This window comes from Gracilinanus agilis, chromosome 4 (assembly GCF_016433145.1).
Source record: "Gracilinanus agilis isolate LMUSP501 chromosome 4, AgileGrace, whole genome shotgun sequence".
Classification (NCBI taxonomy): domain Eukaryota; kingdom Metazoa; phylum Chordata; class Mammalia; order Didelphimorphia; family Didelphidae; genus Gracilinanus; species Gracilinanus agilis.
This window is the reverse complement of record NC_058133.1, coordinates 3,961,000-4,033,088: the sequence shown is the minus strand read 5'-3', so window position 1 is coordinate 4,033,088 and position 72,089 is coordinate 3,961,000.

Genomic DNA, 72,089 nt, shown 5'->3' with positions numbered 1-72,089 from the left:
TACACAGAAGTTAAGGGTTTAAAATTTTTAAAAAAATGAAAGAAAAAAGGTTTTACTACACACACACACATACACACACACATATATGTATATATATAAATTTTTTATCTTTTCCTGCTCTCAAGGGTTGTTCCTGTCAGGAGCCATATTAGTTATGGAGAGAAAGCAATATATACATATATTTTAAAGTAGAAAAATTGAAGCTAAATTACTTTTAAAAAATCTACTGCAATATCCTTGGGGAAAAGAGATCACTGGCTCCAGTGATGAATAATAGGGTTCATTACTATAACCAGTTAAAATCTAACCTAAGCCAAGATAATATCTTGCTGGTAAGCATTTTATAAAATGTTGGTGTTACTTTTATCTCTGCTTTTAGAGATTTGTAAGCACTGATGTTTAGGCTGACATCAATTGAATATGAATTTTCTCTCTTAGGAGTTGTCTTAGCTACATTCTCAGGTTGGGTTAAAATGGAAATGAAACTGAGTTATAGCCTATATCAGTACTAGTTCTAAATTCTATGATCCTTTGAAATAATGGCCTTCTCATATGTTTAAAATAAACTAAATTTGGGTACTCAATCTATAGATTTTTAGAATGTTAATATATTAACCAATCAAATTGCTTATTAAGAACTTATTAAATTTCAGGCACTGTGATAAGCATTGGGAATACAAAGATGTGTGTGTGAGAGAGAGACGGAGACAGAAACAGAGACAGACAGAGATTATATTTCTGTAATCTTCACTACAAGGTAAATCAAAATATCTAAACAGCACATCTCTCTCTCCCCACTTCTCTTTTCATATATATATATATGTGTGTGTGTGTGTGTGTGTGTGTGTGTGTGTGTGTGTGTGTGTGTGTGTGTGTGTGTAATTAACATAAGACCATTTTGAAAACCAAAAGAATATTATGAGGATGGAGAGGGAAAAGTATTCATATTGGAATTGATGTTTAATCTTTATCTTTACGGAAATAAGGTATTCCATGGGGTAGGGTCAGGGAGGAGGACATTCTACAGAGGGGATAATGTTGCTAGAAATTCAGAGAGACTATATATGTGTGAAGAATAGATCAGGTCCATGTAGCTTCATTGCAAACTTTATATAGGAGATGAATTTTAATGAAAAATGGACAGACATAAAGGAACCAAGTTGTGAAGAAATCTAAATACTTCTTATCAAGATTCATATTTGGTCCTAAAAATAATAGAAAGAGACTGATTCATTGAGTCGGAGGGAGGATCAACATGAGCAGGTCTATGCTTCAGGAAGATTTTTAGGCAATAGAATGAAGGATACATTGTAATACAGATAGGAATGAATGCATTAAGTAATAATGACATTCAGTAAATTAGTAGAATGAAGTTGTCCTAATAGAATATTAGTCTTATATACAGGAATCTTTTGTTTCTGTGTTGTTCCTATCTTAATTCTGTCACATACAGTGGTACCATTTGACTATATCATAGTTCAAAACCTATTTCCATAATATACATATTTGCAATAGAGCAATATTTTAGTGTCAAAACCCCAGTCATATCCCCATCTAACCATGTGATCAACTCTATGTTTTTCTTCTGGGTTTCTACTCCCATAGCTCTTTCTCTGGATGTAGATAGCACTCTTTCTCATAAGTTCCTCAAGGTTCTCATGGATTATTGCATTGCTCCTGGTAGAAAAGCCTGTTACATTCAATTGTGCCACAATATATCAATCTCTATGTATAATATTCTGGTTTCTTCTCCTTTACCTCTGTATCAATTCTTGGAGGTCATTCCAGTTCACATGGAATTCCTCCAGTTCATCATTCCTTTCAGCACAAAGTATTCCATCCCCATCAGATACCACAATTTGTTCAGCCATTCCCCAATATAGGAACACCTACTCATTTTCCAGTTTTTTTACTACCACAAAGAGTGAGACTATGAATATTTTTGTACAAGTCTTTTTCCCTAATATCTTTTTGGGGTACAAACCCAGAAGTAGCATACCTGGCGGGCAGTCTTTTAAAGCCCTTTGCACATAATTCCAAATTACCTTCCAGAATAGTGTGTTTAATTCACAACTATACTAGCAGTGCATTAGTGTCCCAATTTTGCCACATCCCCTCCAACATTTATCACTTTTCTTTGCTGTCATATAGGCCAATCTTCTAGGTATGAGGTAGTATGGTAAAGTTGTTTTGATTTGTATTACTCTAATTATGAGAGTTTTAGAATATTTTTATGTGCTTATTGATGGTTTTGATTTCTTTATATGAAAACTGCCTATTCATGTCCCTTGTCCATTTATCAATTGGGGAATGGCTTGATCTTTTTGTACAATTGATTCAGATTCTATCATCACCTTCTTCTACCCTTCCATTGTTTTGGTCTTCTCCCTACCTCCCCCTGTGTCGTTCTTTATGAAATATATATTTACCCCATTGTATCTCTTTCCCCATTTCTCTCAGTATTATCCTCTTTTTTAATCCTAGTTATTTTATATCTATTTTTGACATATCATTCTATACAGTTTGTTACTGTACCTTATAAGTATACTTCTTTTAGCTACCCTGATGACAATAACAATTTTTAAGTTACCAATATCATATTTTCTTATAGTAATACAAATAATTTTAACTTATTGGCTCCCTAATCTTTTTTCCTTTCTTAATTACCTTTTGGTGATTCTCTTGAGTTCTGTGTTTGGGTACCAAATTTTCTGTTTAAGTGAGGTATTTTCTTTAGGAATGCTTGGAAGTCTTGCATTTTATTAAATGATCATATTTTTCCCCTGCAAGAATGTATTCAATTTTGCTGGGTAGTAGATTCTTGGTTGTAGACCCATTTCCCTTACTTTCCAGAATATCATATTCCATGACTTCTGGCCCTTCATTGTGGATGCAGCCAGGTCCTGTGTTATCCTAACTGTGGCTCCATGATATCTGAATGGTTTCTTTTTAGCAGCTTGTAGTAACTTTTCTTTGGTCTGGAAGTTCTTGAACTTGGTTATAACTTTCCTGGGCATTATCATTTGGGAATTTAATGCAGGAGGTGATCTGTGGATTTTTTCATTTTTTATTTTATCCTCTTGTTCAAGAATATCAGGGCACTTTTCTTGGATAATTTCCTGTAGAAGGATGTCCAGGTTTTTTTTTTCTTTTGTCATGATTTTCTGGTAGTCCAATAATTCTTAAATTGTCTCTCTTGGATCTATTTTCCAGATGTGTTGTTTAATAATGAGGTATTTCATATTTTTCTCAATTTTTCTCAATTTTTCCATTCTTTTGATTTAGTTTTATAGACATTTGCTCCTTTGTGTTGTTCATTTGTGTTCATTTGCTTATAGTTGTTGGATTCCAGTTTTTAAAGTCTGAATTTTGATCATCTTTTTCCTTTTGACCTATTTTTCTTTGTAAATCATCTTTCACTTTCATTGCCTCATTTTCAAGAAGGTCAATTCTGGCTTTTTTCAGACACTATTTTCTTGTTTTAGTTCATGTGTCTTTATTTCCAGATGACCTATTTTGCTTTTTAAGGTCTTTTCATATTTTTCCACAAACTCTCTTAATTGTTTTTTGAATTGTGTTTCGAGTTCTTTCAAAGCCTTTGTCCAATTCTATGGAGTTCCTGAATTTTTGTTTGTTGAACCTTGGTCCTCCTCTGTTCCATTTCTTCTTTGTAACATGGATGAAAGCTGTTGATTGTAATTTTTTTCTGTTGTTTACTCATATTTTTTCCTTCTCCCTGCCATTGGCTGTATTCTTGCTCCTCTCTTAATTTGCTGGATCTTTGCTTTTGGGATTTTCTATCCTGAAGGGGCTTCTTCTCTGATGATTAATTGGATTAGGCTGATGGAGTCCTGTTGTATTAATGAACCCAGAAGCCTGATCTTCCCCAGCTGCCAGGTTGAAGATAGTTAATCTCATCCTCCTCTCTTCCTTTCTGCCTCCCACCTCACTGCCAGCTGCCCTGAGCTTCCCATGGTGTTACCAAGGTACTCTCTGGTGGTACTCGGACCCCAATCAGCAGGATTCTTACTGCAGATCTCAGAGTAGTAAGTGGGAGACAGGTGCTGGAGATTGAATTTTTTGCCCTCTAGAGGCTTCTTTTCTGCTTATTCATAGACTGAATCAAGCCAGTTTAGCTGATCTACAGAGCTGGATGTCACCTGAGGCCAAAACCTCCAGAGGCAGAGACCAAAGAGGTAGGAGTGGTGGCTAAAGGCTATGAACAGGCTTCCCTCCTCACTGCCTCTCTCCTCCAGCAGCCTCCCTGCCAGCTGTGGTAAGAGCCCATAGCCTTGGGTAGCTGTGGTTAGCTATGCACTCCCTGCAGGCTGGAACCCTCGCCCCATGATCCCAGCAATTGCCCAAGTCTCAGTACAGTAAGTGGAGAAGGGTCCTGGGACCTTCCTTTCTTTTCCTTATACCTGAGAATTCAACCTTCTTTGTGTAACTTTTAAGTTGAATTAAGCAGGAGGGTCCCTTGGCTCTGTCCTGTTGTTATATTTGGTTTTGAGTCTCCCTCAAAGCACTTTTTTTATTGGAATAAAAAGGTTTTCACAGAGGACTTAACTTTTGCTACTTCTAAGCCCCAATCTTGACTTCACCCCTGTCATTCTCTTTAATGAAGTCAATAATTGTCTCTATGATTTCTTTTTTGACCCAAAAGTTTTGAAGAACTAGATTATTGAGTTTCCAATTAATTTTAAATTTGCCTTTCCATGGACCTTTGTTAATTATCATTTTTACCACATTATGATCTTAAAAATGGCAGTCATTATCTCTGCTTTTCTGTATTTGTTTGCAATATTCCTATGCCCTACTACATGGTCAGTCTTTGTATATGTACCATGTACTGCTGAGAAGGTATATTCCTTTTTATCCCTGTTCAGTTTTCTCCAGATAACTATTAGCTCTAATTTTTCTAAAATTCATTCATTTCCCTTACTTATTTCTTATTTATTTATTTTTTGTTCAATTTATCTAGTTCTTAAAGGGGAAGGTTCAGATCCCCCACTAATATGGTCTTAGTATCTATTTCTTCCTTATTCACTTAATTTCTTCTTTAGAAATCTAAATGCTATGCCATTCCATGCATAAATGTTTAGTAATGCTATTACTTCACTGTTTATAGTACCTTTTAGCAATAATTTCCTTCTTTATCTCTTTTAATCAGATCAATTTCTACATTAGTTTTGTCTGGTATCATGATTGCTACTGTTTTTTTTTGTTGTTGTTTTTTTTACTGTCGATGACTCATAATAAATTCTGCTCCAACCTTTTACCTTTAATTTGTGTGTTACCCTGACTCAAATGTGTTTCTTGTAAAAAACATATGGTTTTTAATCCACTCTTCTATCTGCTTCTGTTTTATGGGTGAGTTCATCCCATTCACATTCACAATCATGATTACTAACTGTATATTGCCCTCCATCATATTATCCCCTTTAAATCCTACTCTATTCTCTTTCTCTCTGTTCCTTCTCATTAGTATTTTGCTTTTTGTCACCCCTTCCACTTCCCCCTCCCTCCCAATTACCTTCTTCTTTCCTTGTCTTATTCCCCTTCTACTTCTCTGTAGAGTAAGATAGAATTTTATACCCCAATGAATATACTTTTTTCCCCCTCTCTGAGCCAGTTAAGATGAAAATAAAGTTTAAGCATTGCCTGTCATCACCCTTATCCTCCTCTCTCTAGGATGATTTTTCACTCTTCTTTATGTTATATAATTTGCCCAATTCTGTCTCTCCCTTCTCTTTTCTCTCAGATCCTCTTTTTCCACCCTTGATTGATTTTTAACATATTATTCATATGTATACATGTCATATCATACATAGAAATGTAATATTGGAAATTTGGGGTTCTTTGAATGGATCTTGAGGTCTCTACTCTAAACTTCCCTGCCTCGCAGTGCTGCTGCTGCTGCCGCCTCTGCCTCTGACCCCTGCTCTGCCACTGCCTACCACTTCAGCTGCCCTGCCTGTTGATGCTGGTGTCTGAGTTCCAGCTAATGCTGCTGCTACAATCCTACCTGCTGTTTAAGATTTGGGAAGTATACAAAAAAAACTAAAAACAAAACAAACAAAACAAACAAACAAAAAAAAAAAAACTTCTTTCTCATTTCACACACCTGAGACTTTCCCAGGGGTGTTTCCTCATAGACATTAAAGACTTTTAACCTGAAGGGAGCTTCTACTCCACTACCTCCCTCCACTTGGTTCTTCTAAAACCTGTCCTAAGCCCCCCATCTACCCACAACCCTTGCTCCACGTGGGATTCCGAACCTGCAAGTTTTCCAGTCCTTACCGCCAAATTGGTTTCCATGCTCTGCTTTGGGGGATGGGACTGAGTTAGCACATGTACCCTAGCAGACCCCAGTTCTGCGTTGTTGTTTTATTCTTCCTACCATTCTTTGTGATTATCTTGCCTATGTATGCTGGCCTTTTGTGCCTGCCCAAGACTCTGAACTATATACACTTATGGAGTTGTCCCTACTGTGCTCAGTGTAGAGGTCACTTAGAAGGAACTGAAATTGGACCAGAGGTGGATTTTAAATCTCAGACTGCATGTTTTTTCTTTTAAAGTCTCTGTGTCTTATTGTATTTTACTGATTGTCGTTTTATTGATTTTTCTGTTACACGGGATCATTTTAAGATACTGAAATTTTGGCTGCTAGATCAATCTGTTTATGATTTTATTGTAACTCCCAAATAGTGAACAACTCTATTAGAATTGGTAAAAAGGGTATTTGACTGCATTGCTTGTAATTTTTTTTAAGTTTACCTGTATTAATCTAATTGTTATCTGTACCATTCATGAACATCTTAAAACACATTTTTAAGTTGTAAAAACCCATTCCCATGCCTTAAGTTTTTATTCAATCTTGACAATTGTATACAACCTTGAAGAATATAATGACTTAAGAATTTAAATTTAAATTTTATAAGGTTTTTTTAGAAATGACTTTAGATACCTAGTAACTTCTATATGGATGATAGAGCCATATATATATATATATTTTGTCTTAAAGGGGTAGAGAATTTCCTAGCCATTTTTTTTACATAGGAAGCCAGGAGAGTTCCTGTATGCTTGATGTTTTGGTTTGCTTTCCCACCACAAGGATCTAGAATTCCTGGTGATAACTTAGACTCAGAAATTTTTTTTATCAGATTTCTTTTTTAGGCTCTGCCCCACAATTGCCATGGAGGCAGTAATAGAATTTGTTAAGAAAATAACTCAGCCAAGGTTGAATGATTTACTATATCTGTTGAATTTGTGACAATTATACAATTTTTAAACATCATAGCAAGTGCTTATAATAATGGGTTTGTTTTCTATTGTCTTTAAATGTGTTATTGGAAATTATGATACCTTATTTGAATGTGCATTATGAATCTGCTATTTTATAAAAATCATTACACTCACAGTAGTTTATGACAAAGCTTAAAAGGAAATGGATTCATTTTTGGGTGAAAAACCTTTCACTAATTCTCAGCTATTATATATATATATATATATATATATATATATATATATATAAAACATTCTTTTATTAGTTTTACTTGTATGTACAATACAATTTGTTTTCATCTTTCTCATTTTTATAATTGAAAACATTGTATTTTCCCTGAATTTTTAAATTTTCTTATTGCTTTTCCTTTTAAATTTTTAATAGAATAATTGACTCTTTTCCTTTTTCTTGTTTTTGTACTGAAAGTACATATAATCGATGTTAATGCTTTTTTGATTTTACAGTAATATAAGTTTAATATAAATATATATTTGCTATAATATTAATGCATAACCAAAAAAGCCTTAGACTAAGGTAACCTGCCAATTATTGGTAAATATTATGGGACTGTGATTAATGTCTTTCTGTCTGATTCCAGGAGAAGGGAACTCAAGAGTCACTAAACAGTGCTAGAAGGCACAAGTTCATGGAGACCAACTGAGAATATGCAAAGTGCCAAGGAGCAAAAGGTCATGCAGACTCTAACAATCCAGGTGGGACTGTTGAATTTCTATGCCAATACTGAAGGGCTTGAAACTAGTGTTTGAGGTTTGGGGTTGCAGCTTTTCTGAGATATGTTAGAAGACAGACTTCCCCTGAACTTCATTCCTAGCCAAGCACCTAAAATTGGCTATCATTATGGCTCATCCCTGAGAAGGTGCAGGCAAATCAGACCAGGGAAAGATACTTCCCTTGCACATAAATTTGGCCCTGTTATTTCCATTATATATAGAATGGCAACTTTCTGTAGTCCTGGCTCCTAAAAAGGGTAATTGCAAACTGCTTAAATCACTTTAATTGAGCCTAGATTCAAGGACCTGTTATGAGTTCATTTTTCCTTACTTTTTTTGCACATAAGAATTTGACATTTTACATTTCATTCACAAGTTAATTTTTCTCTTTTGTTTGGATTTTCTTTTCTTTCTTTTTTTCTTTTCTTTTCTTTTCTTTTGCCAATTGATTTCATACAACCCCATAACTCAGTCATGTATCCTTAGCTGACCTGGGGTATCATCTTGAGGTGAGAATTAACTCTCCTCAGAGGTGTGTGTAAGTTTTATAATCAGAATGTCTGTATCATAATCTATAATGTAAAATTTAACTCTTTTAAGAGTAATTTCAGGGGAGAATGTATAAATTTCCTCAGAATGGAATGTATGTTTTATAATATATAATGTAAAGCTTAAATTCTTTGAGAGTAATTTTAGGATAAGAAATTTGCCATATCCCCAGAATCTAGGCAATGAACCTCTTTGGAGAAGACACCATGAAGATGCCTGAAGAACCTTCACTGGATCATGAAGATCCAAATGAACTTTGAGGTGCAGTTGATTGAACTATGGGAAGTTGAATGCATTTATTTATTTATTTATTTGACTTTAAACATTTATTAATAATCATTTTTAACATGGTTACATGATTCATGCTCCTACTTTCCCCTTCACCCCCCGCACTCCCCTCACCCATGACCGACACACATTTCCACTGGTTTTAACATGTGTCCTTGATCAAGACCTATTACCAAATTGTTGGTGGTTGCATTGGTGTGGTAGTTTCGAGTCCACATCCCTAATCATGTCCATCCTGACCCATGCATTCAAGCAGTTGCTTTTCTTATATGTTTCCTCTCCTACAATTCTTCCTCTGAATGTAGGTAGCGTTCTTTACCATACATCCCTCAGAGGTGTCCTGGGTCATTGCATTGCTGCTGGTACAGAAGCCCATTACATTCGATTTTACCACAGTATATCAGTCTCTGTGTACAATGTTCTTCTGGCTCTGCTCCTTTCGCTCTGCATCAGTTCCTGGAGGTCTCTCCATTTCACCTGTAACTCCTCCAGTTTATTATTCCTTTTAGCACAATAGTATTCCATCACCCGCATATACCACAGTTGATTGTTTCTATGATTCCTTCTTTGACAAATTGGTTTTGGAGAATCATATTATTTAATTTCCAATTATTTTTTGATTTTCCTGTCCAGGTGCCCTTACTAATTATTATTTTTATTGCATTATGATCTGAGAAGGTTACATTTATTATTTCTGCTTGTTTGCATTTCTTTGCAATGATTCTATGCCCTATAACATGGTCAATCTTTGTGAATGTGCCATGTGCAGCTGAAAAGAAGGTGTATTCCTTTTTGTCCCTATTTATTTTTCTCCACATATCAATTAAATCTAATTTTTCTAGGACTTCATTCACCTCTCTTACCTCTTTCTTATTTATTTTTCAGTTTGATTTATCTAGATCTGAAAGAGGAATATTTATATCTCCCACTAGTATGGTTTTACTATCTATTTCCTTCTTGAGCTCTGCCAGTTTCTCCTTTATGAATTTGGGTGCTATGCCACTTCGTGCATACATATTGAGCAGTGTTATTTCCTCATTGTTTATACTGCCTTTAATCAGGATGTAATGACCTTCTCTGTCTTTTTTAATCATATCTATTTTTACTTTGGCTTTGTCAGAAATCATAATAGCCACTCCTGCCTTCTTCTTCTCATTTGACGCCCAAAAGATTTTGCTCAAGCCCTGCACCTTAAACTTGTGTATGTCCACCCTCCTCATATGTGTTTCTTGTAGACAACATATGGTAGGATTTGGGTTTCTAATCCACTCTGCTATTTGCTTCCATTTTATGGGCGAGTTCATCCCATTCACATTGAGAGTTATAATCATCAGTTGTGCATTTGCTGACATTTTCATATCCTCCCCTATTCCTACCCCTTCTCCTTAAACTATTTCCTTTAAAACCAGTGGTTTGCTATTAAGACCCTATCCCTTATCCCCTCCCTTGATTAACTTCCCTTTCTACCCCCTCCAAAAAAAAAAAAAAAAAAAAAAAAAAAAAAAAATATGAATTCCCTCCCCCTTCTTCTACCCTCCCTTTTTTTGACCTCCCCACATCCCTGTTTCTCTTGATTTATCCCTTCTGACTTTCTCAGAAGGGTTAGATAGGAGTTTTATGTCCCAATGGATAGTATAGCTACTCTTCCCTCGCCGGGTTGATTACACTGAGAGTAAGGTTTGATTATTACCTCTTAATGCTCTCTTCCTCTCCTTCTTATAATAGTATTTGTCCTCTCTCCTTCCCATGCCCTCTTTGTGTGTAATAAAATATCCTATTTTTCTTATTCGCTCAGGTTTCTCTTGGTGCCCCCTGCTATTCACCCCCTCTTTCCCATCCCCCATGTCATCTTAGATTATTTAGTGTTCCACCCTCACCCTGTGAATTATTCTTCTGATTACTATAATAGTGAATACTATAATAGTGAATAGAGTTCACTACAGAGAATTATACATAACATTTCTCTACATAGGAATACAGATAATTAGATCTCACTGAGGCCTTTAAAAAGGCAAATTTAAAAATTATAAGTTTTCTTTCTTTCCCCTCTTTTTTTTATTTACCTTTTCAGCTTTCTCTCTATTTTTGTGGTTGGATATCAAATTTTCCATTTAGCCCTGGTCTTTTCTGTGCAAATACTTGGAATTCTTCAATTTTGTTGAATGCCCATACTTTCCCCTGGAAATATATAGTCAATTTTGATGGGTAGTTGATCTGTGGTTGCAGGCCCAGCTCTCTTGCCTTTCTGAATATTGTATTCCAGGCCTTACGGTCTTTTAGCGTGGAGGCTGCCAGATCCTGTGTGATCCTGATTGGCATTCCTTGATATTTGAATTGTCTCTTTCTGGCTTCTTGTGTGTTTTTTCTTTTGCTTGAAAGCTCTTGAATTTGGCAATTATATTTCTGGCCGTTTTCTTATCTGGGTCGAATGTAGTGGGTATTCTATGAATCCTTTCAATGTCTATATTGCCCTCTTGTTGTAGGACTTCAGGGCAATTTTGCTGAATAATTTCTTTTAGTATGGAGTCCAGGTTTCTATTAATTTCTGGTTTTTTTGGAAGACCAATTATTCTCAAATTGTCTCTTCTAGACTGGTTTTCTTTGTCTGTCACTCTCTCATTGAGATATTTCATATTTCCTTCTATTTTTTCAGTCTTTTGACTTTGTTTTATTTGTTCTTGTTGTCTTGAGAGATCATTAGCTTCTAATTGCTCAATTTTAGCCTTTAGGGACTGGTTTTCAGCAATGATCTTTTGGTTTTCTTTTTCAATCTGGTTCAATTTGCTTATCAGTTCATTTGATTTCTGAGCCTCACTTTCTAATTGCAAGATTCTACCTTTTAAACTGTTATTTTCTTGCCAGGTCTCTTCCATCTTCCTCAGATACTCAGTTTTGAACTCTTCCATAGCTTGTGAGGAGTTTTCCTTATTTGAGGAGGGTCTGGATGCTTGTTTGTTCTCCTCCTCTGTTTGCTTTGTTGTCTGGATTTTCTCTGTCTAAAAGTTGTCAAGTGTTAAAGACTTCTTTTTCTTGTTGTTTATCTTTCTCTTCTGAACTTCCTGATTCTGGGTAGCCATCATTAGCCCAGCAGCTTCTCAGCTTTATCTTCGCGCTCGGGGTCTGTCCACGGTCTTTTGGCTCCTGAGGTCTGAGTTCTGGTTTACTCCAAGGTCAAGCCCCCTGGTGGACCCCCTTGCTTGATCCTCTACTGGAGGTTCCTTTACAAGTCTCAGGGCGCTGCTTCCACAGACGTATTCCCATCTACGCTGGTTCCCCACTCAGGGTTTCAGAGCTTTAGCTTGTGGCTGTGTCTACCTCCACCCATACCTCCGCCGCTCCCGCGCTCAGGGTTCGCATGCGTTCTTTGGCTTTTTGGGGTCCCAAATCTTGCTGCTCTCAGGAACAGGCCCTGGAGCTGCCAATGACTCGATGGGTGCCCCAAACTTGCTCTATTTCTTTTTAACTGGCTTCGGCACTATAGGTGGTATGTGTGGTAGTGGTGGGGGTGGGGTGGTTGCTCAGCGCGCGATTTAGTGAGAGCTGTTTCACCCCTTTATAGCATGGAAATGTCCCGATTCCACGTACCTTCCACGCTGCACCCTGTTGTGGGGTTCCTCCGTTCGTCTGGCCTTTTTTTTATGTCCCCTTGAGGAGTCTTGTGTGTTTTGGTCAGGAGAGATTAAGAGCTGCTTTTTACTCTGCCGCCATCTTAACCCGGAACCTGAATGCATTTATTTTTAATGTACACTCTTATGCCAAAGGGGACTGCCCCTAATTGGTTTTTGTCATTGAGCCTAGCAGTCATTGGTTCATTATTTTTGTCCTCTTTTCTTTTTATCCCCAAATTTCTGTAATTTAAAAGTTAGTTATGTTTACAAGAGCATTCTAGGAGACCAGTCTTTCTCCTTTCTCAGGGTAGGAATGTGATATTGGAAATTTGGGGTTCTTTGAATGGATCTTGAGGTCTCTGGTTTATACTTCCTGTGGACATTTAGATCTCTTACAAACTACTTTTCCCATAATTCAAAGGGCTTCCTGTCCTTACTTGGTGAAGCAACACAACGTACACAGAAGCTTAAATAGGGAGATTGGGATTGGTACTTCCTCTTTCCTACAAAGCAGCCGAGAGAAAGCATGGCAGGGCACTTGAATTAGACCTTAGCAGGCATGTGTTTTTTTAATTACCAATATGGATTACAATAAAGCCCTAATATTTTTAATTATATCCTTTTGTATCAATTTTATTTGTTACACATATCATTCCATATCATCACAATTACATACACATTATATCATTATATATCATCACATACATCATATCATCATAATCAGCTTACTTATCCACCCTCTTTCTGAGTAAATTCATTCTATCTTCTCTACTACTAAGAGTACTTTTTGAGAATTACAGAAATTATTTTTCCATGTAGATGTATAAAAAAAATTTTTACCTTAATGAGCCTCTTAAACTTTCTCTTTCTTATTTACCTTTTTGGCCTTCTCTTGTGTCTCATGTTTGTACTTAAATTTTTTCTTTATGTCTGACTCATTTCCTCAGAAATGCTTGGAAATCTTCTATCTTATCTAATGTTCATTTTTCACCTGAAAGAATATACTCAGTTTTGTTGTATATGTAACTCTGGATTGTAAACCCAAATCTTTTGCCTTCCTAAATAACATATTCCACCCCTTTTGATCCTTTAATATAGAAGTTGCTAGGTCCTGTGTGATCCTGAGTGTAGATCCATGGTAATTGAATGGTTTCTTTCTGGTTCCTTGAAGTACTTTCTTTCTGGCTTGATGGCTCTTGAATTTAGCTATTACATTCATGGAAGTTGTCATTTTGAAGATTTCTTTCTGGAAGTGATCTGTGAATTCTTTCAATCTCAATTTTCTTTTCTTGTTTGAGGATCTCTGGACAGTTCAATAATTTCCTGTAATATGATATCAAAAGTTTTTTTTTTCCTTGATCATGCCTTTCAGTTAGTCCAATAATTCTCAAATTATCTTTCCTAGAGCTATTTTGTAGATCAGTTGTTTTTCAATAAGATATTTCATGTTTTCCTCTAGTTTTACATTCCTTTGATTCTGGTTTATTGTTTCTTGATTTCTTATGATCTCATTAGTTCCCAGATGGTAAATTCCAGTTTTTAAATTCTGATTTTCCTCTGTCAATTTTTGGTTCTCCTTTTTTAATTGGTCTATTTCTTCTTGCATCACTTCCATTCCTCCTTGCATGTTCATTTCTTTTTGCATCACTTTCATTTCTCTTCTGTACTTTTTCTCTGCTTCTCTTATTTATTTTTTGATTTTTTTTTAGCTCTATCAGAATCCGTGTCCAATCCATATTTTTCTTTTGGATTTTGCATGTGTTTCCTTTGCTTTCACTGTCCTGTTATCTGTTTGTAACTTGCTCTTTGTCTCCATTAAAATCATTTGAATTTTGGTGCTTTTATTGTTGTTTGCTTATTTTTCTTATCTAATTATAGGTACCTGTTTTATGTGAAGTTGTGGGACCCTCTTAAACTTCAGTCCTTCCTTGATGTTATTCTCAGCTTATTCTATGGGTTTTTATCATTTCAGTTGTTGGAGGATGATGTGATAGTCTGAGAGCTAGGAGCTCTGATAGCTCCTTCTCCATCCTTATTCAATTGGCCCTTGAGATGTTGATGGCTTAAGGACTTGCCTCACACTTGGGCATAAACTTTTGATTTCACTGTGAACTTGATAAGGGGCTGATCAAATTCTATCCCTGAGCTTAGGCTTAAGTTTTTGGTCTCCCTGTGTACTTGATCCAATCAGGCACACCCTTGATTACCCTGTCCTGGACCTAGAGTTAGTTTTGTGCAAAACATCCAGCAGGGCCACACCTGTGAATTGTGTCCTCACCCCAAAGTGTGAACTATGTCTTCATCCCAAGCCCAGACTGGGATTCCTGGCTTTCCTCTGGGCCCACAAATATCAGTTCACTTCAGTCCAGAGTGCTCTGGGCTATGACTCTGAACTTCTCCACAGGTTTGAAATTTCAAGGAGTATGGGTTAGCTTGTACCACTATTTTCCCAGGCAGTATCTCAAGGTCTGAATTTTGTTTTAGGATTAGGTTCTGACCTGTGGAAGCAGATGTGAGATGAGTGTGTATGGTTTACTCTTCGTTTGCTCTTTCCTTCTTGTTACAGTCTCTTGCTGGTTCTACTCTCCTTTCACCCCAGTGCCCCAGATGTTCTCAGCCTACCTTTTGGTTTTTCTCTCCTTAAAAGTTGTTTCAATCTGTCTCCTTGTTGGTTCTTTCACTCCTGTATTTGTTTTGTGGTGATATTTTATCTTGCTCAGAGAGGTTTCTTTGTGGTGACATGGAGTAGCTCTGGTTTAATCTGCTATCTTGGCTCCACCCCAGTAGTCTGTGTAAAGTTAGAGGTTTAAAGTTAAATGATATTGTCTTTTGTCTTTCTGAACTCTGAAATCTAATGGGAGAGGGAAATATATTTACTCGTCTGTGTAAGTATACAACTTACTACAAATGACATCTACTCCTTCAAAGGATCTTATTAAATATGTGCATAAGTAAAAGATAACTGGAAGATTAAAAATACCTTTTTTTTTCCTATGGCAAATCATTTTGTTTTAGAACTGTAAATACATGTAGTGGGGTTTTGAATTTTTTGCACCTTTCCCTCAATTTCATCATTATAAGGACATGTTATGAAGTAATTATTTTTCCGGTTGTTTTCCTGTTTCCTTCTCATGCCTTCATCAAAAATCCCTTCACTATATACAGAGATTAGCTTCACAAACATTTTGGAGAAATATGAAAATACATAATTATTGGTGGTTTATTATTTGACTTATAGGGGAAATAATTATTATCTCTCTCTGCATTCATTACTTTTTTCTTCTTTCAAGTATTTTGAATTTCTTGAGACTAAATATGCCTAAACTTTTTACATTGTATTGTCACCATCTTGGATATGTTTTATGAATACTTTTTCTCTTCCAAATGGTCTTCCCAGAGCTGTCTTTATGTCACTTTATCTTCCCATAGGACCTTCAGGAATTTGAAATGTGTGTCCAAGTAAAATACCATTATCACCATTGATAGAGAGAATATTTTCTTATATAAATATTGATGCATCATTTAAAAAAATATCTATTTGTCTTCCTCATTCTAGGTTTAATTTTAAATGTTTTCTAGATGATATGGCTTAATTAGACCTCTTAAATAACTTTTTATAATATTTATTCTACTCCATTTTTCCTTCTTGCAGTTTATAATCTTCTTCCATATTAAAAAATATCCATATGTTTATGATCTAAGCTGGTGCTGTCCTTTGCTCCTATTTCAATACTTGGCATTTAGATCAACTGGTAATTAGATAAGATTATATTTAAAGACAATTTGTTTTTTTCTAATTTAGCTGGAAATAATCAGGATCCACCAGGTATACAAGATGGATTTAAATAAAATGGATTCTTATTTCCTGTTTAATTATTTTAAAAAATAGTAACATGAACATACAAAAGGAGAGGACTTGAAACATGGGCAATCATTTAAATATTTTATGTTGGAAATAATGTTCCATTTACTTTTTTTTTCTTAATGTAAGTAAAATATTGAGAGAGTTTTCATATTCTTTGAGATTTCTAGAAACTATTTCAAGAAGTATAGTGGAAATCATGTGTTTCCTTTAATTCAATTAAATTCTATTCATGGCACATGTACATTTTTTTCTCTTATGTGTTAAGCCCTTAGGGAATACAAGACTGAATAATACTCTCTTTCCCAAGGATCACAGAATCTGGTAGAGGAATAAAATAAAATCACTATAACATATAGCAGAATATAATTATACCTGAAGAGTTACAAGTAACTCCTATGAGAAATTAGAGTAAGGGGAGACACATTAAATTACAACTGTCAGTGATTTTACTGAAGAAGCTAGTATTTAAGTGCAGTTGACCTTTGCTCTAGTAGAAGAGCATGAATGAAGAAAGAAACAGGAAAAAATCATTGGGGAAATAGAAGTTCAATAGATGGTAGATGGAATGGAATGGGGAAATGATAGAAGATAAGTCAAAAGACTTAAAACCACAAAATCTACCATCAAATGGAGGAGTTAGAATGTGAATGATAGAATATAAGAAAAAATGTTTAGACTATCAAAAATTTATGATGATAAAAGATCAGTTAAAAAATTTGAGCACAAACAAATTAACCAATAGATAAAATGGGAGTAATCAAATTCAGTGAACTCCAGGGCATCAAAATTAGTACAAATTTCTCTAAAAGAATAAAAGAGCAACATGTAGTCAGAGAAAAAATATTTGACTATATTCTTTGTTTTGCAAGTACCCCTGATGACAAAAAAATAAAAGTGGTAAGTAAATATATTAAAGAAATAACAACAAGAACAACAACAAAACTCACAAGTAATGAAAAGAAATTCAGGGAAAAAATGAAAAAACAACAACACAGGGATGATTAAAAGAATTTTTTTTCTAATAGGGCTCAAGTAAACAAAGGAACTTAATAGAAATAATTGGGGAACAGCTCTGAAAGATCATTAACTAAACTTCTCAACACTCTAGCTAGAGGTAACTTTGTGTGTGTGTGTGTGTGTGTGTGTGTGTGTGTGTGTGTGTGTGAGAGAGAGAGAGAGAGAGAGAGAGAGAGAGAGAGAGAGAGAGAGAGAGAGAGGGGGGGGGGGGGGAAACCTTGTCTACTTTAGAAATTGAAACTTTAAAAAATATGTTTTCTATTTCCATGGCCAAATAATATTAACATTCATCTTGTAAAATTTTGAGTTCCAAATTCTACACTTTCTTCTCGATATGGCAAACAATTTGATATATGTTATGCATATGCTGTCATGCAAAACATAGAAAATATAATTGTATATGTGTCATGTTGTAAAAGAAAATGCAGATGAAAATTAAAATAAGAAAGATAAAATTCATTTTATTATTTTTTAGTTTTTTAAGAAAATTTTATATTTCATAATTGCATGTGATAACAATATTCAACATCTGTATTCTGTAATTATAAGATTAAAATTTTCTCCCTCCCTTCTTTCCCTTCCTTCCACTCTCCAGAGATGGTAAGAAATTTGAAGAAAGATAAATTTTAAAATATAATTTGCCCATTAATTTTATCTAATGTAAGCAATATGTTTATTCTCCCCAAGTATTGTGAATATGGAAATATGTATTATTCTAAAGAAGGCAGGCAATATGATATCATGATATCACCTGCCTTCTTGAGAAGTGGGAAGGGGTGGACAAGAGAGAGAGCATGCATTACAAAATATCATAAAATGAATATTAAAAAATATTGACTTGTAATTTAGAAACAAACTATAATAAAATATTATTATTTGTTCTAAATTCATACCTCATTAGTTCTTTCTCTGGAAGTGAATACCATTTCCCACCATAAGTCCTTCATATTGTCTTCAGTTGTTTTATTGTTGAGTCTAGATAAGTCATTTATAATTGATCATTGTATAATATTGCTATTACTGTGTACTATATTCTCTTCCTTTGACTCATTTCACTTTGCATCAATTCATGAAAGGCTTTCCAGGTTTTCCTGAGAGCATCCTTCTTGTCATTTCTTATAGCATAAACATATTTTATTACAATCCAATATCACAACTTGTTTACCCATTCCTCAATTGATGGGCATTCCCTCAATTTCCAAATCTTTCCCACCACAAAAAATTCATTATAAATATTTTTCTTCATATGTAATTTTCCTGTTTGCTTTTAAACTCTTTAGGATGAAGACCAAGTAGTAGTATTTCTGGGTCAAAGGATATGCAGTTTTATAACCCTTTATGAATCATTCCAGTTCGCTCTCTAGAATGTTAGGCTAATTTCATAATTCCACCAACAATGCATTAACATTTCAATTTCCCCTCATTCCCTCTAATATTTGACATTTTCTTTTTTTGTAACATTAGTCAATCATATAGGTGTAGGGTAGTTTATCAGCACTGTTTTAATGTGTATTCCTTTAATTAATACTTATTTAGAGAATTTGTATATGTGTCATGTTGTAAAAGAAAATGCAGATGAATATAGCTAGATTTGATTATTTGACATGAAACTTCATGTTCATATCTTTTGACCATTTGCCATTTGGACAATGACAAATTCACATACATTTGAGTCAGTTCTCCATATATTTGAGGAATGAGACCTTTATCAGAGAAACTTAAAATATTTTTTTTTCACAGTTACAATATTGTGTATTTCACTCCATCCTAATCTCCTCATTTATCTTTCTCTCTCTCCTTTCACCCTGTCCATCCAAAATTTTTCTTCTGATGAGCAAATCTTCAATGCATCATCTATCAGCACCCATCATTCTCTTTTTTTCCATTCATTTCCTAATTTCATGTAGGGTAGGTTAGATTTAAATATCCAACTGTGTGTACATGCCATTACCCCTTTAAGCTAGTTCCAATAAGAGTAACTTTCAAATGCTCCCTAACTCCAGCAGTAAATTTTTTTTCTTCCTCTTTGATGTGCGATAATTTACTTCAGTCTCCCTCTTTACCATATTTTCTCAGTGAATTCCACTTTCTTACTCCTTAATATTATTTTGTTTTTATATGTAATCCCACAATATTATTTTTTATTTTTTCATATTACATGTGGGTATGATTTTTAATAATTGTATTCTGACATTTTCTGATCCATGTTCTCTCCTTCCCTCTCCACCTTCCCCTACCTAAAACAGATATAATATGATACAGATTGTACATATGGTATTTTAGAATACATTTTTCCACATTAGTCATGTTTGGAAAGAAGTTGTATCACTTACACTAGAGAAAAATTCATGGAGGAAATAGAATGGAAATGGTATGCTTCAATCTGTTTTAAGACTACTTCTATGGTTTTAGATAATCTTTTTCCATCCCATCATATTCAACTCACACCTATATCCCCTGTTTATGAATACTACTCTTAAGTGCACTAATATTGATGAAGTTCTTAGGAGTTTAATGTATCATTAGGTATGTAAATAGTTTAATCTTATCAAATCCCTTATGATTTCTCTTTCCTATTTACATTTTCATGCTTCCCTTGAATCTTGTATTTGAAAGTCAAATGTACTATTCAGAACTGGTCTTTTCATCAAAAATACTTGAAAGTCTGCTACTGTATTTCATTGAATATCCTCTTTTTCCATTGAAAGATTATGCTCAATTTTGTTGGGTAAGTGATTTATGATTGTATTCCTACCTCTTTTGCCCTCTGGAGTATTATATTCTAAACTCTCTAATAATTTAATGTAGGAGAGGATAATTCTCATGTTATCCTGACTATGGCTCTACAATATTTGGATTGTTTATTTTTGGCTACTTGTAATACTTTCTTCTTTACTCAGGAACTCTGGAATTTGGCCATAATATACCCTGGAGTATTCATTTTGAGATGTATTTCAGGTGATTTTAGGTAAATTATTTAAATTTCTCTTTTATTCTATGGTTCTAGATTATCAGGACAATTTTCCTTGATGAATTCTTGAAAGATGATGACTATGCTCTTTTTTTGTTTTTGATCATTACATTCAAATTGCCCAATATTTCTTCTTTATAAGATTTTATTTTCCCAATTACATGTAATAACAATTTTCAACATATGTCATCCAAAATTATAATTCAATTTATCCAAATTACCTTCCTTTTTCTCTTCCCTCCCTTCTCCCAGAGATCATAAACAATTTGATCTGGGTTGTACATATTATCATTAAAAACATCTTTGTATTAGTCACTGTTAGAAGAGAATACTCATATAAAAAAGAAACCAAGGATAAAAATAAAATAATGAGAAAAAATAGTATTCCTTAATATGTAGTCAGACTTCAAAAGTCCTTTCCCTGTAAAAGTATAGCATTTTTTGTCGTAAGTCCTTCAGAATTGTCCTAGATTATTGCTGAAAATAGCCAAGTCTTCTACAGTTGACCATCCTACAATTTACTATTACTGTGTACAACCTTCTTTTGGTTCTGCTTATTTTACTCTGCATCAGTTCATATAGTGATTTCTTATACCATAATAGTATTGCATCACTATTCTATAGCACAGTTTGTTTAGTAATTCATCAAATGCTGGAAATCCTTTCAATTTCTAATTCTTTACCCCTGCAAAAGAGGCTGCTATAAATATTCCTGTACAAGTATGTCTCTTCCCATTTTTTATCTCTTTGGAATATAAACTTCGTGGGATTATTACATAATCAAAGAATATGCATAGTTTTATAGCCCTATGAGCATAGTGCCAAGTTGCCGTCCAGAATGGCTGGATTGGTTCATAATACCACCAACAATGCAATTATTTTCCTTTACTGTTGTATTGGCCACTCTGATAACTGTGAGTTTATATCTCAGAGTTGTTTTAATAAGCATTTCTCTAATCAAGAGTGATTTAGAACATTTTCCATATGACTATTCATAGCTTTGATTTATTCATCTACAAACTGCTTATTCATATCTTTTGACTGTCAATTGGGGAATGATGACTTATATTCTTATAAATTTAACTCACTTATCTCTTCTCTTTATATTTCATAAATGAGGCTTTTATCAGAAGAATTTGATGAAATTTTTTTCCAGTTGGTTTTTCCTTCCTAATTTTCATTGTACTGGTTTTCTTTGTACAAAAGCTTTTTAATTTAATATGATCAAAATTATTCCTTATCATAATATTCCTTTTTATTTTTGTAACAATTTTTTTCTTCTCCGTGGATATGACAAGTAAATTATGAAATTCTATACTGATATGATTACAGTATTACTCTTTATGTCTAAATCATATATTCATTTTGACTTTTAATTTGGTATGGAATGTGAGATGCTGATCTATACCTATTTTCTACCATTTTAGTTTTTTGTTTTTTTTCAGTTTTCTGAGCAGTTTTTGGCAAAAAGTGAAATCTTATCCCCAAAGCTGGGATCTGTAGTTTTATCAAAGACTACATTGCTATAGTCATTTACCCTCATATATTGTATATATAAATTATTTCATTGATCCACCACTATCTAGTACCAGATTAAAAAAAAATAATACTGTTTTATAATACAGTTTGAGATCTGGTACTGCTAGGTAACCTTCCTTCACATTTTTTTTCATTAATTTCCTTGAATTTATTGACCTTTTGTTCTTCCAGATGTATTTTTTTCTAGTTCTATAAAATATATTTGGTTATGTCCTATGACAATGAATAAGCAAATTGATTTATGTAGAATTGTCACTTATTAGATTAGCTTTATCTGCCCATAAACAATATTTTCCATTTGTTTAGATCTGATTTTATTCATGTGAAAAGTATTTTTAATTATGTCCATGCAATTCCTATGTTTGTCATGGCAAATAAACTCAGAGGTAGTTTATGTTGCCTAGAGTTTTTTTCAATGAAATGTCTCTTTCTAGCTCTTACTGCTGGACTTTTTTGATAATAAATATAAATGGTGATGATTTATGTTGGTTTATTTTGACTTGTGCATCTTTGCTAACATTATTATTTTAGCTATTTTTTAGTTGATTTTTTAGGATTCTTTCAGGATACCATCATATCATCTATAAAGAGTGATAGTTTAGTTTTTCCTTGATTAATTTAATTCCTTCAATTTCTTTTTTCTTTTATTATTGCTAATTCCAGCTTTTTAATAACATATTAAATAATAAAAATCATAAAGGGCAATCTTGCCTCACTTTTGATTTATTGGAAAAGCTGCTAACTTATTCTCATTATAGATGATAATTGCTAACAGTCCAAGACACTGCTTATCCTTTTAAGAAATAGTGCTTTTATTTCTATACTTTCTAGTACTTTTGATAAGAATGAGTATTGCATTTTGTTGAAGGCTTTTTTGGAAACTATTGAAATAATCATATGTTTTCTGTAATTTTGTTCATTAATATGGCTAATTTCACAAATAATTCTCCTGGTATTAAACCAGATCTGCATTTCTGATATAAATCCCACTGATTCTTATGCTATATCCCTTAGCCTCTTTATTATTATTTCATTAAAAATTGTGATAATCACTAATGAAGTTGACCTATAAATTTCTTTCTCTGTTTTTCTCTTCTTGGCTTAGGTATTAGCCCCCATACTTATGTCATGAAATAATTTGGTAGGACTCCTTCTTTGCCTGTTTTCTCAAATACTTTATAGAGTATCGGTATTAATTGTTCATTAATTATTTGATAGAATGCACTTGTGAATCCATCTGGCTCTGGGAATCTTTCCTTAGGGAGTTCTTTAATGGCTTGTTCAATGTCTTTTTCTGAGATGGAATTTTTAAAGTATTCTATTTTTTCTTTGGTTTGCCTGGGCAATATGTATTTTTGTAAATATCCATTTAACTTTGTAACATTTATAATATATTGTTATGTTATATATAATATAATATTTACATTTGCATAAAATTGTACAAAATGTTATTAAATATTGCTTTAATTTTCTCTTTAATTGGTAGTGAATTAACCTTTTTCATTTTTTAAAACTCTTACCTTCCATCTTAGAATCAATAATATGTACTGGTTCTCAGGATGAGGCAGTAGGGATTAAGTGACTTGCCCAGGGTCACACAGCTAGGAAGCGTTTGAGGCCCATTTTTTTTTTTAATTTGGAAATTTTTTTTAATTAATTAACTTAGAATATTTTTCCATGGTTCCATGATTCATGTCATTTTCCTCCCTTTCTCCCACATCCCTCCCAGAGCCAATGAGCAATTCCACCGGGTTTTACATGTGTCACTGATCAAGACCTATTTCCATATTATTAATATTTGCATTAGAATGATTGTTTAGACACAATGGTCTGCAACCTTTTTGGCCGTGAGAGCCATAAATGCCTGCGAAGGAGGAGGATGGAGGCAGAAGGCACTGGAATATGGGGCTGGGGCTGAAGGGCACTCTAGGGCACATCCTGGGGCTCTGTGGGGACTGGCTGGTCGGGAGGTGGAGCCAGATATGGCTCCAGAGCCATATGTTGTGGACCCCTGAGAGTGTCCATGCCCAATCATATCCCCATTGACCCATGTAACCAAGCAGTTGTTTTCATTCTGTTTCTACTCCCACAGTTCTTTCTCTGTGTGTGGAGAGCTTCTTTCTTAATAAGTCTCTCAGAATTGTCCTGCATTATTGCATTGCTGTTAATAGAGAAGTTCATTACATTTGATCCTGCTACAATGTAACCATCTCTGTGTTCAATGTTCTCCTGGTTCTGCTCCTTTCACTTTGCATCAGTTCCTGGAGGTCACTCCAGTTCACATGGGATTCCTCCAGTTCTTTATTCTTTCAGCACAATAGTATTCCATTACCAGCAGATACCACAATTTGTTCAGTCATTTCCCAATCGAAGGGCATTCCTCATTTTCCAATTTTTTGCCACCATTAAGTGCAAAGTTATCGATATTTTTGTACAAGTCTTTTTCCTTATCTCTTTGGGGTACAAACCTAGTAGTAGTATGGCTGGATCAAAGGGTATACCATCTTTTAAAACCCTTTGGGCTTTAAATTGCCATCCAGAATGGTTGGATCAATTGACAACTCCAACACCAATGCATTAATGTCCCAATTTTGCCACATCCCCTCCAACATTTATTACTTTCTTGCAGTCCATTTTAAACCAAGGACCTCTCATCTCTAGGGCTGGTTCTCAATCCACTGAACCACCATGTTGACCTCAACACTTTTCAGTTTTAATATAGATAATTTAATTTTCTTTTTTTTAAATCAAATTAAACAACGCTTAATATGTTTTATTTCTTTTTCCCATAAAACCAACTGCCAGGCTTTTTTATTAGTTCAATGATTTTCTTTCACTTTTATTAATTTTTTTTATTTTTTTAGGAATTTCAATTTAGTCTTTAATTGGGGATTTTTAATTTGTTCTTTTTTTCTAGTTTTTTTTTAAGCTGCATGCCCAATTCATTTATCTGTACCACAACCCCATTTTATTTTCTCAATGTAAGGCTTTAGAGTTAAAAATTTTCCCCAATATACAACTTTGGACCTAATCCTTAGATTTTGACATGTTGTGTTCTCATTGTCATGATCTTTAACAAAATTATTAATTGTTCCTATAATTTGTTCTTTGACCCAACCTTTAAAAATATGGATTATTTTACCTGCCAAAGGAAACCCATGGACTACATGAACATAAGTATAAGACCTTATTTACACAAATAAAGCCAGATCTAAATGGAATGTTTATGGATGGACAATCCTAATATGATTAAATTCCTAATATGATTAAAATGACAATCCCACCTAAATAATCTACCTATTCAATATTCAATGCCATCCATATATACATACATACATACATACATACATACATACATATATGTGTGTGTGTGTGTGTGTGTGGAGAGAGAGAGAGAGAGAGAGAGAGAGAGAGAGAAAGAGAGAGAGAGAATTATATGGAAGAGATGGAGACTGATGTGAAATATAAAATGGATGATTTTAAATATATTAAATTGGAAAGCTTTTGTACAAATTAAATAATAGTTTCCAAGATTAGAAGTAAAGCAGAAAATTGAGGAAAGTACTTTATTCACAGTCCCTCAGGTTGACAGCTCATATCTAAAATATATAATGAACTTTGTCAAATTTATAAGTATAAGAGTCATCCCCAATTGATAAATGAGAAATATGTGAACAGATAATTTTCAGATGAAGAAATCAAAACCATATACAGCTATAGGAAAAAATGATCTAAGTCACTACTGATTAAAGAAATGCAAACCAAAACAATTCTGAGATATCACCTCATACCCACCAGACTGGATAAAAAAAAAAAAAAAAGGACAGGGACAAATGTTGCTGGGAATATGGAAAAAATGATGCTAATGTACTATTGGTGGATCCTATCCAACCACTTTGGGGAACAATTTGAAATGATACCCAGAGCATTATAAAACTGTGTATACCCTAACACCAAGCAATATTATTTCTGGCTGTTTCCAAAGCTGATTATAGAAAGAGGAAAAGAACTCATATGTTCCAAAATATTTATAGCAGCTCTCTTTGTGGTAGAAAAGAATTCAAAATTGAGGGTATGCCTACCAGTTGGAGAATGGTAAAACAAATTGTGGTGTATGATTTTGATGGAATACTATTGTGTCAAAGAAATAATAACAAAGTGATTTTAAAAATTCCTGGAAAAAACTATACCTAATAATGAACAGTAAAATGAGTAAAACCAGGAAAACATTAAACCCAGTCACAGAACTATACTAAAAGAATAAATGGAGAATGTTATCTCCAGAAAGTGAACAGAAAGATAAAATGAGACAATTATTATGAACATATTGACCTCCATGATGATATCCTCTATGATGCAGTATGAAGACAGAATTATCTCTTTGTTATTTCTAATGTAATCAATCAGCAACCTTTAGTTTAATCAATAAAAAAAAAAAAACTGAAAAAATCCCTCCTTAACACTTGACCAGTCACTAGGTGGAAGAGCTCACAAGTCAAAAATTCTCACCTTCAAAGGAGATTTCCCAGCCCTGGATATGGCTAAGCAGTTAGAAAGCTGTGATTAGTTCCTGTGAAGAGGGTAAGAGACAGGAAGTGACATGGAAAAAGTACTATAAAAAGGCCATGGTTTCCTGGATTCATGGCTTCTTATCTCTTCAGATCTTCTGGTTTGGAGTCATTCCTGCCTTAGTGTGTGAAGAGATGCTTCCCTTGGATCCTGTGGTGGTGAGTGGAGTAATTCCTTCTTTGGTCCTTTGATGAAGAGACTCTCTCTACTCATTGGTGCTTTAGTGGGATACTCCCTACAGTGTAAGTCCTGGTGAGATTATTGTTGGTCTTAGCTTTATGTGCACTGAAGGTTCTTGGCAGATTCTTCAGTATCTCATTGTTCTTCAGATTTTGGCTTCCTAATTAGGACTTTGGATTTGGTGAGATTAACTTTCAGATTTGTATTTGAGGTATGGAGACATTAGGATTAAGTTTATAGTATTTGTAGCTAGATAGTACTTTCTGTCTCTTTACCTACATTTTTCCACTTTCATTCTGCTAAAAGTCATTTTCAATCAAGCTAAAATAGTTTTAAATCAGCAACCATAATATTACTTTAGCACTTTCATTTTAGCATAAAACTTAAATTTAAATTCTTACATCAGAGAAACTAGTAGATGGAATTCATTATTTAAATATGATAAAAACTAAGTCAAATATTTAAGATGTCTCTGATTTCACTGTGTAATATCTTCTTTTTCTTTGCATAGGGAAGCACATATTTTACTTGGATTTTAAAACACTGGAAATAATAAAAAAAGGAAAGAATATTAGACCTGAAAAAGGGGGGAAAGAGATGATTTTTCCAATTATTCATTAATTTGTCTTTCTAGGACTATTATTGATAATAATTTTATTGCATTAGGATCTGAAAATGATCATTTTTAATTTCTACTTTTCTAAATTTTGTAGTGAGGTTTTAATGCTCTAACAGTCAATTTTTATGCAGATGTCATGTATACCTGAGAAGAATATACATTTCTGTTCCCATTCAATTTTCTAAAAAGGCTATTGAATCTATTTCTTTCTAAAATTCTATTCACCTCATTAAAATCTTTCTGATTTGTTTTTCATTATATTTATCTAGTTTTAGAGGTAAAAATTGACATCTCCCATTATTTAGCTTTATTTCCTTTTGCAACTAATTTAATTTATCCTTTAAAAATTTGAAGCTATACCATTTGTTGCATATACATTTAGCATTGACATTATTTTGTGTAGGGTACTTTTATCAAGACATAATTTCCTTTCTTTTCTCCTTTAAAAAAGATATATTTAACACTTAGTAAGTCACTAACAAAGTTCAAGCCCTAAAAGGCCACAAGCACTGGACTCTCACCACCACCACCCACCCACACACACACACACTGGCAGTGTTGGCAAATTGAAAGGCTTTGATTGATTCCTGAGAGGTGAGGAGAAGAGCTGATGGGTAGAGAAAACCATATATAAGTGGAAGCCTGTAGAAGCCTGAGAGAGAGATCCTCTCTCTTCATTCTTCATTCTTGGTGGCTCTTAGCCTCAGGAGGGTGAGCTCTGGAGGGATTCTTCACAGTCTTAGCCTTGTATTTGTTGAAGGTTCTCTGTGGTTTTCAGTGTCCTTTGGCTTTCTGATCTGGATTATGGATACTGTTGAGATTCACATTCACAGTCTGGAGGCACTAAGATTAGGACTTAGAGTATTTTTATCTACAGGATATTTTCTACCTCCTTTCTATCATTCCCACTTTAATACTTCTACCTTGCTGTAAATAAAGCTACTAAACAGCATATTGACTCATATTTTGCCTTTAATTTTTATAAATGGTGTCCTCAAACTTTTTTTAACCATTATTATTTTTGTCAAACCATATTTTAACTATTATACAAAACCAAGTTGAAAATCTTAAAAATTAAAGGAAAAAATTAATAAAATTGAAAGTAAAAGAAGTATTGAACTAATAAATAAGACTATAAACTGGTACTTTGGAAAAAAATAAATAAAGTACTGGTTAATCTAATTAAAAAAAGTAATGAGAATCAGATTAACAGTATCAAAGATGAAAAAGGTGATCTCACATCTAATAAAGAGGAAATAATAATTATTAAGAGCTATTTTGCCCAATTTTATGGCAGTAAATATGACAATTTAGGTGAAATGGGAGAATATTTACAAAATTATAAATTGCCTAGATTAACAAAAGAGGAAATAGAATACTTAAGTAATCCTATCTCAGAAAAAGAAATTAAAGAAGCCATCAAGGAACTCCCTAAGAAAAAATCTCCAGGGCCAGATGGATAAATGACTTAAATATAAAGAGGGAAATTGTAAATGAATTACATGAACATAGAATAATATACCTGTCAGATCTATGGGAAGAGAAGGAATTTCAGACCAAACAAGGGGATAGAAAACATTACAAAATGTAAAATGAGTGATTTTGGTACATTAAATTTAACAATTTTTATACAAACAAGACCAATGCTTCCAAAATTAGAAGGAAAGCAACAAACTGGGGAAAATATTATAATAAAACTCTAATAATGTTTTACTTTCCCAAATATAAAAGAAAATAAATCAAATTTACAAACAATCAAGCCATTCCCCAATTGAAAAATGGTCAAGGGATATGAATAGGCAGTATTCAAGTAAAGAAATCAAAACTATCAATAATCACATTAAAAGTAGTTCTGTATCCCTCCTGATTAGAGAAATGCAGATCAAAACAACTCTGAGATACAACCACATATCTAGCAGACTGACCAATATGACAGTAAAGGAAAATAATAAATGTTGGAGGTTTAATAATTAAAATTGGTTGCCAAATGTAATAGTTAAAAATTTGGTTTGATAATAATGGTTAAAAAAAGAAGTTTGGTCTCATTATATAAAATCAACTTAAGTCAAAATTTTGTTAATAGTTCTTAATAATTTAATTTAATGTAAATATAGTAAAATGAGGGAAATGTATACAGGAAGTAAAAAACATTTCCTAGCCTACCACCCTAGAGATCCCATCCAAAGAAATTCAATTCACTCCCAGACAAAGCTCTGATCTACATGTGGAATTCCAGTAGCCTCTTCAACAGAGGTCTGACCAGCACAAGCCTCTTCCTTCAACTGAGTCACAACACTGAATCTATGCAGTACAGGATGCTTCTTTAACCTGACTCACCAATGCCAAATGTATAAATCACATAAAAATCCTATCTCAGAGTATAAATCACATAAAAAAAATCCTTCTTCAGCAATATTCCTCCTAAAATGCCTCCTCTGGAGTCCTTGGGCTGCCTTTTTATAAGCAGTTTCTCCACATGACTTCCTGTCTCTCCCTCAGTTCTCAGGAACCAATCACAGCCTCCCAATTTACCTGACATTGTCCAGAGGACAGTGCTTGTGGTCTTTGGAGGTGTGAACTTTTTCTAGTACAAGGCTCTTACTAAGTGTTAAGTAGGGATACTTTAAGTTCTTGATTGATTAACTTAAAATAGACAAAGGGAATAAAAATTCCTGTTCAAAGATGGGATATAGCAAAATTGAGATACTGATGCATTGCTAGTGGAGTTGTGATTTAATCCAACCATTCTGGAAGGCAATATGGAATTATGCCCAAAGGACTTTAAAAGACTGCATGCCCTTTGGTCCAGCCATATCACTACTGGGTTTGTAGCTCAAAGAGATAAGGAAAAATGTTTGCACACAAAGATTTATAACCACAATTTTTATAGTGGCAAAAAATTGGAAAGATGAGGTGATATCCATTGAATGGGGAATGGATGAACAAATTGTGGTATCTGATGATGAAGGAATACAATTGTGCAGAAAGGAATGATGAACTGGAGGATTTCTATGTGAACAGGAAAAACCTCTAGAAATTGATGCAGAGCAAAAATGAAGAGAACCAAGAGTAATTGTACACAGAATCTGAAATGTGGCAAAATAAAATGTAACAGACTTTTCTACTAGTGGCAATGCAATGATCCAGGACAATCCCAATGGACTTAGGAGAAAGAATCCTACCCACATCCAGAGAAAGAATTGTGGGAGTAGAAAAACAGAAGAAAAAACATTTGATGGATCACCTGGTTCGATGAATATATGATTGGGGTTTTGGCTTTAAAAGAACACTGTATTGCAAATAAGAATAGTATGGAAATAGGTCTTGAACAGTGATTAATGTATAACTGAGTGGAATTACTTGTCATCTCTGGGATGGGGAAGGAAAAGGGGTGAGAAAGATGATGAATCATGTAACCATAGAAAAATATTCTAAATAAATGAATTAATAAAAAATAAAAGGACAACAAAAAAATAAAAATATATAAAAACCTCTAAATTAAGTTTAGAAAAGGAGAAATAGCAAATTCATGCTTTTTAAACCAAAATGGAATAGAATCAAATTCAACAAAGCACAGAAGAAAGACCAAAAAATAAATGGAAACTCAATAATCTTATAAAGAATAAATGGGTCAAAAAAAATTCATAGAAATAATCTATAAATTCATTACAGAAAATGACATTGTTGAAACAATATACCAAAATCTATGGGATGATTCCAAAGCTATATGTAGGGGAAAATTTAAATTTCTTAGTGCTTACAGCTATAACAATAGAAAAAGAAAAGATGAATTAATTTGGCATAAAACTAAAAAAAATTAGAAAAAAATCTAATTAAACAACCTCAATTAAACACCAAGTCAGAAATCCTAAAAATTAAAGGAGAAATAAATGTAATTGAAAGTAAAAAAACACTTGAATTAGTAAATAATACAAGGAGATGCTTTGTGAAAAATAAGATAAATTAGATAAATTAAATAAATAAAGGGTTAATTTTCCCTTTAAAAAGAAGCAAACTATTCTTGGTAGCATTTTTTTTTCAAAAGTAACATCACAATTAATGAAGAAAAAATCAAAACTGTTATTAGGAATTATTTTGCCTGACAATCAATCTGACAATCTAAGTAAAATAGATAAAATATTTTAAAAATACAGAAATGCCAGGAATAACAAGAGAAAAGAAAATAAACAATTCACTCAAACACACAAAAAGAAATTGAATAAAAACATCAAATATTCCCTAAGAAAAATATCCCTAGGCCAGATAGATTCACAAGTGAATTCTACTAACCATCCAAATGACAATTAATTCCAGTACTACAAAAACTATTGGGAAAATAAGAGAAGCAGAAATTCATCTAAATTCCTTTCCCAACACAAATATGATAATGGTATTTAAACCAGGAAGAACTAAAACAGAGTAAGAAAATGAAAAACTAATCTCCCTAATGAATATTGATGCAAAAATTTTAGATAGACTATTATTTATGAGGTTGCAATATTATATCACAATGATCAGAGAGTATGATGAGGCAGCTTTTATACCAGGAATTCATTAGGAAAGCTACCAGCTTAACTGCAATATCAAAAAGTAAAACCAATAGAAAGCCTATGACTATCTAAATAGAAGCAGAAAATGCCTTTAACAAAATACAGACATATTCATTATATAAGCACTAGAAAATATTGGTATAAAGGGACTTTCATTAAAGTGATAAAAGTTGTTTATCTAAAACCATCATCTAGCATTATCTGTAATCAGGATAAACTGGTACCCTTCCTAATAAGCTCAGAGTTTTATTATTATTATTTAATAATGCACGAGACATGCTAGCAATAGCAATGAGAGCAGAAAAGTAAATAAATAGAAGGAAATAAATTAGACAGTAAAAAAACAAAACTATAACTCTTTGCATATCATATAATGACATATATAAAGAATCCTAGAAATCATCCAAAAATAATAGAAACATTGATCACTTTAGCTGAGTTTTTGGATACAAAATAAATCCACAAAAATCAACAGCATTTTTATTTACCAAGAATGTAGTTCAACAGCAAGAAAGAGAAAAGAAAATTCCATTTAAAATAAAACTAGACAATATAAAATACCAAAGGATATGTTTACCCAAATAAAAACAACAACTACAGGAACATAATTACAAAAAACTTTCACACAAATAAAATCAGACCTAAATAATTATAATATATATATGTACATAATTATTCATGAATAAGTCATCAATATAATAGAAATGGCAATCTTTTGTAAATTAATTATCTATTCAGTGTTATACCAATCAAACAACCCAAAAAATTTTTTTACGAACTAGAAAAATTAATAACAAAAATCTTATAGAAAAATAAATCAAGAATATAAAGGGAATAAGGGATGGTGTGGGGAATATGAAGGAAGAAGGCCTAGCTGTACCAGATTTCAAACTATATTATAAAAGTGTTAATCATCAAAAATAGTTTGGCATTGGCTAAGAAATAGAGTAATGGATCAATGAAATAGATTAAGAAATCAGTATATAGTTGTTAATGGCTACAGTACTGTATTATTTTATAAATTCAAAGATCCAAGTTATTGGAGGAAGAATGGACTATTTGATAAAAAAAAAGCCCAAAAAAATTGGAAAATAATATGGCAGAAACAAAAGTAGGACAAACATCTTATACATTCACCAAGATAAAGTCAAAATGAATATTTGATCTAAAACTAAAGGTTGATATAATAATTAAATTGATGTAAAACAGAAAAGTTTACTCATCTTTTTATTGGTAAGGAAAGACTGTATGACTTGACAAGACATAGAGAACATTTTAAAAAAATGAAATAGATAATTTTGATTAAATCAAATTTAAAAGATTTTGCCCAAACAAAACCAATGTAACCAAAATTAGAAGGAACATAAATTGGTGGAAAAGAAACTAGAGTATCTCCAACAAAGTCCTTATTTCTCAAAAAGGAAATGAGTCAAAATTATAAGAATACAAATCATTCCACAAATGATTGATGTTCAAAGAATACAAATAGGCAGTTTAGTTTTAAGATATCAAAATTAAAACTATATATAGTTATATGAAAAAAGTTCCAAATCACTATTTATTAGAGAGAAATTCAAATTAAAACAACTCTGAGGTACCACTTCACAACTATCAGAGTGGCTAATATGACTAAAAAGAAAAACAATAACTGTTTTTGGTGATGGAAAATTGATATAATAACATACTATTAGTGGAATTACAGACTGATATAACCATTCTGGAGAGCAATCTGGAACCATGCTGAAAGTGCCAGAAAACTATGGAAATCTTTTGGCCAAGCAATAACACCACTAGATCTGTATCCCAAATACATTAGGGATAAAAGAAAAGGAACTATTTGCACAAAGCTATTTTAATAGTTCTTTGTATTGTCAAGAAGCAGAAACAGAGGGGGTGTTCGTCAACTGAGAAATGGATGAACAAGTTGTAGTATATGGCTGTAATGGAATATGCTTGTGCCATATGAAATGATGGACATAACGAGTTCAGAAAGTTCTTGAAAGATTTGAAAGAACTGATGGAAAATTAAGTGAGCAGAACCAGGAGAACAGTAATACAATAACAGAAATATTCTACTATAATCAGCTGCAAAGGCCTAAACTATTATTAGCTAAACAAGGTCCCAAAATAACTCCAAGGGAATTATGATGAAAAATAAATGCTATCCAGTGCCAAAGAAGAAACTGTTGGAATCTGATTGCAGATCAAAGTATGACATCTTTCACTTTTTTCAGGAGTTTTTATTATTATTATTGTTGTATCATGATATGTGTCTTCTGTCAAGGAATGGGAAGTAGAAGAATATGTACCACTTATAAGCATCAATGTAAACTATAACACAATTCATGACCTGAGCAGAGACGTGGGGAGAGAATCTGAATTGCAAAATGTCAGAAAAAAATTGTACAAAATTGTTTCTACATGCAATTAAAAAATAAAAAAAGGAAAAAATAACCAAAGAGGGAAACAACTTTTTGTTTACAGAGAAAGAGAAAAAAAGAAAATCCTATTTCAACATAAAAGTGGCATGAGAGGAAAATTTTAAATTAATTTTATGTGAATTGATTCAATTACTCAATTGAATAAGTGACATTAAGCTTTCCAATTAATTTTTAAGTGACAGATAAATATGAAAAGAAAATCCCAAAACCAAATACTCAAAATAAACATATCTTAAAAACCATGAAATACACAGAATAAAAATTAGAGCCTAGAATTAAATTTTATATGTATCAGGTGAATTCAAAAAAGTAGGAGTTTTAATCATTCTATCAGCAAAGCAACACTGGTAACATAGAGATAAAGAGGAAATACTGTCATGCCTAAAGAATTATAGGGAAATAATCATTACCAGTGTTAGATAGGTATGTATTACAAAAATGTTAGCATCTAAACTTATAAAGGAAAAAGGACTCAATTACAAGAAGATATAGACAGAAATATAGTAACAGCAGTTGACTTCTATGTAAATCACACTGTTTTGGACAAATCTATAACTAAGATAAAAAAAGAAAAGAAAATTAAAAGTGAACAAATTCCTGCAGCACACAAGCTAAAAACTTATGGCAATTTCTAAATGGAACTGTGAAAGACTACTTATGTTTCTAGCACCACATGGAACTTTTGAAAAAATTGTCTGTATTTGGACAAAGATAAACTACAACTGAATATGAAAAAACAGAAAGAGTAAACAAATGCTTTATAGAACAATGAGTAGCAAAACTAATAATCAGTTCAAGGAAAAAACAAAATTCCAAGACTCAGAAACTTAACGACGAAGTAGTTTTTAGTCCTGTGTTGCAAGGACAATGGTGATCCCTTCAACAGTAATAGGGAAATTCATAAAAGAGGAGATCGTGGGAAGTGTGATTTCTTATTTGGATATATGGAGTTAAAGATGTATATGAGATTTCCATTTTAAGATGTCCAATGGGGAGGTTGTGATGAAACTGAGAAGCTCAAGAGGGGTTTTGATGCTGTGGATGTTATAGTTTTTGAGTAATTTTGAATCCTATTTCCTTCTCTAACTCATTTTACAGAAGGGTAAACTGAGACAAATGGCCTAAGAGACAAATGGACTGAGTCCAGTCACCCAGCCAACAAATGTCTGAGCTTAGTCAGATTTGAACTCAGGAAAATGAATCTTTCAGATTCAAGGTGTCACTATCCACTGCTTCACCTAGCAGCCTCCCTACAGTTTGAGGCTGAATAAATTGCTCTGAAAATCATGTGCAGAGAAATGATAATTAAACTCATGGGGGAGGAAGTTACGTGACATAGTAGATAGATTGTTGGGCCTGGAGTCAGGAAAATAATTTTCAAATCCAGCTTTAGAGACATACTGGCTGTGTGATTGGAAAAAATTACTTAAATTATTTGCCCTAGTTTCCTCAATTTTAAATAAGAATAATAACAACATCTACTTACAGAATTATTATGAGGATCAAAGGAGATAATATTCCTAAAACACTTAGAATAATGGCTGGGACCATTGTGGTCTCACATTTGTGGTAATGACGCAAATGACATGGTAGTCATTAAATATGTGCCTAGTCCTTCCTCCTCTATTAAGTGCCAGACACTGTGCTAACTGCTAATTTTACCCTGAATAAATAAAGATAAGACAGTGTAATGGCCTCAAGGAGTTTACATTCTAAAAGGGAAAGATAACACATAAAAACAAACTGTGAAGGGGGAAGGTTTCCACCAGAGAGGGTGCATAATGAAGAAATCACAAGTTGTCTCAAATTAATGTAGTTTGTATGAAATGGGATTCTAGGGATCATGGCTTTTCCCTCTAGACTGAAGGTCCGATAAGAGACAGAAATGCTACTACTGATTAGGTGTAACTACTAAGACTAATTTAATCTTAGAGGATAATGAGAATTTCCAATGGTGTGGTGAGAGTCAAAATTCTAGAGATAGAAATCAATTTTTTGGTTTTATTTTATTTTTGCAAAGATGAAGGAGAAAGGAGTGTGATTATAAATATCAGGGTGGTGGCCATTAATGAAGGGTAGAATTAAGATGAATGAGAAAACAGAAAAGACAGAAGTAGCAATATACTTAAAACCATGGACTGGGTTCTGATAACTTGAACTCATAGTGGACTTTACCTTGGCAAGAAGAACTACCAATTCATACAATATAGTATTTAGCACAGGCCCTTGCACATAATATATATTCGATAAATCTTTATTGATTAATTGAAACAGAATTATAGGAGGAGTTAGTGGAAGAAGGAGATGAATTAATGAGATAAGGGGATAAAAGGGAATCTTTTCCACTGAAATATGAAGCATAATCCTCAAGTAAAACTAGAGGGAGAGGAACTGTCATAGAAGGTGTGAAGTGCAACAAAAACACTTCTATTAGTTTCAATGGTATGTGAAATAATGAACTGATATGGGAAGATATAAAAGGTTTATCTTGTAGCAGTGGGGGATCAGGTGTGATTAGATAATATACATTTTAATTTTTTTAGAAAGAGTTTGCAGAAACAAAGGATGTATTTATAAATTGACCACAATAGGATGATATAAAAAAACAATAATTAAAGTCAGAAGAGAAATACACTAGGAGAAGGGAGAAGGGAGAGGAACAAAGGGATAAATGATGTCACTTAAAAGAACAGCAGAAGAGTTTTTATAGTGGAAGGAAAAAGGGGAAAGATTGTCAGACAATGCTTGAACCATTCTCTGAATTGTGTCAGAGGGAATGGTATCTACACTTATTTGGATGTAAAAATCTATGCTAAGGTGAAGTAGGAGGGGAAGGGGATATGATAATGATAATGGGAACTAGAAGGAAAAACAGATTGGAGGAGGCAGTGGTCATCAGGAATAATTTTGAAGAGAATCAGAATGAAGGGAGAGTAAGAGAAGAATAGGATGGAGGTAAATACAGAGTGATCATAGGGGAGAAAACATTTACAGAAAGTTGTTTTTTTTTTATAAAAGCCTCATTTCTCTAATATATAGTTAAATGAACCAAATTTGTGATGATACAAGTCATTCCCAAATGATAACTGGTCAAAGGACATGAAGGGAGTTTTCATGTAAAGAAATAAAAAGGTATGAATAGCCATATGAAAAAGGATCTAAATCATATTGATTAGAGAAATGTAAATGAAAACAACTCAGGTAAAGGAAAATAAGGGATTTGAAAGAGATGTGGGGACGTTGGGACACTAATACACTGTTGGTGGAAGTGGGAACTGATCCAAGCATTCTGGAGACTGATTTGTAAATATTCCCAAAGGGCTTTAAAAGGATGCTTCCTCTTTGACCCAGCAATGACACTCCTGGGTTATTATCACAAAGAAATTCAATTTCAAAGTGGAAAGGTTTAGTAGGTATGGAATAGGACACTGTGTGATTAGAGTTGTCCTCTATTCATAAAGTCACTCCATTATAGAGCTTGAATGACTTTCAGAGGTCATTTAACACAAGATCCACATTTTAGATATAAGAATACAGTTTCATGGAGGCTAAAGTGACTTGCCTGAGGGTACATAGTCTCTTATCAGCTGGGTTGTGGTGAAAGTGTAAATATCTTCATCTTCACTTCATTTTGCTTCAAGTAATCCACATTCACATACTCAGTTTTCCTTCTATTCTGTAGAGGATCCTTTAATTCACCACAGAAGTTCTTCACCATCCATGTCACCCAAAAAAGCACAAGGAAGAAAGAAACATTGTCATCCTTGTGATGTTTAACTGCAGGCATTTTTCAACAAGCTGGTTCCTTTTTCTACCCCCAAAGAAATATTTAACGCCTCTGCTATTCAAGAAAACTGTGACAACCTTTTACATTCCTCTAGATATATTTATCAATTAGCATGTGGTAAATGAATGTATTACTTGCAAGTGGGCTCTGAAAGCATTTGTGTACTTCTTTTTCCCCTAGAAGGAGTAGAATTTTAGGATCTCTGTCACTTGCGCATGACACAAATTTATCTAAAGATGTGTAAAGCAGAACCAGATGTTTTGTTCTAAAGTGAATATTTTAAAAGGGAATTGGAAGGAGGTATAAATCCCTTGAAATACTCATCATGAAACTAAGAAGGAGAAAATTGAGCTGTCCTCCTATCTGGAGACAAGGGAATTGCCTGAATGACCTTCGGAAGTTCCTTCTACTCCACGAGAAAGATAATAAATTCACCAACAGAGCCCAATTTGGATGAAAGATACTGTGAAAAATTGATATGATAAAACATGCAATACAAAACTCGCAGATCCTTTAAGCAACATCATCTACTCCATCGTGAATACAAGCCTTCTGTGCTGTAATGATGAAATTTAGTTAGGAAATCTATCGGAGGAATGGAACTCAACATGACAAAGTGTTGAGTTGTTGGGGGTAGAGGCGATATTCTGTCTCTTGACACATAATGTACACTACACTTCATTAAAGTGCAATTGTCAACTTGGAGGAAAAGAAACATCCTCCGCTAAGTCAAAATAACACATTAAAATACCACAGAACAAGAACAAATGGATGGGGCATGCGTATGCATAATTTAATAAGCTGTCTCTGTCTACCACCTTGTCTTTCTCAGTAATGTAAAGCTTCAAAGAAGAACTGGTTAGAAGTGACCTCTTCACCATACCTTAAGATACCCTTCCCCCAGCTCATTACGTTTCCTCTCCCCAAACTTCAAGGAGCAAATTTGAAGAATGGCACCCATGGCAGGGACCATTGTATGCATACTTAAAAGATTCAGCAATACAAAAAATGTCAGTCTGTCAAGTGTCTTCTGTAGCTGGAAATTCAAAAATTCTTCAATGCAGTAGCCACTGGTAATTTTCTCTGAGACCTTGCCAACATTCACAATAGCCCTGAGAGTAGAAGCAAGAATAATAATAATAAAAAAAAAGAATAGCTTCACTCTTACAGAATAAAATATAAAAACTTCTATTTCTATTTCTATTTTTCTATATATTTCTATATTTCTATAGAGGATCTTCCATGTGGGACTTCTCCAGGATTCAGAAATTTGTAAGCTTATTTGCAATTGAACTAAATGTTTCCCTTCCCTTTTAAATCTTCTCTTCCAAAAGTTCTATTGAGGGACATCTAAATTCCCACATTTGTAGCCTGGATCATTGGCAGTTCTATCTACTTGCTCACCCTTTTCCTCTAATAATTGGAAAAAAAAATTTTGCCTGCATCAACATTCCTCAGCAACATTTCCTCTTATTGCTATTTTTTAGCTCCTTTTACGCCTCCCTCAAAATTGCTCACTGTTTAGAGTCAATGCTTTCAAAGATCTTAGAGAAACAGGAAACATAATATAACTTAGATAAAGTTAATTGTATGAGAAAATGTGGGGAGCATCTTCCCTGTCACCAGAGAGGAAGTCCTAATAAAAGCAACCACACAGGGCTGGATTTCCCTCTGAGTGGATACCAGGACATTTGCATGATCTCAGCATTTTCCTTCTCCAATTTTAAAATAAACAATCCTGTGGAACTTTAAGTATATTCCATGGGAGGAGTAAGTATATTCCTCTGATACTTTATTGAATGGCCATGAAAGTGAAGAAAAAGGGACAAGACCTAAGGTAAAGCCTGCTGAGAGCAAGGGGAGATTGTTATTTATCATTCTTCCTTTTTCAAAAGGAAAATTTACTTGGAAAATATAAACAAACTCAAAAATAGCTAACATGAAAAACTGATAAGCCACCAAGAAAAACTTCTTCTTGTACTTCTTCAATTGGAGGTAAAGTGGCCAATGTTAAATTAAACACAAAACAAAAACAAAAACAACACAACTCTGTGCCTGTAGTCTCATTGGCTGCTTGTGTAATCTTGAACATGGTACTTCTCTTACCTTGGTTTAGTATAAAATGAATAGAATAAGATCAAAGGATCATCACCTCATTGCTTTGAAGTAGAAGGGTCCTTGGTTGGCTGGTTGTTGTTTTTGTTTCTTTGTTTGTGTATTTGTTTTTTTTTTTTTCCATCATTCATACTGGAAGAGGACCAAAGTGACATCATTATGTTGGGGTCAATGTGTAGTGGATTTGCCTATGCCCAATTAGACCAACTTGAGCTTGGAAGGCTTTACGCCACATCAGGCACCCACAACCTGTATGAACATTTGGGATGGAGCTGCTCCGAATGTGTGCATTTCAACATCATTGGAGCTGTTGCAATGCTGCTTTGTTCCCTCTTTGGTGTGGACACGCCATTCTGCATATTCCTGTCCCAGAGTCTTTTCTGTACCACAATTCATACTAAAGTGTTTCAGAAAGAAATTTAGAGTCATCTCGAGCACCTCCTCTGACCTCCATGTGAGCACTTGTCTTGTGGGAGTTCTCGACAAAATTAATCTTTTAGGCAAATGTATTCACACTTGAACATCATGAGCAGCCTAGCAGAATTGCATTCTCTGCACTAAGAGTTTGAACGCTTGGCAGTTGAGCTGGAGAAAGGACCTCAGAGGTTGGCCGCTTACCTTGCCAGGTTATCTTGAGCATCTTCCCAAGATAATTCCAATGGAAGTGATTCCAGATTTCTCAGGCATACAACAATGAGAGCAGCGAATGGACTCTAGACATTCAGTTTGTTGTGGAAGGACTAAAAGGTGAGGGGAAACAGGAAGAGCTTCATAGAGCAAAGAAAGCTTGAACTAAGTCTTTAGGGAAACTCAGGAGTTCTCAAGTCGAGAGTTTAGAGAGTAAATTCCAGACCTGTGTAAAAGCATAAAGAGGATATCTATTGAGTGAGGAAGAAAAAAACCAGTTTGGCTCGGCTGCCACAAGCATGGATGTGATTCATTTTTAATAAGGTGAGTTTAGCCTCTGAGGAACTGAATTGCCCCAAGTGGTTAATAACAGAACTGCCACCCCCTATATTATTTTGGGGAAACTGCTTCTCAAATCCAAAGATAATGAATAAAATCCAAGTCATCAAGTCCTGCCCCTTTCAAACAAATCCCTTCCCTGCTCATGGACTCAGTTTCCTCATTTTTAGGCTGCCTCTCAAAATGAATACACTACAGATCGCAAGGAGTGACAGTTTGGGACATTATCATTATTTTTATCTCCAGGACCTCTGATCTTCCTCAATTTCCTCTTTTTTTTAAACCCCTTGCCTTCCATCTTGAAATCGATACTGTGTATTGGTTCTAAGGCAAAAGGGCAGTAAGGGCTAGGCAATGGACATTGGCCAGAGTCACACAGCTGGGAAGTGTCTGAGACCAGATTTGAACCTAGGACCTCCTGTCTCCAGTTCTGGCCCTCAATCCACTGAGCTACCGAGCTGGCCTCTCAATTTCCTCTTTTTTTCAAGACATGGCCATCCTCCCACTCATCAATGCATAGGACCCACGTCATCAGAGATTCCTCAGTGCTTTCCAAATGCATATCCAAACAGTTGCCAAATTCTGTCATGTGTAAGTGTGTAGCAGTGCTCTTAGAAGCTCCTCTGTTCTGATGCTGCCACCACTCGGGTGCAAGCCTCCATCATCCGGTGCCTGGGCTCTTACGCTGCCCCCTGCTGCTTGATCTCTGCTTCATTTCTCATTCGAGACCCTCTTCTACACCAGAGTTTAACTGATCTTCCTAAAGCCCACTTCTGATCTTGTCTGCCCTTCTTAATACCATTCAATAAATTGCAGTGATTTGAATCTGAAATCTTTTGTTAGGTATTAAAAGCTTTTTACAGCCTGGGATCTCCCTCATTTCTCAGGCTTCTCATTCCTTAGCCCACAGCCCATGTTCTGAGATCAGGCTCTCCTTTCTTCCGTGCCCATCCAAGCACACAGTATTCCATCTTCTAACTCAATGGATTTTCTCTGTCTCTTCCCCACTCCTGGAATGCTTTCCTTCCTTGCCTCTTTCTCCTGGCTTCTCTGGTTGCCTTCTGGACCCAGCTAGAATAGTACCTTCTAGCAAAAGGTTTGTTTGATTTGCTTTGATCCTAGTGACCTTCCTCTGCTGATTATCTACTACTTGTCATGTTTATATATAAATAGAAAAACAGGTCTTATGCTATGTGTATGTAAACGCTGCCCTGCATCATCTGATATATCCTTTCACATATACCTGACACACATCCAGATATGCGTAGACATATTATACAGATGATCACATATGAGTATATCTGGGTATGTAGGAATCTCTCTCAGATGGATTTCCTTGAGATCAGGGACCATTTTTTCTTGTTTTGTTTTTATTTTTGTTTCTGTTTTTGCCTTTCTTCAAGACTCGCAATCCTGCCTTGCAGATAGCAGGCACTTAAGAAATGCCTGTTGAGGGGCAGCTGGGTAGCTCAGTGGATTGAGAGCCAGGCCTAGAGATGGGAGGTCCTGGGTTCAAATCTGATCTCAGACCCTTCCTAGTTGTGTGACCCTGGGCAAGTCACTTGACCCCCATGGCCTACCGTTATCACTCTTCTGCCTAGGAGCCAATACACAGAAGTTAAGGGTTCAAAATTAAAAAAAAAAAAAAAAAAGAAATGCCTGCTGAATTTGAAACAGAACTTACAGATCTGAATGAGAAGCTGGGGATGGAGGAGCCAAGGCAGTTGGATATGGCAGGCCCTCTAAGTCCTGGCCTCCTCAAGGCATACTTCTTTCAATTTCCAGAGTAATCGTAAATCTCAATCTTCTTTTGTGAAAAATGACCTGACTCTATTGTTCAGAAGAAACAAAGAGGAGAGATGATGGCCAAGGCCAGAAAAGGGGCTTTGAACTGAAAGAAAGAGAAAATGATACAACTCTGATACTGGCTCCACCAAAAATTTGTTCCACATCCTCAACAAGGCCCTCCCTGTAGCAAGGTAATCCTGATTAATACACTATACCAGTGATGGCGAATCTTTTAGAGACCAAGTGACCAAATTGCAACCCTCATGCTGCATTCAAGCCCAGATGCCTTACCTCAGACAGGGGAGGGAGGAAGAGGACCTTTGGGCTGCTAGGCAGAGGGATGAGGGATGGGAGAAAAGTCCTTAGGTGTGGCAGACAGGGGGAGGGAGGCAGTACCCCTCTGGCACTCAAGCCATAGGTTCTCCAATACAGCACTATATCATTTATCACATCAGACTTTTCCAATCTTCCATTCACCCTAAAACCTTCTATCCCTCCTCTGCCCTACTCTCAGCTTAGAACTTTGCCATGTACTTCCCTGGACAGTGTACATGAAACCATGTACCTCTCGTGGTTACTGTGAGGATCAAAAGAGATGATATAGGGAAATTTTGAGGGCATCTATGAGTCACAGTAGATGGATGGACAGGCCTGGAATCAGGAACACCTGAGTACAAATCTAGCCCCAGATACTACTTTTAAGATCCTGGGCAAATCACTTACCTCTTGCTTTAGTTTATTCATCTTTAAAATGAGTTGGAGCAGGAAATTAAAAACTACTCCTATATTTTTACCAAGAAAACTCCAAAATGGAGTCAATAAGAGTCAGACAAGACTGAAATGACTGAACAACAACAATATTATTAACTTTAAATCACTGTATATATATATATATATATATATATATATATATATATATACACTAGCTAATAGCAACAGCAGAAGTAGTAGTACTTGTGTAATAGCAGTTGTAATAGTAATAGTAGCAGCAGCAACAGTAGTAGTAGTGGTGGTGGTGGTAGTGGTGTGGCAGTAGTAGTAGCAATAGCAATAGTGATAGTAGTGGTAGTAGTAGCAGCAACAACACATCAGTGGCAGTAGCAGAAAGTAGCAAGGTGGTACAATGAATAAAGCAACACGCCTATAGGCAAGTAAATAACTTCAAATCTAACCTCCAATATTTACTAGTTGTATAACCCTAGGCAAATCTCTAAAACTCCTATTTGCATCAGTTTCCCCATCTATAAAATGGGGAAGGAAGGAAGGAAGGAAGGAAGGAAGGAAGGAAGGAAGGAAGGAAGGAAGGAAGGAAGGAAGGAAAGAAGGAAGGGAAGGTAGGAAGTAGGGGGCTTTTACCAGATGAAAGAAGAAACTAGCTCATAGTTCAAAGACATGTGTAGATTGGGACCCACCACAGACAGATGGAAGGCAAACATGCAGGAAGGCAGGTGGTCTGGCGGACAGGCTGATGGAGTGAGGCAAAGGTATGTGTTCTGTGTGTAAGATGCCCCCTCTTGGAGCATCATTTTTCTGCTTTCACTTAGAGAATTATTTTTTAGTTTGTTCATTTTGGAGGGGAGGAGAAGGCAGCAGAGTGTTGAGCTAAGGGGCAGGAGCCTGGAGAGAGAACACCCTCCTCTACAGTCAAGTTAGCTGAAGTGTTCAAAGTTAAAGTGAGAACTGTCCATGGTTTCAGGCATCTATGTCTTGGAACATAGCTCCCCTAAATAAAGTGTATGTGTGTGCATGGAGGGGGGGTACTACTATACTGTACTGTGCAATAATGTGAAATATACTTTATTATACTTTTATTTAATGATTTAACATTGGTGATGCCTTATAATATGTTGAGCTTACCAGTTCAACAATCATACATATATATGTATTAGAAAATCACATTGTAAATACCAAGAATATCAAGGGAAATAATGAAAAAAAAAATGAAGGCCTAGCAGTACCACATCTTAAACTGTACTATAAAGCAGTAGTCATCGAAACAATATGGTACTAAGAGACAGAAGGGAGGATCAGTGGAATAGACTTGGGGTAAGCAACCTCAGCAAGACAGTTTTCAATAAACCCAAAGAACCCAGCTTTTGGGACAAAAACCCACTATTTGACAAAAACTGCTGGGAAAATTGGAAAATAATATGGGAGATATTGGGCCTAGATCAACATCTCACACCCTATACCAAGATAAACTCAGAATGGGTGAATGACTTGTATATAAAGAAGGAAACTATAGGTAAATTGGGTGAGCACAGATCTATGGGAAGGGAAAGATTTTAAAACCAAGCAAAAGTTAGAAAAAAATCACAAAATGTAAAATAAATAATTTTGACTACATTAAACTAAAAAGTTTTTGTACAGACAAAACCAATGCTACCAAAATTAGGAGGGAAGCAACAGATTGGGGGAAAAAATCTTTATAACAAAAAACTCTGACAAAGGTCTAATTACTCAAATATACAAGGAGCTAAATCAGTTGTACAAAAATCAAGCCATCTCCCAATCAATAAATGGGCAAGGCATTTTTGAATGCCTTTGAATAGGCAATTTTCAGATAAAGAAAACAAAACTATCAATAAGAACATGAGAAAGTGTTCTACATCTCTAATAATCAGAGAACTGCATATCAAAACAACTCTGAGGTATCACCTCACACCTAGCAGATTGGCTAAAATGACAACAGGGGAGAGTAATGAATGTTGGAGGGGATGTGGCCAAATTGGGATATTAATGTATTGCTGGTGGAGCTGTGAACTGATCCAGCCATTCTGGATGGCAATTTGGAACTATGCCCAAAGAGCTCTAAAAGACTGCCTGCCCTTTGATCCAGACATACCATTGTTGGGTTTGTACCCCAAAGAGATCATAAATAAAAAGACTTGTACAAAAATATTTATAGCCGCACTTTTTGTGGTGACAAAAAAACTGGAAAACGAGGGTTTGCCCTTCAATTGGGGAATGGTTGAACAAATTGTGGTATATGCTGGTGATGGAATACTATTGTGCTCAAAGGAATAATGAACTGGAGGAATTCCATGTGAACTGGAAAGACCTCCAGGAATTGATGCAGAGTGAAAGGAGCAGATCCAGGAGAACATTGTATACAGAGACTGATACACTGTGGTACAATCGAACATAACAGACTTCTCTACTAGCAGCAATGCAAGGATCCAGAGTAAGGCTGAGGGATTTATGAGAAAGAAAACTAGCCAAATTCAGAGGAAGAACTGTGGGAGGAGAAACACAGAAGAAAAACAACTGCTTGAACAATGGGCTGAAGGGGATATTATTGACGATGTAGACACTAAATGATAACTCTAGTCCAACTATCAATAATATGGAATTAAGTCTTGATCAATGATACATGTAAAATCCAGTGGAATTGTGCATTGGCTAAGGTGGGTAGGGGGGTTTGGAGGAGAATGAAAGAACATGAAGTATATAAATAGAGGAAAATATTCAAAATTAAAATTAAAAAATAAAAGAAAGAAAATCCCATTCTGTATGGTGTCAGCAGATGTTCACAAATATTTAAGAATTTAGCCACTCACAGAAAGATCCTCCTTGCATATGGTGGCCCTGCCACACATACAGCACCTCTACCACAGTAGTTTAGATCTCATGGATCACTATATCTCTCTCTCTATCTGACACTGCACATGGACAGAGAGAATAAGAAAGGATGAAGTGAGCAGCATGGATTATTTCTTTAAAGTGGAAAGTGCAGAAAAAATCAGTAACAGGTTAAAGATAATTAAATTGGAAATTAAAGGCTTGAGCATACTTAGTTATCTGAGACACTCAAGTTACCAGTTTCTATGGCCTCTGAAGTTGCAGGGTCCTGATGGTGGATGTGCTGGTGAATGTTTAACAAATGTGGGGGAAATAAAAACTTTTCCTGAATAACTCCCCTTTCACTTTACTCTGTTATGAACATTTTCTCCATTGCTTTCTTGCCTCTGGATAATCAACAAAACAATAAGTTATGCTTTGATTTGTAATTTGCTGACTTCCACCATGCAAATATTCATGTTGAAAATTCAACAATTGTCCCCAGTCTAAGCTGGCTCCAGCCTAGCCTTGGTTCTAAGGCATTCCTCTGATGGATAGCATAATGAAGCTTTCTCAAGTTAATGCTCTTCCAAGATCCCAATAATTGTTCCCTAGTAAAGATGCAACATGTGTATCACTCTGGGAACATGAGGCCAGAAGGACAAATTGGCTCTACTTTTATAGCAGGAACTTCATAGCTGATCTTAGAGGAGCAGAGAGGCAGGTAACTCTGGGAGGTTCATGACAAAATATGCCTGTTTCCTACTCAACAGATATTTGTCCATTTTCCTCGTTGTAGCTATAATGGTCCTTCTTTTTATCTCCTTATTCCTTGAAAGAATTGGTTTGTATCAGCAAGGGTGTGGCCATTCTCCTTTTCTTTGTTCACCTGCCATGCAACTCTCATTGAATTATGACTTCTGAAGCCATTTGGCAGAAGATTTAGAAGTCAGCAAGAGAAAAACAGTTGGTACAAAACCTTTCTCCCAGGGTGTGTGATATACTCTCCCACCAGTTCAAAACAAAGTCCACAGGAAAGTAGGCTTTAATTTGGAGAACATTTGTAGCAGTGAGGTGGTATATTGGATCGATCACTAGGCTTATGGTTAGGGAGATTTGAGATTGAATTCAGATTCAGACATTCAATAACTGTGTAGCAAATCACTTTATTTCTGAGTGGCACATTTGCCTCAGCAGTAAATTGAGGATGAAAATAATGCCTACTTTTATAGCATGGCTAGGTTATTTGTAAATAGTAACTAGCACAGTACTTAGCACATCATGACTGTACCATTTAACAGCAGCTATGTAGCATTAGTAGGAAAAGGAGGAAGAGGAAGGGGAGGAGGAGAAGGAGGAAGAAGAGAAGGAGGAATAGGAATAGCAGGAGTAGCAGGAGTAGTAGTAGTTTTACTAGTAGTTGTAGAAGTAGTAGAAATAGAAGTAATGGTAGTGGTAGAAGTAGTAATAATGATAATAAAATAGTGGTAGTAGTACTAGTAGTAATAGTATACAATAGTTATGATGGTAAACATATGGGTAATATGTACCTGGTTGCTGGATTTTTTTCCCCTCTCATTCCTTGGAGTCTTCAAAACTCCAAGATACTTCATAGCTTCTTTGCTGTGGTCCCTATAGGACAATGATGGTGAACCTATGGCATGGATGGCAAAGATGGCATGCAGAGAGCTCTTTTGTGGGCATGTGTGCTGCACACACACACCCAGCATTAATTACAAGAAAGGCAGAGAGACTCAGGGGGAGCTGTTCCCTTCCCTCTCTCCACCATGCCTGAGAACATTTTTCACATCACCTGCCCCTATGACTAACAGACTAATGGAGCCCTCCCTCTCTCCCCGTCATGGGGTAATGAGGGGGGGCTGATATGAGGTAGGGGATGGGGCAGGACATTTGGTTTGGGTGGTGGGGTGGGGGCAGGGTCTGGCATTCTGTCTCTAAAAGGTTTGCCATCCCTGCCATAGGGCTATGAATCTGCACTTAGTCAATCCTTACTTACCAATAAAGTCAATTCCCCTCTGCGTTTTCAGAGATTGTGCTAGGGTACTGATGCAAAGATATGACCTTCTCAAGGCCTCCTCAATTCACCAGGTTCTTGTCTACCTGAGCTGGGTGGTGGGAAATGATTGTTGCAGAAGCCAGACCACCCCTTCCTTCCCCTTACCTCAAGTGATTCCTTCTTCCTCAAATTTAACTTTGTCTGCACTGCCTGCAATTCTCTGTTTTTTTTTTCTTGTCCTTCACTTGGCTTGATCTCAAGCTCATGGCCAAATTTCCATACCCAATCTGGGTACTCTTTCTCTGAATGTACTTTCATTATTTTAATTTCATCCAATGGTTTATCAGAGATATTTAACTCATCAAGGCCTTTTCACATTTAGTTTGAATTTTTTGGATTGATTTGATTCAATTAAGCATATGAACACTTCTCCCAGCTGAATGGGCAGATGGGAACAATTTGTTCCAACTGCCATAAAGGCAGCTCAAGCAGGTGCTCTGGAGAGCTCAGAGACTGGTCAGACATTGAAGATGCCAAGGTCATCCACTGCATTCTGGGCCATCTCCAGCCATCTCCAGTCACACTGACTTTTGTCTTGTCTCTGGACTTTGAAAAGAGTGGGGCTGATGACTTTGTGCAACTCTGCTTCGCTTAAATCCAATTCATGCATAAGTCAAGACATTGCTACCCATGGTATCACTGGTCCTCTTTAAAAAACTAAGGACAAACAACATTTTCATCTTATTCAGGTACCAGGGATTAACATAGTGTCACTGGCCTTATGTGGGAGTGTGGTAATTCAATTTATTTACTCAATCATTTTTATTTGAGTTATTCCTCCTTCCTTTCAAAGAGGATGAAGAACAACTGTGGGTGATGCCTTAACTTGTAGGTGACTTGAATTTAGTCATCAGCTTCTCTCTGTCTCTTCCAGAGTTATGAAAGTCTAGTGTCGAGAGAAGAGTCAGCATGATGGGCAGTGACCCAGAATGTGGTCAATAACCTTGGCATCTTTGATGTCTTCTGACCAAGTTCTCAGGGCTCCACAGTACCTGCTTCAGCCACCTTCATGGTAGTTGTAATAAATTGTTCTAAATTGTCCATTCCTGTGGAGGGAAGTCATGCTTGGAGAAGACATCACCTCAACCCACTGATGGGTTGGAGACATGACAGTTACTCTCAAGCCTGCCTGTTAAGATGGTTTTTACCAGGCTGTGGCTGCTGCTCATTCTTGGAGTCACAGATGAGAGTGGAATGAAAGGTGGATGAGTAGTCCTAGGAAGGGTGCTTTAAGCTCTCAAACTACAGCTGTTAGTCTTCAATAAATACTCCATGGATCTGGACTATGTTAGAACTTAGGGAAAAAGAGAAAAATGGAAGAACCTGTGCCCTGCCTTCAAGGAGCTTACATATGATGCAGAGGAGAACTAACTAGAATTTTTAGACATCAAACATGCACTCACAAAGTGAACAATTCCATTTAGCATCTGTAAGGTTTTTCTATGTAAACACGTGAATGTTTGATATAAGCTAAACATTTAGACATTCAAATGATTTTTGTTTTACTTTTCCTCTAGCTATTTTGATATCATGTCCCTAGACCACTACGGCTGTCTACTTATTAAGCTCAAGAATTAGTAAAAACTGCTTGATATTTAATATTAAGGTATGTTTAATCACTCTTCCCTAAAGTTCTTGGGCACAGAATATACAAGGGCTTATGAAAGAATCACATCCATTAATACAGAATGAACTAGTTTAACATCATTTCCTTATTATAGTCCGGTAATATATAGAATATGTAATAGCTGAAAAATGACTGAACAACAACAAATGTATAGAGAGCATTATCATCTGTAAAAAAAATGAAAATATGATAATAACTTTAGATATCATGTTTTATAAGATTTATTAATAATCACTAGAAGTAAAGGAATAAATAGGTAACAAAATAAAACTATGTGCCATGGCTAATCTATCCGTTCAAACAGCCCGCTTCGCCAAGCTGCCATAGGGAGGAAAAAGAGCTTAGCCAACCAAGATCCTCCAATTTATCCCCTGTCTACTTCAGCGTGTAATGACAGGAAGTCAGTGGGCTCTTGGGAAATGTAGTTCAAAGACACAAAATTTCCAAAAACACACATCCTCATTTCTCAAATGTGCAAATTAAGCCTCAGAAAGCTCAAGTGATTCAACTAGGACTAAAACTGAATTATTGTTCATCATCTATCTTTTTATCTATTTATCCTTTTATAGTATATCTGTCTATCATCTATTTTATACTTATTTATTAGAGGGGCACTTAATTCTGCAGCAATGAACATGATGTGAGTTCAAGTAATTAGCATATTTAAATGGGAAGGAAAAGTAGTAAATGGATACATGACTATAAAGAAATTTGTTTTGTTCTATAGATTACAGAGACTTCCCAAAATTGATACTTGGAGATGTCTAGGACATTACTCAAGCTTCCCACCTTTTATGTGTAAGTCTTAGCTCAGTCTAGCCTTTTTCAAAAATGTGGTTCATTATATGAATAATATAAAGAAAAAGAAAAGCATTTTAACCTTTGCCTGTTTTTTTTTTTTAACACAACCCACTAGAGAGACATTAGTAATTCCCTGTATTAAGGAATTTTTACTTGTCCGTGGTCCCTATAGAACTGAATACTGACTAAGAAGCTACCTTTATTGGAATTTGCTTAATATTATTAGCTTTTTTATTTTCCCAGGGCTATTTTCTTTAAAGAACTTTGAAATCTTTTTGGAAGGAATTTCATTCATTGAGTTTTGCTACGAACTCCCATAGTCAGTGTTAACATTCTTTGAAGCATCCACAGGTATGTTGAAACCATTGAAAGATGAAGACGCTTTTATGTGAATCTACCTTTTCTTGATTTTTGAAGACACTCTTTTAGCCTGGTGCACTATGGGTTTTCATTTAATTAACTCAGGGTTTCTTTTTCATGTTTATATGTGTCGTGCTCATCTCCCATCACAGTTGGAAGACTAAAGTGCTTCTGAGAGAGAATTCATTTGTATGGTATGAAACTCTAATGATCATATGTATTTAAACCTATCTGATGGCATTCTTTTTTCAATTTTCTGAGCTAATCTGCTTAAATGGAGCTGGTGCCGAGATGGATAAAATAGTTATTGGTTTGCCTTATCCACATGTCATTACATATGAGAGAAGATAAACTACATTACCAAGTGAAATAAAACCAAACTATTTGCAATGGCAAAAGCATGTCTTTATGGTTTCTTACCTACACTGTAATAGCAGCATTTTGAGTGAATTATCTATTAAAAGAAAAAATAATATTAGATTTGATTTCTCTTTGTAGATCAAAAAGAAATTCAAAGATAAAAGGTTAATGGAGTCGGATTACACAGAAAAAGGTGGACAGTGTTCCTTTAAATAAAAAAAAAAAAAAAAAAACTTTCTCCAAGTTCTCATGCATTTTCAATTAATGAGCTGTGGAAATAAGTCAGAAAACTATTTCTAGAATTCAGGAAATTAAAAATATAATTAAGAGTAGATATGATAGAACTGATGAAAGATAGGATATCTTTCATCAAAAAGTAATTTTGCCTTTCAAATTTCTCTCCATCTATACACAATCAAATAAACTTTAAAAATTGGGACAGAATAATAACCTGGCACATAGAAAATGGGTGCTTTTATAATGATCTGGCTCGAAAAATGTACAGAAACATAAAGGGACTCTAATGAGTAAAGAGGGATTCTACACTCATATAAGCACACCTGCATATATGAGCAAGTTTGCACAGCAATAATCAGTCAAAATAGTATAAGGAAGGATTCTGCCATTTTGATTACTTTTATTAAGGCAGAATGACTTAGAGGATGGAGAGAGAGCTGGCATGGAGTCTCAAAGTCTTCCTCACAGTCTAACCCTCTTAGTAGGACCTTATTCATTAGTTTGTGCCTTAGATCTTCTCTTTGATGACTATGAGTTATCTCAAAAAAAGCCTACAGTTCATCTCCACCCAAATAAGTCCCAAATCAACATATCCAAACTTCCTCTTGCATGTTCCTATCCAGGCCCTCCACAACCTAGGAGGTGAGTCGTCATTATCTCTCACTCTTCCATACCTGTGCTATTGCCAAGGTCTGCCAATTGTTCCTTTGCAATATCTCTCCAATAAGCCACCTTCTCTTCTCTGACACAGTCACCACTCTAGGTGAGGACCTTATCACCTTGCACCCTGTTTACTGTAAGATCCTGCCTGTACATCTACCTCATCTACTTGCCTCAAGTCTCCTCCCACTCCATTCCATCCTCCATTTAGCCACTAAAGTGATTTTCTTAAAATTCAGGTATAGTCGTGTCAAATATTGATGGTGAGGGGAAAGGAGGAGTGGAGATTGAACTCAAGGACAAAAATATGTATGTGTAGAAGATCCATGGTGCCTTCAACTGGACTCATGAAGTTGGAAGAGAGATAGAGTTTGGGGAAAAATAACGAGTTCCATTATGGACATTAAGAATTAATTAAGAAAAAAATTCCCGGGGGCAGCTGGGTAGCTCAGTGGAGTGAGAGTCAGGCCTAGAGACAGGAGGTCCTGGGTTCAAACCCGGCCTCAGCCACTTCCCAGCTGTGTGACCCTGGGCAAGTCACTTGACCCCCATTGCCCACCCTTACCAATCTTCCACCTATTAGAGACAATATACCGAAGTACAAGGGTTTAAAAAAAAAAGAAAGAAAAAAAAATCCAATAACTTTCTTTTTGTATCCAGGAACAAAATCAAAATGCTGTTTGGCATTAATCCCTTCAGAGCCTCAACCCCTCCTATCTTCCCTGACATTTCACAACATTCTCCCCAACATTTACTCTTTGACCTAGTCATTAGTCACCTAGATATTCCTTGAACAAGACAATCCATCTCTTGCCTCCAGGCATTTCCTTTGGCTCTCTGCCATGACTAGACTAGAAAGTTCTACTTCCCCAGTTCTGACTACTGGCTTCTCTAACTTCCTTTATGTCCCTAAAAACTTACCTTTTTCAAGAAACCTTCCCTAATCTCTCTTAATACCAATGTTTTCCTCTTTTAATTATTTCCTATTTATCCTGTATGTATCTTGCTTTGAATGTGTTTACCTGTTTTCTCCCCTATTAAGATATAAGCTTCTTGAGGGCAGAAACTGTCTTTTGCTTCTTTTTGTATGCGTAGCACTTAGCCAACACATTGTAGGTACATAATAAATGCCCATTCATTGACTGGTTGATTATATTTTACTAAATATCTGCTGGACACCACGATTTAATTCTTTAACAGATATCTCGAATTCAACATGTCCATAATGGAACTCGTTATTTTTCCCCAAACTCTATCTCTCTTCCAACTTCATGAGTCCAGTTGAAGGCACCATGGATCTTCTACACATACATATTTTTGTCCTTGAGTTCAATCTCCACTCCTCCTTTCCCCTCACCATCAATATTTGAGCAGTTGCTAAATTTTATTAGTCCTAAATCCACGATATCCCTACATCTGCCCTCTTCTGTCTATTCAGTAGGCCACAATCCCAGTCCACTCATTGATAACTCCATGGACGTACTATCGCAATTATTTTCTAACCATTCTTTCTGGTTTCATTTTCCCTTTTTTTCCCCCAACCCATTCTCTCCATGGCTGCAAGTTTGATATTCTTAAACTACACTTCTGACCCAATACTTCAGAAGTTTCAATGGTTTCTATTTCCTGCAGTACCAAACCCTATGCTCTATCTAACCCTTTATAATCTACTTTGAAATAGCATTGCTGAGTGGATAGTGTTATTTTTTCAGTAAGAATCTCTGTGATCAAATCCCATTGTTGTTCCTTATTTCAATTGTAGACTTGGATAATCACTTCATCTGTCTGGGTCTTAGTTATGCCAAATGGAAAAAAAAAATGAAGGAAGGAGCTGGGCTGGACTACTTTGTTAGTCTCTTCTCACCCTAATTCTATAAGCCCAAACTCTGTAGTCATTTCTCCATGGCCTGGTATTCCCCAGTCAAACTAGTATTTCCTATATTCCCTTTGTGTGAAGTGCCCCAGCCAGTCAGCCTTCATTCTCCTTCAACCTCTGCTCTTGAAATCCTCATCTGGATTTCAAAATCATGTGCATATACCTTCTTCCCCTTCCCCCAGCCCCCTTTTTATGCACTGTCTTTGCCTTTAGAATTTAGAAAAGCCCCTGGAAGTCAAGGGTTGTCTTTCTTTTTGCTTGTATTCGTTAGTCCCTGACATTTGGTGAGTGCTTAATAAATGCTGAGTTCCTTCATATTCTCACACCAATTATTTTCAGCATTTGCTATTGGATTTAAAATGGTCTTTAATGACTGCCTAGTATTAGCTGGCATAATCTAGGCAAGCCCTGCTTCAATGCATCTAGTTTATAATTGTTCTAGGATATTAGAAAATGACTGTTTTTTGTTGAAAGAAATCCATACCAATTAAAACAATAACTGTTTTGATTTTCATTCCATTTTTCAGGTATTCTGGCTGGGTGGTCGTTTCCTTGTTGAAGTTGATCAACCTAGATCTGGTCATCATCATTTGAGAAAAGATAACTCCATGTAATTTAATTGGAGGAAAAGATTTTACATTTTAAACTTTTCATATGCAGTCTGTTACACACTAATTAGCCTGAAAAGCTTTTTATTCCTACTCAGTTGCATTCTGTTTGAGGATACAGGCACTTTGCTTTCTTTTAGTTAGTTAGATGTGTTTGATTACCATCGAGGTAGGAGATTTGAAACACTTCCCCCCAAGCAATGTGATTGTGGAGCAATTCCTTTATATTTCTAAGCTCTATTTTCCTCATCTGTAAAATGAGAATAAAATTACCTAGAAAACTAAGCTCAAAAATGGTGTGAGGGCCTTATAAGATTTTATCATGTATTTTTATCATGTAATACACATATGAATGCAGGTTAGAGATAGTCATAGTCATGTTCTTTTGTTCAGTCAGTTTTCAGTCTTTTCTAACTCTTTGTGACTCCATTTGAGGTTTTCTTGGCAAAGATAATCAAGTGTTTTTAGCATTTCCTTCTCCATCTTATTTTACAGATGAGGAAACTAAGACAAACAAGGTTAAGCAACTTGCCTATGAACACAGAGCTAGTAAGAGTCTGAGGCCAAATTTGAACTCAGGGTGATGTCTTCCTGACCCCAGGCCCAAATTCTTTCCACTGCTGGATGCCCTAGTAGTGTTCTCATAGAGTAAGCTAGGAAAGGAGAGAAAATAGAATGCATGAGTTTAGGTGCTGGTTTTGTTTTGATGTTTTTGGTTTCAAAAAATTTGTAGAGAAAAGAAGAAAATATATGGAATATTAATCAACAAGGATGTTGGGCTACAGGAAGATCTCGTAGAGGTTGTGTTCCTTGGACCAACTGCCAAGGGCCAAATTGCTTCACGCTTTTATTTGTTTCTAATTCTCCTGAATTGACTTGATTTTGATCTATTCTATTTGTCAGTCAGCAAGTATTAAATAAAAGTCTCCTATGTGTATCCCTGCCTTCAAGGAGCTCATCTTTGGAGGGAAAAGATGTAAGCAATGAAGTATGAACAAAATATATTCAGTCTAAATTGGACATGATCAATGGAGGGAAGGTTCTAGCACTGAGGATGATAAGGAAAGGCTTCTCATAGATGATGGAATTCTTTAAGCTGGCTCTTGAAGGAAGTTGGAGAAAACCAGGAGGAGGAGAAGAGGGAAGGAATGCAAATGTCAGGAGTTGGGAGGTAAAAATGTTGTTTGAGGTATAGCACACAGGCTGCTTTCAATATATCACAGAGTACATGGAAGTGAGTAATGAGTAAAAAACAAAAATAGGAGGGGGCCAGTGTAGAAAAGGCTTTGACCAACAGGACTTCATCCAGCAGCTAAAAGGGACAATCTAGATATTATGGAATGGGGGGAGGTGACATGTTAAGATCTGCACATTGATATTAATTTGACTCTCGAGTAGAGAATGAATGGGTGTGGGAGAGACTTAAGGCAGGGAAAGCAGCCAACAGGTTATTGGAATGGTCCATATGGGAGATGATAAGGACCCACACCTTGGTGGTTGCAGTGACAAGGGAGAGATGAAAGAGGTATTCATGAGAGACACTTTAAAGGCAAAATCCATTGAACTTGACAATTAATTGGATTCATGAGGTGAGAAAGATTGAGGAATTAATGGAGTCACATAATGAATTTCACAGGTTGTTGGTGTCAAGGTGTTTGGGAGGAGGTATTTTCAGAGTATTAGGAAAGATGGGAATGGTAGGAAGCTGAAGGGGAAATGATGAGATCAGTTTGGGAATTGTTTTATCATTCAGCTTTTGGGTGAATAAGCTCATTGTGTTCTGACAGTCCAAATAAAGTCAATTCAAATAAACACAGCATTTAGATACATAGTGCCTAGCAATAACAAAGTGAATTTTGGGTTATCCTCTCCTCTTAGTCAAGACAGCTAGGTAGTGCAATGGATATAGTGCTGGCCTGGGAATCAGGAAGACTCATCTCCCTGAGTTCAAATCCAGTCTCAGACATTAAAACATATATGATTCCAAGAAAGTCACTTGACCCTCTTTGCTCCAGTTCTTCATCTGTAAAAATGAGACAGATAAGGAAATGGCAGACCACTCCAGTATCTTGACCACAAAAACTTCAAATGGGAACAGGAAGAGTCAAATATGACAGAAATGACTGAACTCTCCTGATAGAACATACATTTTGAATGGTATTGTTAATTTTGTCCATCTTATTCTTGGCATTTTGAAAGTGATAAGCTAATAACCACTCCAGAGTAGGGCAACCAGAGTGGAGAAAGATATTGTATTCATGTCACTAGAGTTTCCATTGAAAGATTTGGGGATACATAGCTATTTAGCTTGGAGAGGAGAAGATTTAAGGATGAAGAAGGCAGAGGTAAAGAGCATATGACAGACAGTTTTGATAAAAACAATACCACACTACAAAAAATAGTCATTATTTGTCTAAACTCAGTGTTGGAATTTGTTCTTTTCAACTACATAGATGGAGCTATCAACATAGACACCTCTATATATTTATTTACCTTTATATGTACATGTTACATATATATATATGCATATATATGTATATATATATATATAATTTTCATCATAGGAGAGCAAAAGGAAATGGACTTTTGTTCACTAGAATATAAATTTAAATCCTATGTATTCTTGATATATTCTCTTTTCATGTCTTGAATTTTTAAAGCACATTTCATAATTGAACATCTTTGGCCAGGTAGAATGTGTTGTATTTTTAAATTCTATCCTTTTTTCTGACTTGATCATCAGTCCATTGGTATTATAATAACAACAGCATTTATAAAGCAATTCAAAATTTGCACACATCTCATTTTTTTTGTTTTCATGAAGAAAATATATGATCCCTTCAGGGCTGATGTTATTTAAATCACTTTTTGTTGTTGTTTGTTTGTTTTCTCCTCAGGTGCAATTCCAAGAAACACAGTAATCACTTAATAACTGATTGTGATTAATGTTGGTTTTATTTTATTTGAATCTTCAACAACTCTAAAAAGCAGAAATTTCAGGTGATGTAGGCATACCTTCTGACCTCAAAAAACTTCAGAAACTTCCCCATAATCTAAGGCTGCCAAGATCAGAGTCAGGATATGAATTCAAATCTCTTCAAAACTCTAAGACTCCATATCCTATTAAAAAGAAATTCATGAATTTCAATTTCTATTCAAAACTACTTCGGCCATTCTGAATGCATTCTCAAAGAATTATGGAGCTGGTTATATTTACTCTTTTTAACAGATAAATTAACTCACGTCCAAAATAGTTCAATGAATTAGCAAAGTCATCCTGCTGTGAGGAGCAGAGGTAAAATAAGTACTCTGCCCTCATAACCCTGTCAAGTATCAGGTTCATTTCTCATTGTTGTCATTTCCATTGCCTTGGCTAATACCTTCACCAATTCAATCTCCAGAATTAGGTAACTGTTCAAGAAAATGCAACAACGTCCCTGAATCATTGTGTATTTTCACACACACACACACACACACACACACACACACACACACACACACACACAAGCATATAGAGCATTATCCCAGGAAATAAACCTTAATCTTCAACATAGTGTTACAAATGGGCCCCAATTTTATGAATTTTCTACTCTTTTAACAGATCACTTCCCATGTGTTTAATGATCACCAATCAATAGAGACAATGCTTATATCTTCATTTCCAAGTTTTACCTTTCTCTCGAGCTCTAGTTCTGAATAACAAGCTTTCTGTGACATACTTCAAACAGGATATCTAACTCATCATTGCCAAAAACCGAACTCATTATCCTCCCAAACTCACTCTTTTTCTAAACTCCCCTGTTGTTGTTGAATAGAAGATTAATATTCTTCTGGGGCCAGTAGTGAAGGGTCTGGAGTAAGAATGACTTTGTTCTGAATTCAAATGTGGCCTCTGATATTTACTGATCCTGGGAAACTCATTTAGCTCTATTTACCTCAAATTTCTCATCTTTAAAATGAACTGGAGAAGGAAATGGCAAATCATTGTAGTATCTTTTCCAAGAATGTAACCAGCAATAACAATACTGTTCTTCCAGGTCTCTTGTTTATAATCTTTAACTGTTCCTTATATTTTTCCTCCCCTCCATATTCACCTAGTTGGTAAGTCTTAGGGAATCTACCAAATTAATACAATAAGTCTCATAATACTTTACTTCTTTCAATTCAGCTAGTTCAGTGCTGTGATTTCATATATATATAATAGAGAAGTAGCTTCCTCTTTGGTCAGTTTGCCTCCTGTTTTCTCCTTTTAAGTATATTCTTCTGCCAACTACAATTCAATATTCTTATATGTTCCTTATAATCTCACTCTACTCCTAATGAAACCTCACTGGCTTCCTAACACTTCTAGGACACAAACTACATATTTCTTTATATAACCTGTAAAGGCTTTTACAGTCTGTCTCTTACATATATTGATAGATTTTATAACCTTCTCTATACATGTTTACCTTTTAGGAGAACTCATCTCCCTTTTAATCATATATTTTTAGGCTTTAAAATTTTTCCTCAGTTCTTTAAATATTTCCAAATTATATATAAAACATAAACATAATCAAAGTTTCAAGTTATCTCCCTTCTTCCTGCCCTTCCCCATCTTTGAGAAGGCAAGCATTTTGATTTCTATTATATATGTGAGGCTATACAAAACACAAGTCCATATTAAATGTTACCAAAGGCAACACAAACAAAATAAAAATAAAAGTTTAATTAATGTATAATTTAATATTAATTCAGTGTGTTAGTTTTCTCTCTGGAGATGGAACCATTTTTCAATTTGAACCCTTTAAAATTGTCATGATCAAAATAGCTAAATCTTTCACATTTAACCTTCTTTACAATATTGCTATTAGTGTGTACAGTGTTCTCCTAGTTCTTCTTATTTCACATTCCATGAGAATATATAAATCTTCTCAGTTTTCTCTGAAAACATTTTGCCCATCATTTCTCATAGTGGAATCATAATGGCATTATTGCTTACTAATATTGTTATTAAATAATCCATCATGTTTATAAACCACAACTTGTCTAACCATTTCCCATTTCTCAATTTTTAGTACTTTGCCACCGCAAAAAGAGCTGCTTTCTCTATATTTGTACAAATACATCTTTTTTTTCCTTTTTCTTTGATCTCTTTGGAACTTGTAGGTATTGTTCTAAATTGTTCTTCCCAATAATTAGACTAGTTTACAATTTTACCAATACTGCATAAGTGCCCAATTTTCCCCCCATATTTCCTCCAGTATTTGTGATTTTCTTTTTCAGTAAAATTCACAAATCTCATGGATTTTAGTTAGAAATTAAGAATTGCTTTGATTTGCATTTTTCTCATCAGTAGTAATTTGTAGCATTTTTTCCAGTGACTATTAATAGCTATGGTTTACTTTTTTTTTTTTAAACCCTTGTACTTCGGTGTATTGTCTCATAGGTGGAAGATTGGTAAGGGTGGGCAATGGGGGTCAAGTGACTTGCCCAGGGTCACACAGCTGGGAAGTGGCTGAGGCCGGGTTTGAACCCAGGACCTCCTGTCTCTAGGCCTGACTCTCATTCCACTGAGCTACCCAGCTGCCCCCTCGTTTACTTTTTCTATAAAAACCTGTTCCTATATTTTGACTGTTTTAAAATGGAGGAAGTGGCTCTAATTTTCATCTAGTTCTGAAATGCCCACTAATATGGTCTTACAATTTATTTCCTCCTTAAACTCCTTTAATTTTTCCTCTAGAAATATAGATGCTATGCCATTTGGTGCATAAATGTTTAATAATGATATTTTTTCATCGTTTATAGTATCCTTTAGCAAAATGCAATTTCTTCCCTTATCTCTTTTAATCAGATCAATTTCTACTTTAGCTTTGTCTGATATTATGATTGTTACTCCTTTTTTTTTGTTTGTTTGTTTTTACTTTAGATGACACATAATAACTCCTGCTCTAGCCTTTTACCTTGAATCTGTGTGCGTCACCCTGCCTCAAATGTGTTTCTTGTAAACAACCAATAGTAGGATTCTGGTTTTTAATTTATTCTGTTATCCACTTCCATTTAATGGGTGAGTTCATACCATTCACATTCAGCATTATGATTACTGTGTATTGCCCTACATCATATTATCCCTTTTAAATCCTTCTCTATGCCCTTTCTTTCTGTTCCTCCTCACCAGAATTTTTGTCACCCAAGCCTCCCTTCAAATTTTTTGTTTAGGACTGGCTTATTCCTCAGGAATGCTTGGAAATCTTTTTTTTCTTATTGAATGTCCATTTTTTTTCCCCTGAAAGAATATACTGAATTTTGCTGAATAGGTGACTTTGGGTTGTAAAACCAAATCTTTTGCTTTGGTGAATATCATATTCCATGTAGCTCTAATCTTTGTAAGGTTGGTCCATTTTCCTAAATAATTTAGAAAAAAAGACCTTTATCGGAGATATTTGTTGAAATTTTATCCATTTTTTCCATTTTCTTTCTGATTTTGAGGATTTGTTTGGGCAAAAGTCTTTGAATTTCATTTAATCAAATTATTTATTTTACTTCCCATAATTTCCTTAATCTCTTATTTGTTCATAAAATATTCCCTTATCTGTAGTCAAACAAGAACATTTTTCCAAGTTTCATTAATATGCCTATGATTTCACCCTTTATGTTTAAAATATATATCCAATTTAAGCTTATCTTAGCCCATGGCATGAGATGTTGAACTTATGCCCAGTTTCTGCCAAACTGCTTCTCAGTTTTCCCATCATTTTTTTTTTTTTGGTCAAATGTTGAGTCCTTACCCCGAAAGCTTGAATTTTTAAGTTTGTCAAACACTTCTTTATTGTGGTCATTTACTACTAGGTATTGTGTATCTAATGTATTCTGATGATGCATCACTATTTTCTTAGCCAATTCCAGATTGTTTTGATGATTTCTGGTTTGTAATATAGTTTGAAATCTTTAATTACTGGACATTGTTCCTTCTCTTTTTTTCCAATGATTCCCTTGATATTGTTGACCTTTTATTTCCTAGAAAAAATATGCTTATTTTTCCTAATTGTATAGAATAATTCCTAGGTAGTCTGATGGGTATAGTACCAAATAAGTAAATTAACTAGTGTCATTATCATTTGTATTATATTATCTTATCTTTCCATGAGCAACTAATATTTCTCCATTTTTTTCCTTATACATCTGTCTTTATTTGTGGGAAGTGTTTTGTAATTATGTTCATATAATATCTGGGTTTTTCTTCTCAGGTAGATTCCTTAGTATTTTATATTGTTTCTCTTTTGTTTGGGTTTTGATCATATTATATAGAAATTCTGATAATTCATGTGGGTTTTTGCTGAAGTTGATAATTGTTTCAACCAAATTTGTAGTTGATTATCTAGGGTTCTTAAGTATAATATTGCATCATCTGCAAAACATGATAGTTTTGTTAATTCATTGTCTATTTTTATTCCTTCAATTTTTTCACCTTGCCTTGATAGCATTTCTAGTACAATAATAAATAGTAGTGCTGATAATTGTCATCTTTGCTTCACTTCTGATTTTATTGAAAATACAGTCATGTATTCTTTAAAAAATTTCAATATAAAAGGAAAATAGTGCATTTCATATTCTTAATTTTGCGTACTTGGTTGTGAAGTTTTATGCCTAAAAATATGATTAGTTTTTGGAAAAAGTACTGCATGACCTGAGAAAATGGTTGGAAATGGTTAGATCCTTTCTATTCTCATTTAGTTTCCTTTAGAGGTCTATAATATTTAATTTTTTCTAAATTTCTATTCACATATTAACTTCTTTCTTATTTTAGTTTAGTTAAATGTATCTAATTCTGAAGGAAAAAAATTGAGGTCTCCTGCTAGTATAGTTTTACTCTTTCCTCCTGCAAAAAGTATTTTTTTTAAATTTTGTAATATGAATGCTGTGTCATTTGGTATATATGTTTAATATTGATGTTACTTCATTGTCTATAGTTCCTTTCAGCAAGATGTATTTTCCCTTATTATCCTTTTTAATTAAATCTATTTTTTTGTGATTTCTGAGATCATGATTACTTACTTTGTCTATTTGAATATAATAAATTCTGCTCCAGGACTGAATTTTATTCTATTTGTGTTTCTTTATTGATATCTGTTTCTTGTAAACAATATATAATTGGATTCTTATTTGTAATTGATTCATTCTGCTATTTGGTTCTGGTTTTGGGTGAGTTCATCCTATTCACATGCACAGTGATTATTACTATAATTAATAATAAATATATTACTAATAGTGTAATAACCCTCTATCTTAATTTCTTCTGTTTATCCTTCTCTCTCTTTTCTTCCTGTCCCACTGTAAAAGTCTATTTTGCTTCTGATAATAGTACTTCCTTATTTGTGTCTGCTCTCCCTTTTATTAGTTACCTTTCTCTTATCACTATCACTCCTACTTCTCTGTTGGGTAAGATAATTTGTGTTACAAAGTAAGTAAGTCTGTAAACATGTGTGTGTGTGTGTATATATATATATATATGCATATATATATATATACATACATACATACACACATAAATATGTTGCCCTTTCTGTTGTAATTTAGATTTAAATGAGGTTTAAATATCTACTAAGCAACCTACCCCCCCCCACATTTCCCCTCCATTGTTAAAGCTCTTTATTTAGTTCCTATTTCATTCAATTTCCCTATCCTTTTCCTAACTCCTCTCTTCTCCAGGTGCACCCCCTTTCTCATTTATTCAGATGTTTGACATCTTCCTAACAAAATTGATTCACTCCCACACACTTCTCTAGAGAATCTTTCTTACTGCCTTAATAATGATAAAGTTCTTATATGATAACTGTATCTTCTCATATAGAAAGATAGAAAAGTTAACCTTATTAAGTTCCCTATGATATCTCTTTCATGTCCCTTTTTTATTCTTCTCTTGAGTCTTGAAGTTGAAAATATTTTTATTTCCCTATTTAGTTCTGGTCTTTTACCATTAATGCACAATTTCATGAAATCTCCATTTATCCCCTTTATGGATTATACTCAGCTTTTTTTTTTTTCTGGGTAGCTTATTTTTGGTTGTAATAATTTTTTTTTCCTTTCCAGAATATTATATTCTAGGCCTTCCACTTCTTAAGTTTCATAGTTGTTAAATTTTGTATATTCCTGAACATGGCTCCAAAACATTTGAATTATTTGTCATAAAATCTTATGTATTTCTCTTTGAACTGGGAACACTTGAATTTGGTGTTTTGATTTGGGGACCACTTTTAGGTGGTAATCAATAGATTTTTCCATATTTATTTTACCTTTGGTAAAATTTTACCTGAACCTTTAGTTCAATATATCAGGACAGTTTCCCTGGATGATTTCTTGAACTATTATATCTAGGTTCTTTCACTGATCATTACTTTCAGATAATCCAATAATCCGTAAATTACCTGTCCTCCATCTATCCAGTTTAGCTTTTTTCCCCCAAAGAGTCACATTTTCTTCATTATTTTCAGTCTTTTGAATATGTTTCTTTCCTGATATCTCAGGGACTCTTTAGCTTCTAAATGCTTAATTCTAATGTTTCAGATATTATTTTCTTTAGTGAGCTTTTGTATCTCTTTTCCAATTTGTTCGATTCTACTTTTAAAGTATTTATATTTATCCATGAATTTTTGCACCTCTTTTCTTTTTCTCTTTGGCCAATTCTGCATTTTTTTAATCTTACTTTTCATCTTAGAATCAATACTGTGTTTTTGGTTCTAAGGCAGAAAAGCAGTAAAGTCTAGGCAATGGTGATTAAGTGACTTACCCACACAGCTAAGAAGTATCTAAGATCAGATTTGAACCCAGGACCTCCCATCTCTGGGCCTGGCTTTCAATCCACTGAGGCACTCAGCTACCCCCTTAATTCTGTATTTTTAAAGCTGTTATTATAGTCAGAATTTTTGTTCATTTCTCACAAAACTTTTGTCCTTTAATAATGTTCTGCTTTTGCTTTTCCTATTTTTTCCTCTAACAATCATTTGTTTTTTAAGAAATTTTTTTCTCAGAATTCTTGTTGGGTTTGTGATTAATTCACATTTTTAATTGGATGCTTTACTAGGAGTTCTTTTGACTTCATTCTCTTCTTTTGAGTTTTGTCTTGATTTTCCCCATCAGAAAAGTAGTTTTTTTTTCATGGTAAAGTTTTTTTTCTCTCTCTTTTTCCATATTATTTCTTGATTTTGAACTTCATTTTAATCTTAGTCTCTGTTCCCAGAGTGTATGTAGAAGGTAGGAATCTGTTACAAGCTTCAGCCTCTTTTGTGCTGTTCTTTTCAGATAGTTTAGGGGCATGGCAGTTTTTTTTTTTTTGTTTTGTTTTTTTTTTTGGTGCTTGCAAAATGGTGTAATCTTGAAAGAGCTATGGTCAGTGCTCTCTTTGTCTTCACCCTGGTCCTTACACAGAAAGGGCCCCTGATCCCTTGGAATTTCAATTTTTATTGCTTCTTAGGGTCCCCACTCCCTTGGGGCCCAAAACTACATTGTTTCTCATGGTTCCTCCTCCCTTGGAACCAGAATGATACTGTGTCATATCATCAATGAATGAAGGTTGCATTTACTTTTATTTATGTTTCTATGCAAGTCATCATCATCATCATCATCATCATCTTCTTCTTCTTCTTCTTCTTCTTCTTCTTCTTCTTCTTCTTCTTCTTTTTCTTTTCCTCCTCCTCCTCCTCCTCCTCCTCCTCCTCCTTCAATTGGGAAATAGCTGAAAAAGTCATGGTATATATTGTAATGGAATACAACTTTGCTATAAGAAATGATAAACTGAATGATAAACTGGAAAGACATAAAATTAAGTGAAGTAAGCAGAATCAGAATTTTGTACACAATAATAGCAATATTGTACAATGATTGACTGTTAAAAGCTTAACTATTATCAGCAATGTAAGGATCCAGGATAACTCCAAGGGATTCATGAAAAATAACACTATCCACCAGCAAAGAAAGAATTGATGGAGTCCAAATATAGATTGAAGCATAAAACTCTTTATTTCCATCACAATTTTTTTCCTCCAGTGTAAGTGGCATGTGTCTTCTTTCATAATACAATGAACACAGACATATATGTATTGTATCATAATACATATATGACCTATATCATATTACTTGCTGTCCTGGGGAGGTGAGAAGAGCAGAAAGGATGGAGAGAACATGAATCAAAAATGTCAGAAAAGAACTATTAAAATTTGTATTGACATGTAAAAGTAAATAAAATAAAAATAAAATAATGGAAGGACAATCCCAAAGGAAACAGAGGCATCATGAGTCAATGGAAACAAAGAGGCTGGGCAGGGAAAATAGGGGTTACTATGCCTTCCACTTCAATCCTCCAGCCCTAACTCCCTATAACTCAGAGGAGTATTTTTATTTTGCTATTCAGGAGAGAGCCAGAGCCAGAAAGGCAGAGACAATGAAACAGAGAGATAGAAGGAGAGATAGACTGTGAGTGATAGAGAGAGAGCAATAGATAGACAGAGATAAATGGATACTGACACCTAAAGATAGAGATACACATAGAGAAAGAGAGAAAGACAGACTGACTGAGAAAGAAACACAGATTGTTAAAATGTCCCTTTCATATGAGAAATCACTTCCAGCTGAGAATCTCAAGTTATTTTTTCTTCTAGCTTTGCAAGCAATTAAAGGATTTTTCATCATCACATACTAGCAGCCCCTCAGTCACCCAGAGCAAGAAAGTATCTTCTAAATTTCCATATGTTAGATTAGAACTAGAGAGGGGCTAGATGTGCATGCTTAGCATAATCCAGCAGGAGAAAGAAATGTGAGCCTATTCTAAGGGCTAAGACTTCATTGGTCAATTCCCCTTAATATCCCACAAATTCAGAGATACACTGTTCAATCTACTTGGTATTTGTGGCAGTTTCTTCATTTCTTAATTTAGAAACATACATTCTTCTTTCCAGGATGTGTTACCAAGAAAAAAAAAATAAACTGGATTTGCTCTGGACTCTGATTTCCCCAAATTAAAATAAAAGAAGACTAGTGTGCTCATAATTGGGATGTGCCTAGTTTCCACACAGGGAAATAAATGCACTTGAAATATGCCTATACATATAACCTTTATGGAGGCATACTGAGTGAGAATTATTCCTACAATTGTCCCTTCCCCAGGGTCATTTAAATGGTTTAAATTCCATTTAGATATTAGTCCTACAGAAGCACCATAATTACTGAAGATAAATGCCTCATCTACTTTCAAATCTTCATTAAAATTAGCTTTGTTATTTTTGTGGTGCCCAATAGCACTGCTATTAGAGTTAAGAGTCTGTCAGCATTTCCATTTACAAACTCTGTGGTTTTTTTTTTTTTTGGGTTCATTATCTTTTCTGTTTTGAATTGCATTAGGCTGAAAATTAGCTGTCAGCATGAATATGTATTATATTACCCACCTCCATGTACACATCAGTTTGGCAATATAGAATACAGAGATCAGTAACCTTCTTTCTCCCTCTTCATAAAATTCTAAAGGTGTCTCTTGCTGCTTGATAATCTCATGGCCGATGGCTGGCAGAGCCATTTAATAATGAACTTTAACAGGGAATTGATCCTAAAAGTGGCCTAATCATTTTGATATTTAAAATGTTATGAAAAAGCCAAATTGAACATGGATACTACCTTTTTTTTCAATGCTCGATATGGACTTCAAAGCATCAAGGCCAAATTAAATCTCCATGCAATTAAAGCTGAATGGAGGGGTTCATGTTCAGAAATATAAGCAGAGAAACCTGTGATGCCAGTTATGTACTAAAGGGAAAAAATTCAACAGAAAAGACACTGTACATTTCCCTTTGCCCATTCCATTTAAATCTCTTCCTTCAAAGTAGCCACTGAAGTTAGGTGTCCGTGGAAACAGCCAGAGAAGCCAGAGTTCAGATCATAAGGGAAGTTGGGGCAGGAATTTAGAACACACACTTTTGCCTTTCCAGAAAAGCACAAACAGCTGGAGTGACAGTTTTTCTCTAAAAGAGAGCCATCATTCAGCTAATCCATTGCCACCTGTTCTCATCCTCAAATGCCTGTTCAATATAGCCAGTGCCTTTCAATGCAGGAATTGCAAATATTATTTTTTAACTGGGGGGGGGGGGGGGGGAAGGGGGTAGAACAACGAAGAAAATAATTTAATGATGGAAGGTGTGAGGAAACCCAACCCATAGACTGAAGAGTTCTATGAAAAAAAAATGGAGTCTGGCAGACAAAATAATGTCTTATAGGAATAACTCAATAGGGAGCGTTTGATCTCAATGCCTACAGGCTAGTTACACTGAAATTGGGGGAGAAAAAAGTTTTCTCTGAGAAAATGAATGAGTAATGAAGAAATCACTTGACCTAAGGATATGGAAATTGGATATCATGAGGAAAAAGAAGGGAGAGACAAGAGAATGACAGTTGTTTGGGAAGCAAAGCCCCAGAGTATATATGGCAGGACAAAAAAATAACATCAGCTGGAATGCACAGAAGCCCATGACAATTGACAAACTTCTAATTAGGTTTCTCTATCCATGAAGAACGTCTAAGCTAATCACTTGTTGGATATAACAAGGAAGATCTCTTGCCTTTATTCAATTAATTTCACTTAATCAAGTATGAATATGTTTAGCTCTTTGCCAAGTATTGTGAGTAATAAGGTAATAGGCACATGAAGAATGGAAACCTTTCTCACCCCTGCCTCCCGGGACCCCTGGCTTCCTCCCATACACAACCTTGAAGCCACCTCCTACAAAAATGTACTACTGACAGGCCTAGAGATGGGAGGTCCTAGGTTCAAATCTGGCCTCAGACACTTCCCAGCTGGGTGACCCTGGGCAAGTCACTTGACCCCCGTTGCCTACCCTTACCACTCTTCCACCTAGGAGCCAATACACAGTATTGACTCTAAGACAGAAGGTGAGGGTTTTTAAAAAAAAAATATACTACTGAGTAGGTTGTTAGTCAATCCCTCCTTAAATAGCCACTTATTTATATATTTTATCTCTGCTGTATCTCAACATTAGAATATAATTACTTATAGGAATATATGCACAAACGTACATTTATATGTATATGCATGTATATATAAATTTATACATATATGTATATATGTGCACACATGTCTATAAATATGTACATATGAACATATACATGAGTTTGTGTATGTGGATATGGATATGTGTACAGACAGAATCCATGAAGATGTGTATACCCACACAAATACACACATCCTTTATCTTAGCAGTTCCTCATCCAGGAATGGAGCTGAACGTGTCTTATAAAAGAGCACCTTGGCACAGGTCACCTTTACCAAGTCTACCTATTTGGCACCGATTACCAGCTCAAAACCAGCCCCGAAGCACTTCTGTTTTCAAAGACCCGTCTAACTCTGCACAGAGAAACTCATTGCTAGAAAGCTGATCATCCGGTTATGAATTTTGAGGCAATGAAAAGCCCAGAAGGAATTAAAAATACAAAATGGCCGTCATTCTTATTTGTTGTATCTCTTGTTCTCTAGAGATTATGGGAAAATAATAGAGAGAAGAGGGGACCAAGCACTCTGGACCATCTTTAAACATAATGTTCAGTTATTTTTCTAAGGCCACCTAGAGAGATTCTACTTTGAGCCCCAATACTATAAGACAAGCCAAATCCTATGATATTGGCAATCCAGCTATGAATAAACTAGAAGAGAAATAAGTTAGATGAAATGGGAACATGACTCATGGGTGGAGAGGCAAGTAAAGGAGTTGATAGAGTGGATTTTACATGCACAATGTAACGATTTCTTTAAAAATCACCAAGGAAATGGACGCAACTGATATGCCAATATAGTGAGTCAGCAAATTTCTGTAAAACAAAATAATATTCTTCAAGTATTATCCTCTAGCATAAATGTGTTGTGAACTGATCATTTCAATAAAAAAGGAGGAAATAATGGAGCTACATGAAAAGCATTTTATCATGTGAAAAGTGCTGTCTTTAAAGTCAGCATAAAGTCAAATCCCCTTTGATTTTTACTTTCTAGATCAGAGATGGGCAAACTATGGCCCATGGGCCAGAGGCCGTGCCCTGAAATGTTCTATCGGACCCCACGACATTATTCCCAATCTGACAAATACAATGAGTAGGATACAGTACAATGAAACTTCGAAAGAGTTGCCTTAGAAACAGACTGACAGATGAGCATTTTCTTTCCTTTGGCCCCTCTTTAAAAACTTGACCAATCACTGGTCTAGATGATCTCAGGAAAGTAACTTACCCTAACTTATAGTCAATTACTTCATCTGCAAAATGAAGGGATTTCACCAGTTGATCTCTAAGGCCTCTTCTTTCTAGTAAAACATATGTAGGAAAAGATGGAGAACCCTGAGTCCAATTGGTTCATGGCATGAAACCCTTTCATCATTGGAAATTGACTACTCAGTGCCCCATGCCAGCATGAGTGGCAGGTAGAGTTGGCCAGAAGTGGAAATCAGAATGATCTGGAACCTTCTGGCTTGGAGAAAAGATATGCCAATCCAACTTATCTTCAGAGCAATGAAGTGAAGGAAAGACTTTGGGAAGAAGCTGTCATGCCGAGGAGCATTCAAATTCTGCCCCTTGCTTACTTCAATCTAGACTTCAGGAGAATTCCCCTTAAATGATAACTGGCGTGTATTCTTTTTTTTTTTTAATTTTTTAGAAAATTTTTCCATGCTTCCATGATTCAAGTTCTTTCGCTCCCACTCACCCCACCTTCCCCGTAGCCGTTGCCCAATTCCACTCAGTTTTATATGTATTATTGATCAAGATCTATTTCCATATTATTGATAGTTACCCTGGGGTGGCCTTTTAGAGGCTACATGGGTTGTATTCTTTTGATTGAGCCGATTTATTTGTTCTTTCATTTTATCCATCCTACCTGACTCTTTATGACCTTATCTGAAGTTTTCTTGGCAAAGATAGTAGAGTGGTTGACCATTACCTTCTCTATTTCATTTTAAAGATAAGGAACTGAGGCAGAAGTTAAATTACTAGCCTAAGGTCACACAGTATCTGAGACTGGATTGTAACTCAGGTCTTCCTGACTCCAGGCACAGTGTTCTATTCACTGAGTCATCTAGTTGCCTATCTAGGTGACTTACCTCCCTCCCAAAGGAAGATCTCTTTCACTCTGTATATCTGGTATATATTATCTTATGCATGACTTCTCTGATCTTCATTGGTATTTATTTGAATAAATTATTTTCTTTGTTCCTTACTAGATTTGTTCATTGTAGAGGATTAATCTGGCGGGAAGAGAATCACAGCCTGGATGTATAGTTTTCAGCACTTTGCTTTTCCAATAAAGAATAATAAGCAGAAACTTAGCTTGAATCTGCATCTTGGCAATTTAAACTAATAATATTTAATGGAGCAGATAGATATATGAATCTAACCCCACACTTGCTGTCACTAAGGAAAGCACTATGGTAGCCTGTGACCCCAGCTGCCTGCTCCCTCTTCTGGCAGAAGTCAAAATTTCCCTGTGGAAGACTACTAGGAGGAGACACCAGAGCTATTTGCTCTTGCCTCCCTCCTAGTCATATACAGACAGACCCGTGTGCACACAAACATTCTGCATAGCCCAACAACAGCATTTCACATGCCACAGCTATTTGCCTCATAACTATCTTTTAGAATATGTTGATCATAAAGAAATCGCCCAGTAAATCACAATCAGCTATTGCTATTTATTGATGGTTGAAGAAACATAACCCGTAGACTCATAGAAGAAATAAGAAATTCGTTCCATGGGGATTGGACTCAATAATTTAAGGAACAAACAAAGACCTATTTACATAGAACAAAAGAGAACAACTAAGGATGACCAAGATGGGAAGAAAGAAATCATGGGAGTCAGAGGAAATGGAATGTTGTATACATAAGGCTCATCCTTGTCCTTTTTCTGAGGCATATATTCAGAGAAAAATGGAAGCTACCATTTACAAAAATGGAAAACTGATGAGATTCAATTTGGTGATTCATATGGAATCAAATAATCTATCATCAAATGATGAGAACTGATCCAATTCCTG